Here is a 70,002-nt window from a genome sequence, read left to right as displayed (position 1 = left end):
CGCGCGCACACACACACACTCGCACACACACACAGCTCAGGGACACCCCCCTGCCCAGCTCCCTGGGCAGAGGCTGGAGGAGTCTTTACTAGGCATGCTTATTTCCTGTAGCTTATGTAATAAATAACCACAAACTTAGCATCTTAAAACAGAACAAATTCGGACTAATTTCTCTGAGTGGACTTGGAGCTATTTTTTTTTTTTTTAATTAGGAAAAAGCAGCTCCTTGTAGGGATACTTTAGCCTGTTGCTGCCTGAAAGATCACTGACGTACGATGCTACAGGGTGCTTCTGGCAGAAAAAGCATTCATTGACCCAGAGGAGACTGATTAGCTGAGTCATGGCAGATGCTTCACTTCCCAACCTTTTCAGCCAATAACATTTCCGCACGGACTTAGGGTCCTATCTTCCATGTTTCTCTCTTAGTTGTATCAGAATCAGATCTTCAGTATTTTAAACTGGGTAACATGTTTACATTTGCTAAAAGTGAAAGTGGAATGGAATCACTACAGCAAAATATTTCAGACTTCCTTGGTGGTCCAATGGTTAAGAATCCACCTGCCAATGCAGAAGACACAGGTTCGATCCCCGGTCTGGGAAGATCCCACATGCCAAGGGGTAACTAAGCCCGAGCACCACCACTACCGAAGCTCACGTGCCGCAGAGCCTCACGAGCCGTGCAGAGAAGCCCCTGCGGTGAGAAGCCTGAGCTCTGCAGCCAGAGAAGCCCCAACTACAGAAAAGCCCTTGCACGCAACCAAGACCCAGGGCAGCCAAACACAAACGCAGAAAAATAAAATAAGCTTCATTAATTCACTGATGCTTGCATTTTATACCAGTCTCGTATGTCACAAAACAGTCTTCTGAGTTTTTTCAATCACTACTAAATGTAAAAGTCACTCTTAGCTTGTGGGCTGCTCCCAAAGAAAGGGGCAGGGGCCCAGATTTGGTCTGAGGGCAGCTGTTGGACAACCCCTGATCCAAATAGCATCGGGAAAATGGTTTACTGAATTTTGGGAGAGCTCCATGATGTAATACGATGAAGCGGTTTTGAATGACAATTGTGACAAATATTTTTAAAACATGGGAAAATGTTTATGACACATCAAGTGGAAAATAGCTGAACACACAAGGGTATGAACAGCCGGGTGGTAACCACGTAAAAATGTGCAAACATATGGAGGGTAATCTGCAAACTATTAAAAAGGCCCAGCTGGGTAAGCAGAGTAAGATAGTTTAATCATTCGTCTTTCCAATTTTTTTTTTTCAAGAGGGCTCCGTATAATTCTTGGCTCAGGGTGTTTCATGGTAAAGTGAAATTTCAGAGGTTGGGGGAGGCAGCATAGCCAGAGGTCGAGATCATAACTCTGGGCTATATTGGGGGTTGGAACCCAGTTCTGGTTGTCACGCACTGCTGAGCCCCGGCTCCCTCTTCTAGGAGCAGTGCAGAGTGAGAGGGTGAGTCTGGATGGTGAGCTCTGAGTGGAGGCTTCCTCCCACCTGCTCAGCCACCATCCCTCACGGGCGCCTCCCTCCCAGCTCTTCCCTGGGTCTCCGTGGTCAGCCAGCTCTCTGAGGCTGCTCCTCAACAGCCCAGATCATGGGCCCACCCTGCCCTCACCAGCGCTAACCCAGCTCCTCCATCAGAAGGAGGCACCTCTGGAGTGCAGATGCTCAGAGGCCGATCCTAAAGAGCCTGACTCAACAGCAGGCCAGAAGGCGCTCAAACCACCATGTGCTTTTCAAGAAGTCCAGGGGACACAGGGTGACCACCTGACCCATTCCACCCATTCCACTCCAAGAGAAGTGAAAACAGATCCAGGTAAAAACTCGTACTCAAGTGTTCCCAGCAGTGCTTTTCACAGCAACCAGAGAGTGGGAAAGTCCAAATGTCCACCAGCCCGATGGATAACAAGATGTGGTCGGGTCATCCCATACAACAGTGTTCAGGTGTAAGAAGGAATTTACACTGACACATGGATGCATCTTGACAAGGTTCAGTGAAAAAAGCCAGACACTCAAGGCTACATATTGTATGATTCCATTTGTATTAAATGTCCAAAGTAAGCGAATCCAAAGAGACAGAAAGGAGGTTTGTGGTTGCCTGGGGCTGGGAATCAGGGACTGGGCAATGACTGCTGGTGGGTCTGGGGTTTCCTTCTAGAGGGATGAAAACATTTTGGAACCAGATAGAGGTGAGAGATGGGATGAGATGGTTGGACGGCATCATTGACTCAGGGGACATCAATCTGAGCGAACTCGGGGAGACAGTAAAGGACAGGGAAGTCTGGCGTGCTGCAGTCCGTGGGGTTGCAGAGTCCGTCCTGACTTAGCAACTCAACAACGATAACAAGAGATGATAGCTGTGCATCATTAAGAACGCCCCCTGAACGGCTCACTTTAAAATGGCTGGCTTTAGGGCTTCCCTTGGGGGCTCAGTGGTAAAGAATCTGCCTGCCCGTGGAGGAGACACAGATTGCGTCCCAGATCCAGGAAGAGCCCATAGGCTGTGGAGCAACTACGCCCGTGTGCTATAGCTAATGAGCCTGTGCTCTAGGGCCTGGGAGCCGCAGCTACTGCAGCCTGCGTGCCCTACAGCCCACGCTCTGCAGCGAGAGAAGCCACGGCAGTGAGCATCCCTCGCGCCGCAGCCAGAGAGAAAGCCTGTGCAGCACATCCAAGAGTAAATTATTTTTTAAACGGTTGATTTTAGGAATTCCCTGGCCGTCCAGTGGTTAAACCTCCGTGCTTCCGGTGCAAGGGGCGTGGGTTTGATCCCTGGTTGGGAAACTAAGATCCCACATGGCCACATGGCCAAAACAAAACAATGAAATAAAGTGGGTAATTTTACGTTGTGTGAATTTTACGTTAAAAAAGAAGTAGAGAAGGCGCTGGCCAGAGTGGGGGGAGGGGGATACAGCAGCCGATGGGCGCCATCGAGAACAGGCCCAGATGTCAGAAGCACACAAATAGGTAACATCGAGTCCTCCATCCGACACACATGCAGTGATGCCTACACGGGACAGAGCCTGGGCCAGGGAGAGCGAGGGCTTGGACCCCGTCCGGCCGGCTTGAGGAGGGCCGGACACAGGGCGCTGGCCGCCTCTGCCCGCGGAGGACAGAGATCTGCCTGGAAGCTCCCCTCCCCTTGGGGGGCTGCAGTTTTCCTGCCCTGCCGCCTCCCCTTCCCACCCTGCGCGGCCGCAGGGGTCCAGGGGAACATGCTGCTGGCAGCTGCCAATCGCCCTGACTGACAGGCCCGGAAAATCCAGAATTCCTCACCCTCTCACTCTGCCAGGCATACAGACCTTCTGGACCACATGTGTGAATTAGAAATGAGACAAATATGATTATTATTAAGATCATTTGGGCGGGACTTCCTGAACCATTAAGTCACCCTTCACCCAAGCCAGAAATATGGACGTCTTCCCAGCCCCTCACCCCACAGGGACCAGACGACGAATTCTGATGATTTAACCCATGAATATTCAGCAGCTATGCCCCTCACCCTTCTCTGCCTGGTCACGTCTCCAGACTCTGGCTACCTACCCCTTCCTGCACGGTTCTGGTTCATTTAAGACACCCCCTCCTCTTGGCCATCCCCAGAGGGACTTTTCTAGAATACAAATCGGGCGGATCTCCCCCTCCTCCCACCTGTGTAAGACCCAGGCCCGCCCCCAGCCAACCAGGACCACAGGATGCCCAAGATGGAGAAGCACACGAAGACCTCAGACCCAGCAGGGATCTGTTCCGTGCTGATTACGGGACTGACACTCAGCGCTATGGAAAACTTTTAAAATGGAAAAAGTGCAAGAACTTAATAAAATGGCAAGCAGGAGACCAAATCCCAAAGGTCAGAGATGTTTACAATCTGGCCTTGCGACTTTCCATCTTTTTTTGCACGTGGGTGTCTTCTGCATAAACTGCGTGTGTGCTCAGTCGCTCAGTCGTGTCCCGCTCTTTGTGACCTCATGGACTGTGTGGCTGGCCAGGGTCTTCGGTTCATGGAATTCTCCAGGCCAGAGTACTGGAGTGGGTTGCCATTTTTTCCTACCCAGGGGATCTTCTCAACCCGGGGATCAAACTCATGTCTCCTGTTGGCAGGTGACCTCTTTACCACTGTGCCACGTGGGAAGCCCTTACGTAAATCAGAGCCTACTGAATAGCTAGTTCTGCATCTCATTTTTCTCATTAAACATGAACATTAAATGGTTACACAGTGTGGTTATAAAATGATTCTACCATTTGATTTCTACAAAGTATCTGCAAAAAGATGAATTCCTAAATATTATAGAGGAACTTTAGGGTAAAAAATGGTAAGTGAAAATTAGTCACTCAGTTATGTTTGACTCTTTGTAACCCCATGGACCATAGCCCACCAGGCTCCTCTGTCCATGGAATTCTCCAGGCAAGAATCCTGGAGTGGGTTGCCATGCCCTCCTCCAGGGGATCTTCCCGACCCAGGGATCAGATGGCAGATTAAACACATATATCAACTGAAGGCCACTCCTGAGTCAAATTGACTGATTCCACAGAATCACCAGAAGCTCAGGAAGTGGGGGGCCTTGTGTGCTGAGGAAGTGGGGTGCATAAGGCAATAAACTAAGAAGGAGGTAGGAGAGCCTTTCAGAGAAGCAATCCCTTTAGAGACAGAAAGTAGAACAGAGGTAGGAATTCCCTGGTGGTCCAGTGGTTAGGACTCCGCCCCCAGTGCAGGGGACGTGGGTTCAATCCACGGAACCCGAGTCAAGGATGCATGCCACAGGATGTGATAAAAACATTTTTAAATTTTTTTAAATTTAAGAATAAAATAAAAAATAATTTTAAAAAGAAAGTATAGTAGAGGTGACCAGGGGCTGGGATAGGGAATACTGTTTAGTGGGCACGATTTCCATTCGGGGAGATGAGAAAGTTCTGGAAGTGGACGGTGGTGATGGTTGTAAAATATTGTGAAATTACTCAATGCCACTGAGTTGTACCCTTCAAAAATGGTTAAGATGGTACATTTTATGTTATGTATATCTTACCATAATTTTTTTTTAAAAAAAGAAAAGGGACCTAGGACATCCCTGGGGGTGCAGTGGATAAGAATCCGCCTGCCAGTGCAGGAGACGCAGGTTCGATCCCTGATCCTGGAAGATCCCATATGGTATGGAACAATGAAGCCCGTGGACCACAACTACTGAGCCTGCATGCCTAGAGCCCGTGCTCTGCAACAAGAGAAGCCACAGCAGTGAGAAGCTCCCGGACTGCGACGAAGAGCAGCCCCACTCTCCTCAACCAGAGAAAGCCCATCAAGGCTGCGAAGATCCAGCTCAGCCAAAATTAATTAATTAATTATTTAAAAGACACAGTCTGATTATCAGATCCGACATGCTACTCAGCGAAGCCCCCTCCCCTCCAGGGGAAGAGTCGGCACAGGTCTGGTCTCTGCCGCAGGTAAGACAGGCCCCTCTGCTCTGGGGCCAGGGGCACAGTCAGGGCAGGAATCCCACACAGAGGAAAGGGTGTGAGGAGGAGAGGCGAACAGCAGATGCCGCGAGCCCACCCGCCCCCGCGCCGCCGGGGGTCCGACAAGTCCAAGGGGACAGACGGACACTGACCTCCGACCCCCGGCTCCAGGGCCCGGCAGCTGGCTCCCCGGCAGAGCTCTACGTCAAGCAGCCCGTGAGCATCTGAGCATCCAGGCCTCACCAGATCCAAGTGGACAAGGACCAGATGTCTGAGGAGAGCCCTCCGGCAAAGGCAGACGACAGAAATATGGACTAAAACCATTGCAGGAAGAGGGGCACAGGGAGCAGGTCACTATCCGCGCCCCGAGAGAGGAAGGAGGAGAGAGACAGGGAGAGAGCCACAGAAAAAAGAAAGGATTCTTAAACCGTGAAAACGTGATTGTATGAATTTTTAAAACCTGAATATCAACAGGAGGGTTGGGCAAATAAGGCTGAGGAACAGCTCATAAAAAGAAAGCAAAAGACCAAGAGAGAGAAAATGGAAAATGTTAAAAAAAAAATAGAAAATATGTCCAGATTTGCCCTACACATGAGAGGAACTCCAGGGAAAGGGCAAAGAGACATCACAGAGAAGAAAATCCACAGCAAAATGACCTCAGAAAACCTCCCAGTGCAGAACCAGCAGAGAGTTCTGCCCGGCTGCAGAGGGATGAGCCCTAGTCATGCGCTGGACAGATGATCAGAAGCCCCAGGAGGTGGACCCGGGGGCAAGACGGGTGCAGACCCACCTCCGTGAAACTTATAAACACCGTGAACCAAGACTCACAGAAAGAAATGCATTTACATCACAATTGCGCACACACAAAGCCCTGGGCAAAGTTTCATCAGACAGTGTCTCCTCTGACCGCGTGTGTCACAGTCTGATCACTCCATCCTGCCCTTTCTGTTTCATGTCACTGTTTGTTAAAATCCCTGGCCACAGCTCGCCATGCTGATTTCACAGTCCACCATTCAGATATGGCCTGCAGTTAACGCTGTGCTGAGCTGGATCGCTCAGTCGTGTCCCACTCTGCGACCCCATGCACTGTAGCCTGCCAGGCTCCTCTGTCCACGGGGATTCTCCATGCAAGAATGCTGGAGCGGGTTGGTGGGAATGCAAACTAGCACAGCCATTATGGAGAACAGTGTGGAGATTCCTTAAAAAAATAGAAATAGAACTGCTTATGACCCAGCAATCCCACTCCTGGGCATACACACCGAGGAAACCAGATCTGAAAGAGACACATGCACCCCAATGTTCATCACAGCACTGTTTATAATAGCCAGGACATGGAAGCAACCTAGATGCCCATCAGCAGACGAATGGATAAGAAAGCTGTGGTACATATACACCATGGAATATTACTCAGCCGTTAAAAAGAATTCATTTGAATCAGTTCTAATGAGATGGATGAAACTGGAGCCCATTATACAGAGTGAAGTAAGCCAAAAAGATAAAGACCAATACAGGATACTAATGCATATATATGAAATTTAGAAAGACGGTAATGATAACCCTATATGCAAGACAGCAAAAGAGACACAGATGTACAGAACAGACTTTTGGACCCTATGGGAGAAGGTGAGGCTGGGATGATCTGAGAGAACAGCATCGAAACATGTATATTATCAAGTGTTAAACAGATCACCAGCCCAGGCTGGATGCCTGAGACAAGTGCTCGGGACTGGTGCACTGGGATGACCCAGAGGGATGGGATGGGGAGGGAGGTGGGAGGGGGGTTCAGGATGGGGAACACATGTAAATCCATGGCTGATTCATGTCAATGTATGGCAAAAACCACTACAATATCGTAAAGTAATTAGCCTCCAACTAATAAAAATAAATGGGAAAAAAAAAGAATACTGGAGTAGGTTGCCTTGCCGTCCTCCAGAGGATTTTCCCAACCAGGGATCGAACCCAGGTCTCCCACATTGTAGGCAGGTTCTTTACCATCTGAGCCACCAGGGAAGCCCAAGAATGCTTGAGTGGGTAGCCTATCCCTTCTCCAGGGGATCTTCCTGACCCAGGAGTTGAACCTGTGTCTCCTGCATTGCAGGCGGATTTTTTTTTTTACCAGCTTAAGCTATGATGCAAAGAACTGACTCACTAGAAATGCCCCTGGTGCTGGGAAAGATTGAAGTTGGGAGGCGAAAGGGACAAAAGAGGATGAAACGCCTGGATGGCATCACCGACTCAATGGACACGAGTTTGAGTAAGCTCTGGGAGTTGGTGATGGACAGGGAAGCCTGGTGTGCTGCAGTCCATGGGGTCTCAAATAGACGGACACAACTGAACGACTAAACTGAACTGAACTGAGCTACCAGGGTAGCCCACAGTTAATTTTTTAAAAAAAAGCAAAATGCTTGGTACATACAGTAAGTCCCCTCCATATGAATCTTCAAGTTGAGAACTTTCAAAGATGCTAATGTGTGTTTGTATGTCCAGTTGCGTGTCTGGTGTACACCATCACGTGTGTGCGTCCTCTGCAAGTGGTTGTGGTTTTGCGTACCGCCCAGTACTGCGTAGAGTACATCTTTATTTCAAGCCCAGGGTGTCTGGAATCAAGCGTGAAAACAGCGGTGATGCCTCTGGTAGTGTTGTACTTTTCAAGGTACTGTACTATTAGATCAAAAATGTTTATTTTCTGTGTTTGTGCTTTATGTGTTATTTGTGTGAAAAGTATTAGAAACCTATTCCATACAGGACTGCCCTAGCTGTCCAGTGGTTAAGATTTCGCCTTCTGATACCGGGGGTGGGGGCAGGTTCAGTCCCTGGTCGGGAAGCTGAGGTCCCACATGCCTGGAGGCCGAAAAACCAAAACCTAAAACAGAAACAAAACTGTAACAAATTCAAGACGGACTTTTTAGAAAATGGTCCACATCATAAACCACACAGTACAGTGCCACATGGCCGACTGCGTCAGCTGGTACTGAGGCTAACTTTGTTGGACTCACGAGTAAATTGGACTTAGGAACTCGATCTTGGAACCAAACACGTTTGTGTGTAGGGGACGTCCTGTATAAACCATGGACTATGAGCCATCAGAAAGAGTGAAGTAGCGCCGTTTGCAACAGCGTGGGTGGACCCAGAGATTATCATCCGAAGTGAAGTAAGTCAGAGGAAGACAAACATGTGATAGCCCTTATAAGCAGGATCTTTAAAAAAATGATATAAATGAACTTACAAAACAGAAACGGACTCAAAGACACAGAGAAGGGATTCATGGTTACCCGTGGGGAAGAGCAGGGTGTTAAGGATAGACTGGGAAGTTGGGGTTGGCATGTACACACTACTATATTTAAAATAGATAACCATCAAGAACCTTCTGTAAAAAAAATAATAATACATTTTAAAAAAAGAAAAAACAGAACACTAACCTAGCTGGAGGAGGGAGGCAGATACTGTAAGAGTGTAGTGTGAACAATAAAGCCTCGCGTGTTCTCCTTTTCCTTTTTTTCAGCTGAGCTGGGTCTTCGTTTTGCTCAGTAGCTTTGTGCAGGCTTCGCTCCAGGTGCGGTGTGCGGGCTGCTCACTGCGGTCGTTTCTCTTGTTGCAGAGCCCAGGCTCCAGGGCCCTCAGGCTTCCACGGCTGCAGCTCGCAGGCTCTAGGGCTCAGGCTCAGTAGTTGCAGCTCAGCTGCTCCTCGGTGTGTAGAATCCTCCTGGACCAGGGATGGAACCCGTGTCCCCTGCAGTGGCAGGCAGATTCTTATCCACTGCACCACCAGGGAAGTCCTCCTGCGTTCCATTTGCTAAGCTCTGAAACTTCACCCGGATCCCCAGAGCCCTCTCCCTTCCAACAAACTCTGGCCCCCTGGTCTGTGTATGTCAGGACCACCCCTCACTACCCCCTCTAACTGCTTTGCTGAGACCAGCTCGTGGGTGCAAGCCTGGACACTGGGAGACCTGTGTGCCAGTGGATTCCGGTCAGGAAAAAGGATCGCATCCAGGACTCCAGCTGTGCAGAGAAAATGAGCAGCTAGCTGTCACCCCCAGCACTGGGAGGACAGGAGTGACCCAGCCCCAGAAGGACCGGAGGATAAGGATGTGGTTCGTGGAGCATCACCCTAGCATCACGAAATGAAGTACAGAAAAGAGGATGTGGGGGAGAAAGACGCTGTGAAACAGGTGGGGACCCCAAGGTGGAGCGCAGGGCAGACAGGGCGGAGGCTGGGCCGGCATCCAAGGCAGACAGGCTGCGGCGGGGGGGCCAGGGCAGCCTCAGAGGATGGGGAGATGCGGGCAGGTTCCAGCGCGGTCTGAAGGCAGAGTGCAGCGGACTTGCTGGCCGGTCTCTGCGGGGGTGAGAAGAGGTGAGCAGGATGACTGTGAGGGTGCAGGCGGGTGACCTCAAGGACACAGCTGCAGGTTTAGCAGGCGTGTCCGTGTCCTGGGGCGGCTTGAAACCACAGAAACTTGTTTGCTCCTGGCTCCGGAGGCTGCAAGTCCCAAATCAAGGGGTCAGCAGGGTTGCGCTCAGTCCCAGGGCGCTAGGGGGGGAAGAAGCCTTCCTGCCTGTCCCAGCTTCCGGGGCTCCAGGTGTTCCTGGATTCTGGCCACATCCCTCCAGCCTCTGCCTCATCCTCCACGTGGCCTCCGCCTCTTCCCTCCCATCTATCCTCTTTTGTCTCTTACAAGGACACCTGTCATTGGCTTGAGGGCCCACGAGCCACCAGGACAATCCCCCTGTGAGATCCTTAATTACATCTACAAATACCCTTTATCCAAAAAGATCTCATTCGTAGGTTCTGGGTATCGAGATGTGGGCATAGCTTTTGGGGGCCACCATCCAGCCCACCGCCCAGGGGCTGATCAGGCCCTCAGATTGGGACGCATTGAGTTTGGGATGCCTCTAAATACCCAAGGGCAGATGCGAGCAGACTTGTATTTGAAGCTAGGGAAGATTGTAGAGAAGATAATCCCTCGGGAGCCATCAGCATGTAATTGGCATGTAATTGGCATTAAGGTCCCAAGTGGCTCAGGCCCCGTCTCTCAGAAGCACAGGGGGATTCAGGACTTGGGAGTCTGGCTTACAGGGAAAGGCCGCTCAGGGCAAGAGAGTGAGGACGCAGGGTGGGCTCAGGGGAAGCCGAGCAGAGAGAAGGTCTTAGCTGGAGACAGGCACCAGCCTGACCCTGACATGCGGGGAGCCGGTTTCACCGGGGTCCTCCCGCCTGGAGCCACGGGCCAGCATCTCGACTCTCTGGGTCGTGCCGAGTTCTGTCCAAATTCCTGAGCCCAGAACAGGGAGCAGGATTAATGGTGGTTTTATGCCACAGAGTTTTGGGTAAATTTGTTATGTGGCCATAGCAACGGGAGCAGCCTTTCTGCCTCTGACGAACAGGAAAGTCCCGACCAGACCAGGAGCCCAACAGGCCCGTGGCTTCCCGCCTCTGACTGCGCAGTTTCTGTCTGTTTTCTGGAACACGGGGATGTTTATCTTTGGGGGGGGTGTGGCTCCATGTGTTTAGAATTCCTTTTTCCGTTTTATTAGGACTGCTGAGCGTCGGGTCAGGGATCAGGGGTGAGGGTCCTGCCCCAAAGCATCAACTCGTGACCTGTCCTGACCAGAAACTTGAGCTCTGTACCTCCCGCCCTTCGCGATGGGGGCCGGGGGACCCCTGTGGGGTCTCCCCAGGGGGAGTAAAGAACAGAGAGGCACGACCACTGTCCCCAGGCTTGCCGAGGACCGGAAGAGGGCTGCCTCTGTGCTGGGAGAGCAAGAGACAAGCTCATTCCCAGATGATCGGGGGCCTGGTGGCTCCCACAGGGAGGGGTGTTCCCCGGACATTTAAAGAGGGGGCAGCAGTCCCTATGGGGCTTGCTGGGGCTCCACGTGCTGAACCCAGGGAGCAGGCTCACCAGCAAGCCATAACCTCTGTCCTCGCACTCCAGGAAAGGGTGTAAAAAACAGCAGGACGCTCCGTTCACTGAAGAGGATCAACGAGAAGTTCCCTGCCCTGGTCTGGCTGTGAGAGCCAGCCCTGGGCAGCCCCGCATGCCCACTCAGCCTCTGTCCAGGGTCACCAGCAGCCTCTGCAGCATCTCTGGGCAAATTTTTTTAAAAAAGGGAATTCCCCGATGGTCTAGTGGTTAGGACTCCGTGCTTTCACTGCCCAGAGCCTGGGTTCAATTCCTGGTCGGGGAACTAAGATCCCACATGTGGCACAGCACGGCCAAAATAAAAAGCAATGGGACGCCCTTCCTCTGAGCGGCCACAGCTGGCTTCACCAGACTTGTGAGGCTGGGCACAGGTGGGTTTCAACCCCCAACTCACCCCAAAAGCCACTTCCATCCACCCCCGAGGAAGGTGAGCAGGCCAGCCCCAGGGCAGGCCCCTCTGACGGCTGAATCTGTGGGGCTGAAGGCTAAAACGAGCAACATGCCAACCTCAGAACATGTTTGAGAGAGAAGGACGGGCATGAGCAGCCCTCTGCTGGGTGTCTATCTCCCTGGGTCCTGGAATCTCTAACTCAGTTCATGAAAAGCATCCAAGTACGGCTTCCCCCTAAGGCAGCGGGCCCCAGCCTCTGGACCACTGACCAACTGGTCCTCCCTGTTAGATCAGCGGCACCATTAGATCAAAAGCCCAAAAATGTAAGGCACTTGAATCATCCTGAAACCACCCCCCACCCCCACATGCAGAAAAACTGTCTTCCATGAAACTGTTCCCTGGTGCCAAAAAGATTGGGGACCCTGCCCTAAAGAGACTCGCTTCCGATTTGCAACAGATGCTGAAACAGTGATTTCCAAATGTTTCTGATCACATACCCCATTGACAACATATAAAAACATTGTATGCTGTGACCAGTGGGATTTACCCTAGGAATTCAAGGTCGGTTTAACATTCAAAATTCAATTCACGCCATCTACCGTATGAGATGGTTGGATGGCATCACCGACTCAATGGACATGAGTTTGGGCAAACTCCGGGAGATAGTGAAGGACAGGGAAGCCTGGCATGCTGCAGTCCATGGGGGAGCAAGGAGTCGGACACGACTGAGCAGCTAAAGGACAAACAACCACCAGAGAGCTATGTATAAAGGATGAATCCCACGTGGTCATCCTCATAGGCAAGGAAAATATATGACAAAGTCCAAAACCATTTGTGATTTAAAAATAAAACCGCTAATAAAAATTTAAAAATAAGTCAACAAAAATTCCCAGCAAATTAAGGATGGAAGGGAACTTCCTGTCCTAACACTGCATTAGGGAACATGAGTGGGGGGCGGCGTAAAGGGTGGCAGAGTCCTGAGCATTTACTAGAATTCGCTGTGCTGTATGTTGGCATTGGGTGGATTTCATGGCACGATCATCCCACCTCACTAAAGCTGTGCAGTAAAATAACTCATCGGCAGTTGTGGGCAGAGGAGAGAGAGCTGAGCAGTGGTTCTGGTGGAAAAGGGGGGAACCGTCGCCGCAAAGGGCAGGCAGCCCACCACAAAGAGAGAAGTGAGAGATGAGAAGAATTCACGAACCGGACAACCCAAGCTGGCATCACTAAGGCTCTGGCCGCCCAGGGTGAGTCCAGATCGGCTCCCTGGCTCCACTTCTCCTCCGAGTAGAGAAGTTTCCAGACCAAATAAGGCTGCAGCTTCTGCAATGCTCCTGGCATGGAACACAGTTCCTGTTAAATGCCAGGTTGTAAGTCAGGCCTAAATCATCCCAAAAGCAGCCGGGTGCCCGTCAACCCTCTCTGATCCCCTGGTAACGCTCCAAACAAACCCAGGTAAACACGGGGCGGGGCAGGGCAGGGCTGGCCCCGCTGCCGTCCACAGCCCACCAGCAGGGGAGGAGGGTGCACGCTGTTGCATGGAAGGAAGCCCAAGATGCCCCCCAATCCAGGCGTGGGACTCGACATACACCAATGTCGGCTGGAGGCTCCTGGGGCCCCGGGCGCCCTGGCCTTGGCCGAGCGCAGGACATACCACTTGGTGAATCTGGAGGAGAAGCCACCTATGCCATCTCAGCTCTGCAACAAGATGTCAAGAACAGCAGACACTTCCTGAGCACAGAAGCACTGTGTCAAGGGCCTCGGGAGTGTAAAGCCTGAAAGCTTCACAGCAACCCTGTGGGGTGTCCTCTTATGTCCCCATTTGGCAGATGAGGAAACTGAGGCCCACGGCCACACAGCCTGTACAAGGGTTGACATGCTCTAAACCCGGGGCTCCATTCTGTATTGTATCACCCCACACACCAGAAAGAAGAAAACAGCAGGGCCCCCACATGGGTGCCTCCCATGGAGGGGAAGACAGACGACCACCCAGAAGGGACTCCAACACCCGTTGCTCCTTCAGGAAACCTGAACCCTCAGGTGCCGGCAGACCACGCTCCTCTGGTTTGGGTGGTTCTCTCCTTTTTTGGGCTACCCTTTCCAGGTGGAGGGTTAGCCACTCAGTCTTGTCTGACTCCTCGCAACCCCATGGACTGTAGCCTGCCAGGCTCCTCTGTCCACAGGATTCTCCAGGCAAGAATACTGGAGTGGGCTGCCATTCCCTTCTCCAGTGGATCATTCTGACCCAGGGATCAAACCCAGGTCTCCTGCTTTGCAGGCAGAGTCTTCACCATCTGAGCCACCAGGGAACCGCACCGCACTTTTTAAGATACAAATACTTTCTTAACGAAGTCTCTCTGGGATGAGAAATGGAAACCTTCTGTGCTGTTTCAACTCATGACATTTTAACCACACATCAAACCCGGCTTGCGTGGAGGGCAGTGGTGGAGATGAGGGCCCGACGTGGGGCCGGGGGTTTACTGCCATGGAGCCCAGTAGCGCGACCTAGGCCTCACCAGTACACTGCCCACTGCCTCTCTGTGGACATCTCAGCACAGCTGGGAAGGTGGCCCATTCCCCGGTCCCTGTGACGGAGGAGCAGACGGGCTCAAAGGGGAGCCACGTGCCGAAGCCATGTCCAGCGGAGCTGGATCCATACTCAGGGCTCGCAGCCCGGGGCTCCCACCACCCCTGCTTGGAGCTCTTCCTAGTGGGCTGGCCCACTGGGGAGCCCACGGATGAAGGCGCAGGGCCTTCTCTTTCGCTAATGAGGGGAGGGGCCCTAACTTGGCACCACCTCAGTGCCAGGACTGGACAGACCCAGTAAGATACACAGTCGCGGGCACAACTGGATCAGCGCAGATCCTTTTAGCTGCAAGGAATGGGAACCCAGGGCAGATCTTCTCATCTAGAAAAGGGGACGTGTTAGTCTGAGACACTGAGAATGGGCTGGGGATCAGGTATGGCTGGATCCAGGTGCTCAGACATCGTGAGCCAGTTACTCCCCCACGCCCAGGTTTGACTCTGCTTCTGTGCTGGCCTCCCTCTCTCCTGCAGACAGGCTTCCTCAAGATGGCAGGAGGGGTGGCTGCCTGTGGAAGAAACAGCATCCTTCTTTTAGCACCTGTGTGTGGACCCAGGGGGCAGATCCTGGTGGAGCCTGCTTGGATTCTAACCCGTTGCCAAACGTGGCCCTGTTGCGGCCATTCAGGTGTGTTCTCTGATCTGGCCGAGGACCCAGAGGCTCCCTGTGGCGAGAGGATCAGGGCTGGTTAACACAGAGGCAGGGATCAGCATCCTTTGTGGGGAGAGAGCTGCCACAGGGCCCTCAGCAACCACAAAAGGATGCTTCTGACGCAGACGCCTCGTGACCCTGTCTCCCTGTCCAGGCTTCCTGGCAGCCAGGGCACTGGAGCAGCGGAAATGGTGGCTCTGCACTCAGCAGCACTCTCTGTGCTGACCTGGATCATCCTCGGACCACGTGTGGCCCCTGGAGACCCTCCTTCCTCTTCCCGGAAAGTCAAGTCCTAAAGCCACCGGATGAGAGCAAGGAAGGAAGGCATCCACGGGGGGGGGGGGGCCTTGTGCAGGTGGGCATCCACGGGAGGGGGAGGGGAGGGGCCGTGTGCAGGTGGGCATCCACGGGAGGGGGAGGGGCCGTGCGCAGGTGGGCATCCACGGGAGGGAGAGGGGCCGTGTGCAGGTGGGCATTCACGGGAGAGGGAGGGGTCGTGTGCAGGTAGGCATCCACGGGAGGAGGAGGGGCCGTGTGCAAGTGGGCATCCACGGGAGGGGGAGGGGAGGGGCCGTGTGCAGGTGGGCATCCACGGGAGGGGGAAGGGAGGGGCCGTGTGCAGGTGGGCATCCACGGGAGGGGGAGGGGAGGGGCCGTGTGCAGGTGGGCATCCACGGGAGGGGGAGGGGAGGGGCCGTGTGCAGGTGGGCATCCACGGGAGGGGGAGGGGAGGGGCCGTGTGCAGGTGGGCATCCACGGGAGGGGGAGGGGAGGGGCCGTGTGCAGGTGGGCATCCATGCGAGGGGGAGGAGGGGCCGTGTGCTGGGAGGCATTGGCCCGGGCAGGGGGCACATCCCCACAGGAGGTGGCACAGAGAGGGCCGCCAGGCCAGGGGCAGGGCCCAGCACTGTCAGAAGCAGGGCAGACAAGCATGTGGGCCTGGGGGGAGGTCAGGATCCATGGAGGTGCTGGGTAAGCGGCCTCCAGGCCCTGATGGCGCAAAAAGAGAACAAATCGGGCTTCCTAGGGTGACGGAGGTCAGAACAGACACTTGATCACCCGCAGCTCCCAGGCCCGGGGTTGGGGTGAGGGGTGGCGGAGGGCGTGGTCAGTGGGGGAGGCGTGGTCAGCAGCGGGGAGGGAGAAAATGAGCCAAGGGCAGCGTCCCCCAAGCCGGCCTGGCCTCTCCTCCCCCAGGCACAGCTCCAGACAAACCGCCCTCCTCCTCGCCTTTTTCCTCCAAGCCGGGCCCCCGTGTTCCTGTCCAGGTTACACCCCTACACGTGCCAATCTGAAACTTCCCTCCTGGTTGGTAGAAACGTCCAACAGAACAGGAACGGTTTCTCCTGCATCAGCTGTGCCTGGAACAAGGGTTCCCCACTTCCTCCGGAGGCCCTGCACGCTCACCGGGCTCTCAGTCACCTTGGGAAAGGGGGTGTAAACCCATCTAAACCAGGCCAAAGTGAGAAAACAGAACGCTCTTCAGAGACACAAAACAAACGTGCTGCGGCTGTGTGCGTGTTTTCTTTAATTTTTAAATAATTTATATTCCTTTGGAACAAATAAAGCTCTGAGAATAAAGTAAAACATCCATCTGAGGTTCTCTTCAAGAAGGGGCCCTAGAGCAGCCCTCCGGGGGCTTCGGGTCTGCAGGCTCGCTAGGCCAGAGCTCTAGAGCGCTCCTCCACCACACACAGTGCCGCAGGCAGGCAGGCACCAGCCAGGGAGCTTCCTAAACCACACCCAGACATGACCTCTGACCTCCAGGGCACCAGAACAGCCAGAGTCACCTCGGTTGCCCCGCAGGGTCAGGACAGGGTCACTGGGGCCCCCAGGGAAGAGAGAGGGGAACCAGCCCCAGTGAGGTCACAGCCCCACTGCGGGCCGAGCCGCGAGCGGGGAAGTTTGGGAACAGTGCTGGCTCTGAGATGTCCCCTGTGCCCATCTGACCGGAAGGGCCAGGAGCTGCTGCCCTGGACCGTGGGGCCATTACCTTCAAGGGGTCACAGGTGCAGGTCCAAGTCCAGGGGAGTGCACGCCCCGGCAGCAGCAGCCCACGACGCACCCCGGATGGCGGGCCCGCAGGAGACCCTCGGGGGCAGGGGTGGGGGAGGCACGAGGGCTCCCACCCATGACCGCAGCCCTGAGAAGCAGCCTGGGCTGAGGTCGCCCAGCCTCTCCGCCTTGCCCTGGCTCATCAGAACAGCTCGTTGCTGGGTCCTCAGCAAGCACTCGCCCCGCAGCCGGGGGTCGATGTGGGTCTGGCTGCCACGCAGCCGCCAGGAGCCGCCATCAGGAAGGGAAAGGCACTGCAGGTCCCGCTGGTCCCAGACCCAGAGGCCGTGGGGGCGGCAGGGCGCCCGCCTCACTTCCCCTTCTCCTTCCTCTTGCTCCGCCTCTGGCCAGTCAGCTCGTCCAGCTTCTTGTCCAGCTTCCTCTGCAGCTGGGCCCGCTTGGCGGGGTCCAGGGACCTGTCCTTGGTCCCACTGCCGGGGTAGAGGATCCCTTCCCGACTGATCCTCTGCCGAGCATGGGCGCGAGCCCTCTCCCCACAACCGTGGACCTGGGGGGACACAACAGGCAGTGCTGGGCCGGGAGTGGGGCCAGAAGAGGCCTCAGTTCTGCCAACGCAGCGCTCGGGGGCCACGAAGCCCCAGCGTTGACCTCGGAGGGGCTCCCTGCTCTTTCCACACGCTCTCACCCACAGGCTCCTGGTGTGGGGTGGTGGGGGAGGAAGGGTCCACGCCCTGGCAGGGCTGGTGGCTAGAGCCCCAAACCCTTCCTGCCCCCCTGCATGGGGCTCAGCCCAGACCCTCCTCCATGCAGACGGCAGTGCAGGGCGGCGGGCTCCTGCGCCTCCCTGGCAGGGCGGGATCCACTCGGGGTCACTCACACACGCACAGGCCCAGTCTATACCCGCACAACACACAAATGCACAGGCCCATGGGTTGTGTGTGAGCATGCACACAGGCCCAGAGCCTGTGTGCGGGCCTCTCACACACACACACAGGCCCATGGTTTGCCTGCAGCCCACCCGCCCAGGCTCTGGAGACAAAGCCCGCCGCTCTCCCGGGGGGCACAGACCTCGGGCAGGTGGTGGCCGAGGCAGTAGCGGTGGCCACAGTGCGGGCAGAGCTGGCCCAGGGTCACGACGCTGACCGTGCACTTGGCGAGGCCGCAGGTGTTGTCCGCCTTGATGGCGGCCGAGACCAGGGCATCAAAGTCCTCCTCGGCGGGCAGCTCCATGGCCGCAGGGCCTGGGGGGAGACAGGCAGCAGTCACCCCAACAGGCGAGGACAAGGAAGTTGGACGCGAACTCCCCGCGGGGCCCGCGTCTGCCTGTGGAGCAGCCTGGCCCGACCCCTGCCCTCGGGGCCTCCGCGTGTGAGCGGGTCCCTCACCAGCCAGTGACCGTCACAGGACGGTGCAGCCGGGAGCTTGCAGAGAGGGCGGGCAGGCAGGGCACGCTCCTCAAAGCTCACCCGCATAAATCCAGAAGAGCATTTAAATATGAGAACATTCTTTACGTTGCTGACTATAAACTCAAATCCCCGGACTAACCCTGCCATCCAGGGAAACTGTATTCGTTCACAGTCCTGTAAGGAAACCTAACATCTGTAAGCAGACAATTTTGTGGAAATCCTTTAAAGTTGTAGGAAAACGCTCAGAAGGGGAAGGAGACACGATTATAATTCCTAAACGACATCTTTAATTCTGGCGGCCTGAAGAAGCCCCGGGCGTCAGCTCCACTGAGGTGGGCCGTCTCCCTGGGTCCCTGTTCTCAGGTGGCCACGCCCCACACCCTCCTCCGAAGGGAGGACCATCCCGCAGCCACGCCCATGCAGTCCCGTGTTCTGAGCGTGGTGGAGGCAGGAGTGGGGTGTCCACTCCCGTCGGGGGGGACAGCATCTCCTGTCACCCAGCGCAGAGTCCAGCACAGAGGCCGCTCACGACGCGGAGCGAGCACACACAGGCCCGAGGCGGAGAGGCGGCTCTGGGCTGTGCTCTCGGGGGCTCGGGGGCCGGGGAACAGGACCGACCCCACGGCCTTGCCTGGAGGGACGTGGCTGTGACAAGGGCCCAGAAGAGCCAGGCCGTGTCCTGGACTCAGCCTCCGCGCGACACTGCATGGGGGTGGGAGGCGGGAAGAGCGAACAGCCCGTGGGCGCCTGGCGGAGGCCAGCGCGGCCCTGAGGGCAGAGCTTAGGACCCTGCTCGGGACCCCAGAGTCCACGGAAGGAGCGCCGCGGCTGTGCAGGCCACCGTGACCCTCTGCGCCCCCGGGCCCTGCCCGCCGCGGCTGCTCCTCCAGCCCTCTCCCCGCAGGAGGAGCTCCAGTGGCCCCGCGGGACCCCGCACGAGGGCCAGGAACAGAGGCCGCTGAGGCCAGCGTGGCCCGCGGGAGACTGGGGCTCAAGATGCAGGACCCAGGCAGGGGCCCCGCGGGAGGCGCCCTCTTCCTCACGGTGGCAGGGGCCTCACACTCCCAGTGGAGGGGACGCCACGCCTGTGCTCCCTTGAGGGACCAGCTTACCTCTCGCGCCTTTCTTCTTCTTCTTTTCCGGTAACTTCCGGGGCACAGGGCCCGGGGCGCGGGGCCCCTCCCTGGCCCCCGGCCTCTGCAGTCTCTCCAGGTGCAGCGCCTTCAGGTCCGGCTGGTCCTGGCTGCTCGGCTCCCTGATGGGGGGCTCCGGCTGCTCGGAGCTGGGGGTCTCGGGACACAGAGGGGCTCTGCCGCCGGGCCCCGCAGTGGGTGCCTGAGCTGCAGGGGCGGGCGGGACCCTCTTGCTCACCGTGAGGAAGCGCTCCCTCCCCTTCCCGGAGCTGTCGTGCCTCAGCCCGAACTCCTCCGCGATCTGGTGGACCCGCAGCCTGTCGTGCGAGTTCAGGGAGGCAGGAAACTCCAGCTGCATCTTCTCGCTCGCCACGAATTCCGCGATCACGGCCCTGAAGTCATCTGCACCATCTGTGCTCCCGGCGCCTCCGTCGAGAATGGGCTGAGGCTGTGCCTCAGAGGAGCCCAAGGGCGTTCCGCTGGGCTTCTTCCGGCCAGGCCCGGTCCCCCCAGGGGCCCTCCTGCCCGTCGCCGCAGAGCCCCGGGGCTTCCCGCCTGCCTGCGCGCCCTCGTGGGAGTAGTTCTCGGGGACGATGTCGTCGAGATACTCAAAGGCCGTGCGCACCTCCCCATGCTCTGTGAGGTAGTCCACCAGGGTCTTCAGGAAGGCATGGTTGCTGACGGTGCGGGAGTCGCAGACCACCGCCACGTGGCGCCGCGTGCGGGTGACCGCCACGTTGATGCGCCGGTCCTCGGCGAGGAAGCCCACCTCACCTGAACACAAGCCCGGTGCGCGGAGAGCAGAGACTGAGGGACAGGAGGCAGGCTCCCCCGTCCACCGCCCCCCCAGATCCACCCAGGCTCCGTCCGCCCCGCGCGTGGGGTCCCGTCCACAGGTTCCCCCCAGCTGCTGTCTAGGACGGTTCTCTAGTCCTGCCTGGGGCTCGGGCAGTGATGACTGCCGCTCGTCCCCAAGGTAGTACAGAGTCCTCTGCGGGAGCCCAGAGCCAGGACACAGCCCGGGGCTGCGGCCAACACACGAGGGGCCTTCTAGTGCGCTCCTCCCGGCCTCAGTTTACCCCCTCCTTATCTGTTTTTGACCTGACAGAGCCCGTTCACTAACAACTGTTTCTGAGGAAAAAATCCTTACCCAATGGAATATCCACAAGCCCTGGCTGCAGAAACCAGGCCCTGAGGCTAATCTGGCCTTGGGGCCAGGAGATGAGCTCTGGACTCTCGGGGGTCCCCTCCACAACCAACTCGAGAGGCTCGTGAGATCCCAGTTCCACAACCAGGGATCAAACCTGGGCCCTGGGCAATGGAAACACTGAGTCCTAACCACTGGACTACCGGGAAACCCCAGCCCCACACCTTTCCTGTTGGATCTGACGAAGGACAGGATCACAGCCTCCTTCTCCCGGCCCTGGAAGCCGTCGACGGACCTTATCTCAAGCTCCGGGTGCCTGTGCGCAAGGCTCTGTCTGAGCAGGTCCACCTGCAACACCGAGCCAGGCCTCGCCACACAGCTCAGGTCGGGCGGCCCAATGCACTGCCCTGCAACCCGGCGGAGGCCTGGCCTGTACAGCCGCCCGGTCCGGGGGGCCGCAGCCGCCTCGGGGTGACGGTTTCTGAGCACCTCGCTTCCCACGGGCGTGCGCATGAACCATAAAGCGGCACACAAACGTGGCAGGGGTGACCCACACCCCAACACAGACGCTCACGCCATCACAGCTTTGGCTCACACACCCCTAGGCCTGACGCCTCTAAACCGGGATGGCGTCTGATCCACGGACCTCACGACCTGTGACTCAGGTGTGTTCTTCCTACCAAAGGAGACAGGCTTTGCTTCATGAGCATATGGGCCCTAAGAGGGGAAATGGGAAAAAAGCCCCAGAGAAGGGAGGAGACGTCTAGGGCGTCTGCTGCCCATCACCGCACCCTTCTCCAGGCAGCACCCCCGACCTTCCCTGGGCAGCCTCCAGAGACGCCCAGCCCTGCGGTGTTCCATGAGCTGGAGAGACAACTCGAGAGGGAGCAAGAACCTGGCAACTGGCCACAGCCACCAGCTCAAGTATGGGCCAACCTGAGCCGGACTGGAGACTCGAAGGCAAGGCTCCCACGGGTACACCGTAAAACAGACCACCCCGGGAGCGCGTGGCAGGATGTCAGCCCGAGGTTGCCCGGCCCCCAAGGGCAGGCCCGAAAATCAGCTGGCACAGGGAGCCAGGGAAGCCCGGGACGGGGTGGGGAAGGCACTGCCAGGGGACGGACGGACGGACGGGGGCTCTTGCTGAGGTCACCCTGCCCCGCCGGCCCCTCTGGTGGGGGGCCACCCCGACACGCACCTGCAGGTTATACGGTGTGATGACGGCGATGTCGGCAGCCCGGACACCCGCGTCCACCAGCGCCTGGACGTGCAGGCTGACAAGGCGCACTTCACCTGGGGGGATGGACAGCCCTTCAGCACGAGGGGCACGCTCCACGGACACCCGTCACCGGAGCTGGTTTTCTAAGCACTTTTCCAGCTGTGACGACAGACGGCTCTCACACTCGGCTTGCGGTGGCCTCCTGGGAGGGGACGCCGGATCCCACACTCGAGGCCCAGGGCCCCCTGCGGACGGGGCTTCCTCCTTCAGGGGAGGAGCAGCTCTGCACCCTGCCCACCTGCCTGCCCCGAGGGAGGCCCCTCACTGCCGGGCCCCCTCTGCCTTGACCCGGGCCCGCCCGCCCATCAAGCACGCCCACGGTGCTGCACCTCCCGGGGCGCCTGGCTCAGGGCCCCCGCCCCTGCCCTCCCGCAGCTCCTCTCTGACGCCAGCTGCTGAGAGGGGCCCTCCCCAGCCTGCTCACCGGGGTTCCCTTTGGACTGCTCGTCCTCCTCCTCCAGCTCCAGCAGCCCGCAGCCGGCCGTGTCCACCAGCAGCAGAGGCAGGCCCGTCTCCTCGGTGGCCGCCACGCCCGGGAGGTCCCTGCACTCAGGCAGACACCGACACGGGGGGCCCCGGTGGAGGGCAGGGCTCCGCCGCCTTTCCCGCCCCCTCCCCAGCCCTGACCCCACACTGGACAGCAGGGGGAGGGAAGCACAGTCATCGTGATCGGAGGACCTCATCCTGGAGGAGCCCGACCCAGCGCTCTGGCCAGAAATCCGATCTCAGAGGCAACCTTCACACCCACATCTTTATGGAGTGTGGTTCGGGGACACAGGGCAGGGTACAGCCGAGTCACTCACCTCAGGAGGTGCCCGGCCACGGAAGGGTGGGCGGTGAGCTGACCGTGGTACAGGGCCTCCGAGGCCCAGCGCGCGATGGCCTGGTGCATGCGGTACTGCACCGTCAGCATCCGCACCGCCCTGGCCCCGTGCTGCTCCGCCAGGCGCTCCATCAGGCTGAGCGACAGCCCTGCCAGTGCCGCCCTGCCCAGGGAGAGCAGCCTAAACCAGGGGCCGGGTGGGAGGCAGCCCTCAAAGGGGCCCGAGTCCCGAGTGCAGCCTGAACCAGGGGCCGGGCGGAAGGCAGGCCTCAAACCGCAGCCCACATCCCTCCCGGAACTAAGGGAACGGCCCCCCAGCAGTGCCCACGTCCACCAGCGAGCCGCGGAGCCGGCCAGGCCGCCCGGCGCAGAGCCGTCCTCGGCCCACTGAGGGACAGTGCCGGGCCCGCCGCAGGCCCTGCGCTCCCTCCTAACCTCCCCGGGTTACCGCTGTTCAGTACAGGCGCCTACCAGCAGCAGGGCCGTGGGTGTGAGGAGTGAAGGGACCCCAATCCCAATCGCAAACCCAGAAACACCCAGCATGAACCCACCCCACACGTCCCCCCAAATCACCCAACTTCCCCCAGAGACACAGTTCCTTGCGCCTCCCCGAGGGCACGTGGCCCACAGAGGCCCGCTTCGCAGGACCCCTCAGGCCTCCTCGGGAGCCAGCCGCTGAGCCAAGGCCCCCGAGCCCTCCTCCTGGACAGCGTCCATGCCCACCCCTACCCAGACATCTGGCTTCCACAGGACAATCCTCCAAAGCACGCTCCCATCCCCCCTCTATCCAGCCCAAAGTCCCCTCCAGATCCTCACTCTGAAGCCCCGGCGGCTGGACGCCCTCTCTCTGTGGGACCCTGACCTGCACCCCTCAGCTCTGAGGTCCCCACTCCCCTCTTGCCGGCTCCACCGACAGCCTTGCTCACACGCCCAAGTCTCACACCTCCACCTGACACCTTAGGGGACGCCCACTCAGGCGGGGCCTGGGCACACGCCAGGCGGAGGCCACGGGATGGGCGCCAGGTGACCCATCCTCAAGGAGTTTAGGGTCTGGCCGAGCTGTCGTCTGCAGGAATGAGCATGGGTGCACGCGCGGACGGCACACCCAGGGATGAGCGACAGCTCTGCTCCCGGAGCCGCGGCCCCGGGGGTGTCACGGTGTGACCACCGGCTCACACCAGCGTCCACGCGTCCAGAGAAGCCCTAAGCTCAGAGTTCCCACTGTCAGCTCCCGCTCTGCTTCACCCAGGGCCCCTTCCACAATCCCCATAGAGCCCGAAGCCGGGGAAAGGCTAGTGACCTCCGCCCCGACCACCTTGTGACGGGTCTGCCACCTCCCTCCAGCCCTGCCCGCTGCTGACCCGGGCCAGCCTGCCACCCTCCCCCGCTCACCGCACCCCACCTCTGGGGTCTCTAAGCCACATACTGTGAGACCCCACTTCCTCTCTGCGGGTGTAACTGAAACTGCACCTTCAATCAAAACGACCCCAGAGTTCTCCCTCCCCTAAGTGGGGGCTCGGATGCTGAGGGAGCCACCTGCCCCCCACAATCTTAACTCAGTCCATGGGCCGGGCTTCCCTGCTAGTCCAGGGCCTCTGGGTGAGCCTGGGCTTCTGAGCTGGACTTGGAGGGACGGACAAGGGGGTGGCAGGTGAGGAGTGGGGAGTCTCACTTGTGGGAGACGATGGTGGGAGGCAGCTGCTTGTGGTCTCCGGCCAGGATGCACTTCCGGGCCTTCAGCAGGGGTATCCAGCAGCTGGCTTCCAGGGCCTGGGCACACTCGTCGATGACCACCACATCGAAGTGGCCATCGGGCAGCAGCTTCAGCGGGCCGTCCGCAGAGGCGCCTGGCGGGAACCGGAGCCGTGAGCCTTCACAGAGGTGCTGGCAGCTGCAGTCACCCCGGACGAGACCCAGCGAGCCACCGGTTCACAGTCTGGCTGCTCACTGAAGCTTGTGAGATACGTTTGCCTCTTGGAATAAGGGTCAACAAGACGTGCCGGGGCTCGTGGTTCCAGCCCCTGTGTTTAACTGTGAAGCGGTGCGCCCTGGCCATGGGCCAGCCCAATGCTTCATTGACCAAAGTCAACCTCCCTTCTGGGGCTGGGACCCCAAAGAAGGCTGCCTTAATTCTAAATACTACTTCTGTATCATTTTCTGAATTTAAACTTAGTTAATTCTCTTTTTAGGTGCTTTCCTGGACACACAGAACAATTAACTGCTGGGCAAAAATCACCATGTACCCAAGGACACCAAACCACCACACCCAGTTCCTCCTTCCTGGACGCAGAGCGGTTCGGGGGTCCCAGGACCTGGGGCCTCCGTCCAACCATCACCTGCCCATGAGCTAAGGGAGCAGGACTGCGGCAGCGCCCAGGATAAGGGGCCGCCCGGGAAAATTGCTGGACGGACAACGACCCCGGAGCAGAAACAAACCGGGGGACGGAAGACGACCTGCCCTCCAGCGTCCCACACTGTACCATTTACAATGGTCAGTTTCCAACAAAAAATTACAAGACACATGAGGAAATGAAGTGTGGCCCACTCACGGATGAAAAGCAATCAACAAAAACCATTCCTGAGAAGGCCCAGATGGTGGACTTACCAAACACACACTTTAACATCAGCTACTTTAAATGTGTACAAAGAGAAGAAGGAAGCCTCGTCTAACGAGATAAACGGCTGCCTGAGAATGATGTCCAACCAAGACTATCAATAAAGGGACAGAAATTATTAAAAAAAAAAAAAAAAAACAACCAAAACTCACGTTATAAATCAGTTATACTCTGGTATAAAATAAAAAGAAAAAAATAAATGATATAAGCCATTAAAAAAAAAATCACACACTCTGCAGTTGAAAAGTATGATAACTGAAATTCACTGGAAGAGCTAAACAGCAGATTTGAACAGGCAGAGGAACCAGCAAACTTGAAGTCAGGCCAGCTGAATTATTCAGTGGGAGAAACTGAACAAAAAAATAACGAAGGGCAATGCCCAGCACCTCGGAGACCCATAGGACACCGTCTAGGGCGCCAACAAGCACATCACAGGAGCCCGAGAAGGAGAGGAGAGAGAAAGGGGCCAAAGAGCATTGGAAAAATAATGGAATTGGGAAGCTTCACAAATCTGACCAAAAAACAGCGCGTGGACCTAGGAGACTCAACAAACTCCACGTGCCTAACCCAGAGGGAGTCGCGGGAGACTCGTCACAGTCAAGCTGCCGGAAGACAAAGAAAGCAGCGGATCCTCAGAGAGACTGACGCTGCCGTCTCGTGAGAAACCATGGAGGCAGAGGGCAGGGGCGGCGCGTTCATAGGACTCACACTGTCAACCGAGAACGCTGCCTCCAACCAACCAGTCACTCCAAAACAGAGGAGAAAAAGGTACCCCCAGATAAAGAAAAGCTGGGACCTGCCCTTCGAGAAATATTAAAGAGAGTCCTTCGGGGTGACATGAAGGACACTAGAGAGGAACACAAATTTACAAAAGAAGCAAAGGCGCCAATAAAGGCAACGACACGGTAAGTGCAATAGACAGCATGACAGCATTTGCGTGATTCTGTTTTTGTCCCGTCTGATCTGAAAGAAACCGGACAAAGCAATAATTAGAGTAAACCAGCAGCTGGGCTCTGTTCCCGAGAGCAGCCCCTGTGAGAGGCTGCGGCAGACAGAGCCTCAGGGCCGCACACCCAATCCTGACCCTGGCCTCCTAGCAGCCACACCCCGTGCAGCCCCATCCCTGAAGAGTGGGTCAGACCGGGGCCTTGCTTCAAGCCAGCAGAACACAGCCACGGTGATGGGGGTTCAGGTCGTGGTGACGTTACTGAAAACTGTAACCCATCTTGCTACAACACTCTCTTACTCACAGGCTTTTAAGGATCAAGTGGCCCCATCTGAAAGGCCTAAAGCCGCCAAACGTGGTTTCCAGCTGGAGTGGCTGTTTTTACACCAAAGCAGACATCAGAAGCCTTCCCGGGGCCTCAAGGGTAAAGGATCCACTGCAGTGCAGAAGACACAAGGGACAAAAGTTCGATCCCTGGGTCGGGAAGATACTCTGGAGGAGGGCACGGCAACCCACTCAGGTATACTTGCCTGGAGAATCCCATGGACAGAGGAGCCTGATGGGCTACGGTTTATGGGGTTGCAGAGTCGGACACAACTGAACGACTAAATAATAATAAGATTTCAAAAAAAAGAACATACTAGGGATAAAGAAGGTCGTTTCAGGATGACAGTTGGTTAATAAAGAATACGTAGCATTCAAGCCCCTAATGAGAGAGCTACAGAGGACATGGGGCAAACGCTGGCAGAACTCCAAGGAGAAACAAGCAGATGGACAATTACAGTTGATTTCAACACCCCTCTCTCGGTGAGTGATGGGATAAGAGGACAGGACGTCAGTAAGGATACTGACTTGAACCACAGTGTCAACCACGACAGGAAACTTCAACAGAACCAGGGAATGCATTCAAGCGTGCATAGGACACTCACAAAGACCATATTCTGGACCATGAAAGAAGTCTCAATGAAATGATCCAAGTTGTACACAGTATGTCCTCTGCCCACGTGGAATTAAGTGAGAAAGCAACCATAGGAAGAAGATACCTGGAAAATCCCCAAATATGTGGAAAGAGAATGACACGCTTCTAAATAACCGTGGGTGAAAAAAGAAGAGGGAAATGAGACGGTATTTCACAATGAATGAAGACACATCAGAAGTTCTGGGAAGCCATGGGAACAGTACATGGGGCAACATTTATAACACTAAACGCCTATAGCATAGAAGAGGACCGTCTCAAATCAATACAAACCAAAGACCTCCACTTCCACCCGAAGAAAAGAGAAACTAAGAGCAAACTAAACCCAGGCGAGCAGACAGAGAGGAATTAAATGGGAAATTTAATTTCAGAGAAATTTAATTCCAGACAGCATACGAACCAATGCCGAGATCAATGAAACAGAAAACAGGAAAATTACAGAGAAAACTGCTGACACCAAAAGCTCGTGCTTTGAGGAGATCAATAAAATTAATATCCCTCTTGCCAGAAGATCAGAGGGAAAAAAATAGGATACAAGTTACCAATATCAGAAATGAAAGAGGTAACACTGTCACAGATGCTACAGATGTTTTTTTTTTAATGCTAAGGGGTTACTGTGAACAAGTTTATGCTTGGGAACTAAACAGCTTAGATTAAACAGACAAATTCCTTGAAAGACACAAGCTCACTTGAGGAGAGATACCCTGAATATTCTTTGACAATTAAGGAAACTGAATTTGCAATTAAAAACTTCCTGAGGAATAAACTCCAGACCCAGGGGGGCTCCGTTGGTGCTTTCTACCAGATTTTAAAGACAACTCTGTGAAACGCTCCCAGAAAGCGGAGGAAGCGGGCACACCCCCAACCCTGCGCGGGGCGCCGAGGCGGGCGGGGCGGTGGGCGCCGGGCCCCTCACCTGTGTTTGTCGCGAGGACCACACTGGCCGCCGCCAGGCTCTCCAGCATGGCTGCCTCCTCCCTGTCCTTCAGTTCCTTCCTCAGCAGCTTGATTTCATCTCGAAAATTACTCTTTTCTCTCTTATCCTGGGTCTTTCTGTTTTTCACCTACAAAGAAAAGGAAAGATAATAATTCTGACTCGACTTTGCTTTTTTTTTTAGCTCTTTCTAATTCACAAAGCACTTTTATTTATCATCAATTGGTCCGCTTCCCTAAGGTCCTTTGAAGGTGATAAAAAGTCAAAATTCTTGGGACTTCCCTTGTGGTCCAGGGGCCAGGACTCTGTGCGCCCCGTATAGCAGGCCTGGGTTCGATCCCTGGTGGGAGAACTAGGGTCCACATGCCACGACTAAAGATCCTGTGTACCTCAACTAAGACCCAACACAGCCAAATAAATAAATACATCATATATATACATATATTTTTTTTTATATATATTTTTTAAAAAGTCAAAAGTCTTTCCTGAAAGAGCAACAGATCCACATAGGTGACGTCCTGACTGGCCTCAGGGCCCTCAAAGCCACTGTCAGCGCTGCAGGGGGAGGCCAGGGGAAGAGTGAGGGGCCCCGAGAACAGTAAACTCAGCCCAGGGGAGCCAGCCCCGCCCTGCACTCATCAGGAGTGCTCGGGAAGAAACAGCGCCTGCTGCTGCCGGATGGGTTTCAGTGGCTTACACAAAGGGAGGCTGACTTCCTCTCAGTTTTCCACACTCTTCAGGAGAGTAAAATATTTGCCGCAGCCCCTAAACGTTCACCTAGACCTTGACTTACTTCCACACTCAAAAGACAAGTAACCCCTTCTTTATTTGTGGTTTCTACTTGGAAAAGGTATTTCGGTAGGAGTGACAAGCGGGATGCCTACCTTACAGACAAGAGAACCCTAAAAAGCACAGGCTGAAAAAGGAACAAGGGGGACGTCCGTGGCGGTCCAGTGGTTAAGACTCTGCACTCACTTCAGTGCAGGAGTCACGGGTTTGATCGCTAGTTGGGGAACTAAGATCCCACATGCCCTGCAGCTCAGCCACAAAATTAACAAATAATCGGGACACATGCGGTGGCATGAGACCATCGGTGCAGAGTCCTCCGGCGTCTTTAACCGTGAGGGACCCTGCGAGCGTCCTGTCTGCCCCCGGCGTTCCCGCTACCCTGCGGGCCTCGGGGAAGGCTGAGTCTCCCTGCTGGCCCTGTGAGGCCTGGACACAAGGAGGTGGGCTGGCGGTGAGCAAACACAGGGCAGGTGTGCAACTGAGGGAATCGGGGGCTGGGGGGACGAGTAACTCAGAGAACCAAAGAGCGTGAAAGTTCTAAAAACTCCGCTTCCCACTGACCCATCACCTACTGAGCTCTTTCTCACCAGGATTACATTTCGCTTTTTTGTTTTTCCTTTCTGCCTAAGCTGGGTCTTTGCTGCAGTGCGTGGGCTTTTCATTGCGGGGGCTTCTCTCACTGGGGAGCTCGAGAACACAGGCTCAACAGTTGTGGAGCACGCGGGCTTTGTTGCTCCGCAGCACGTGGGGTCTTCCCGGATCAAGGGTCACACCTGCGTCCTCGGCACTGGCAGGTGGATTCTTAACCACTGGACCAGCAGGGAAGCCCCCACATTGTGTTTTATATTAATGGACTAAAAATTTAGGGAGGACACGTATTTTCTGAGTTTTTACTTTTGGGGTGCTTTTTTTTTCCTTGTCATTACTATCCAGCCAACATGCCAGACGCAGGGAGCCCTTAAGAGCAATGTTTCCTGCAAGACTACTGCTTGCCTCTTCACAAAACTACCCTGAAGACAGTCAGTCCCCATTCAGTGCTGAGCACAGGTCTCCATCAGACACGGGCAGGCCCAATGTTTCAGCCCAGCCCGTGACTCGGCGAAGGCCAGAGAAACACCAGAGGCTGCCCACCCGCTCCCGGCAGAGGCCGCAGACCAGAGAACCACATGAGGAGCGGACACGGCCGAGACCACTCACCCAGGCCTGGTCAATGTCCCGCCTGATGTCGGCCACGATCCGGGCGCCGTCGCTCCGCGCTAAGACCGCGTCCAGCGAGTGCTGCTGGATGGAGTCCAGGAGGCGCGCTGGGTGGCCGAGGCGGAGGATCCGCTGCTTCCGCTGGGCCAGCCGCTCCACGAGGTTGTCCACGGCGATGTTAGAGGGCGCGCAGCACAGAACCTGCGGGGGCACAGCTCAAGCTCGGCCTGGGGTTCCTTCCTAAACGAATCACCTAAGTTTACATTAGAACAAGTGGAAAGTCCTAAAGTTAAAGAGAGGAGGGTGGAGCGTGTACAGCTGGTAACGCTACGGTGTAAACGTCCGCTGTAAGGACCGGTGCAGATGGCCTGGAGGACATGCTGCTGCACACGGACACGACATGCGGGTTCTAGGCCTCAGGTCAAAAGAATCTACTGGGCTCCCGAAGACCAGAAAGGTTGACTGGCAACCAGAAGGAAAGGCCCCGAAGTGTCCTGGGATGGTCAGTCAGGGCCGGACACCCGTCTCTGTGAGGACTGGAGGAGCAAACGCTGCAAAGGCTTAGACGGGTGCCTGGTTCGTAAGAAGGACCCAGGGAACGTCGACCTACAGATGTTGACTGTCACTGCTCCAGTTCTTATCCTTATCCAACATTTACAACCCAGAAAGGTTTCTTAACAAGCGTTTCACGTGTTCGGAATCCATGATGACTCGTGTTGAGGTTGGGCCTCTCTCAACCATTAACAATCTATGTGAACAGTCACACACACCGTCACATCCCACATCTCAGGAACTGGGAACCTGCCATCTGCACAACTAACGGGACCCTCGAATTAACCAAAAAAGGTCTGTCTCCCGTCTGGCCACAGGGCCTTCTCCTGAAGGACACGGACGGGCCCGGCCCCCTGCGTGCCCAGCAGGGGTCTGAGCGCACAGCACGGGTGCTGAGCAGGTGGCTCCTGGACTGTGGCCTGGCGGACACTGCCCCAGGCCTCCCCAGTCCAGACCCAGAGCCCCGAGTTCAGGCCCAGACCCCCGGGGCTGTCAGACACCAACAGGGGCGCAGCCTCGCGCTGAGTCATTAAACACGTGGGCACGTTCCTACGTGAGTCCTGGAACCCAGGCTGGGGCCCCTCAGGGGCCTGCAAGTGCGAGTGACGGGTGTCTGCGGGGACTCGGCGCCCACGCCCACCTTTGAGCCCCGTTTCACAGCTTGAAGGATGATCTCCACCACGGTGGTGGTCTTCCCAGTTCCCGGGGGCCCGTGGATGATGGCAAGTTCCTTCTGGGACAGTGCGAACAGGACCGCTTCCTGCTGGGAGGCGTCCAGGGCAGGGTTGCAGAAGGTCAGCGGGGCTGCGGGACAAGCAACAGTGAGGCTCGGGCTCCCCGTGACCCGGTGCCATTCCCTCATCCCCACCCAGATGGAAATACAGGATGCCATGTGACAGGGAGAGAGCTGGCCCTCCCCTGGGCCAGCAGAAACACAAAGTCAACCTGCTTGGCTTTCAAAAGTCTTCCCCCGGACAGGAATCCGCAGGGCCCCACCCGGCCACCAGCCGCTGCACCGGCCAGCACAGCCTGGAGTGTTCACCACCTGTCGGCCAGTCGGCCAACTCATGCTCCAGAGAAATGGACTCCTGGGAAGTAAATGCCTCTTGGAACATATCTGTTCCCACCCTAGTGTTCCTTTTCACGTGCCCATAAAACAACAAAAGCAAACAATGAGAAAGAATCACTAGCAGATCCAGGACGGTATTTCTAATCTGAATCTTCCGTAAGTGAGACCAACGGTCTGCCTCGTAAGCTCTGTGCTCGGAGCTGGAGCCGCTGGGTCCAGCCCCGAGTCTGCGGCCTCCACCCCACGGAGCCCACTGCCGAGACGACTGCTGGCTGACCGTGCGGGCTCAGGGTGAGACCGAGACACACTTGCAGGAAGCATGGGAACCTGTGAGTCGGAGCCCCTGCGTGCATCCTGGCCCTTCACACCGTGTCCCTGCCCCCCCGGATGCCAGAGACAACCAGGGCACAGTGTGCAGCTTGAAACACAGCGAGGATGGTGCTCAGAGCAGCCTCTCAGTAACTGGGTGGCGGAAATAAAACCTTCTTGGAGAAAACTGACAGGTTGTAACTGTGTATGTGTAGCTCTTGTTGTTCACTTGCTAAGTTGTGTCCCGCTCTTTCACGACCCCATGGAATTCTCCAGGCAAGGATACTGGAGTGGGCTGCTATTCCATTCTCCAGGGGACCTTCCCAACCCAGGGATCGAACTCAGACCTCCTGCACTGGCAGGCAAATTCTTTACCACTGAGCCACCAGGGAAGCCCAGAAACAAAATTTCATTTAAATGTGCTTTCAGAATTTGAGAAAGCGTTGAGTTGGCCAATAAGTTCGTAAGATGTTACAGAAAAACCTGAACAACCTTTTCGGCCAACCCCGTAGGAAGCAGCCCTGAGCTCAGAGACAGCTCCGCCAGGGTACCAGCACAAGGCTAACCAGAAAAGGATGCGGGGTGGCCCCGTGTGAGAACCACTGAAGAGACGGTGCACAAACCGGCACGTCCGACGTCTGGAGAGCTGTTCAGTGAAGGGCAGCTGCTTGACGAGGTAACAAACCCCTCCCAAAATGAGGTTCTCCCAGACACTGAAGGAGATGAGAGAGTGCACAGACCACCGTGACTGAGAACAGTGGGGGGGGTGTGTGTGTAAGTGAAAGAGACGCCCTGTTCTACATGGATGTGGAGAAACAGCTATCTGAATACACACGCCCATCAGTGAGGCTAACTCTATGTGACAGGTGTTTTAGTGATTTCCCTCCCCTTATTTACATGCTACTTTATTTCCAAATGTTCTGTGACGAACACACGTCACACTTACAATCAGACATAAGCTGTCCTCAATTTGAAGGACACAGAAAAAATAATCAGAGGTATTGAGGACTGAGATTCTTCAAATCATAAAAAAATGCTATCAAGCATAAAGCACTGGGTTGGCCAAAAGGTTTGTTGAATTTTTCCGTAACATCCTATAGGTGTTACGGAAACGAGCACCGTCTCCGCTTTGTTTCAGGAACATGAGGTGCCCTGGTTGCAGCCGGCATCCAGGGGGGCAGGGACGCGGTGAGGAGGACCAGGACACACTCAGGAGCTCTGGTTCCGAGGCTCTGATGCAGGCGTGTTTCAGTCTCATCTGTCCGGGTCAGCACCCTGGGCCCACGGAGTCAGCACGGTCGCCTCTGCAGTGGACAGCTCAGGATGGAGCCTGTGGGTGTCGAGTTTTCCGTAACACCGTATGCTGCTGCTGGTGTTCAGTGGCTAAGTCGTGTCCCACTCCTTGCGCCCCCATGGACTGCAGCACGCCAGGCTCCTCTGTCCTCCACTATCTCCTGAGTTCCCTCAAACTCATGTCCATTGAGTCAATGATGCCATCCAACCATCCTATCCACTGTTGTCCCCTTCTCCTCTTGCCCTCAATTTTTCCAAGCATCATGGTCTTTTCCAATGAGTCGGCTCTTTGCATCAGGTGGCCAAAGTACTAGAGCTAGAGCTTCAGCTTCAGCACCAGCATCAGTCCTTTCAATGAATATTCAGGGTTGATTTCCTTTAGGATTGACTGGTTGGATCTTCTTTCAGTCCAAGGGACTCTCAAGGGTCTTCTCCAACATCACAGTTCAAAAGCATCAATTCTTTTGACACTCACTTTTCTTTGTGGTCCAACTCTCACATCCATACATGACTACTGGAAAACCACAGGTTTGACTAGATGGACCTTTGTTGGCAGAGTGATGTCTCTGTTTTATAAAACACTGTCTAGGTCTGACATAGCTTTTCATCCAAAGAGCAAGAGTCTCTTAATTTCATGGCTGTAGTCATCATCTGCAGTGATTTTGGAGCCCCCCAAAAATAAAGTCTGACACTGTTTCCGTTGTTTTCCCATCTATTTGCCATGAAGTGATGGGTACTGGATGACAAGATCTTCATTTTTTGAATGCTCAATTTTAACCAGCTTTTTCACTCTCCTCTTTCACCTTCATCAAGAGGCTCTAAAGTTCCCCATTACGTTCTGCCATTAAAGTGGTATCATCTGCATATCTGAGGTTCTTGATATTTCTCCCAGCAATCTTGATTTTAGCTTGTGATTCACCTAGTCCAGCATTTAGCATGATGTACTCTGCATATAAATTAAACAAGCAGGGTGACAATATACAGCCTTGACATATTCCTTTTCCAAATTTGAACCAGTCTGTTGCTCCATGTCCAGTTCTAAGTGTAGCTTCTTGTCCTGCATACAGGTTTCTCAGGAGGCATGTAAGGTAGTCTGGTATTCCCATCTCTTTAAGAGTGGGAATTTTTATTACACAGCTTGCTGTGATCCACACAGTCAAAGGCTTTAGCATAGTCAATGAGTAACACCTTATGGAAAAACCCAAACGAACCTTTCAGCCAACCCAATATAATCGGCTATCCTCTGTTCTCTCAGGTCACTGACACAGAAGAAATATCCTCCCACTTCAAAATAAAATATTCAGATACATTAGAAACAGCATTATTTAAAAAAAAAAAACAACAACAACAATGGAATGAGCTACTTCTTTGACACTGTGTGCAGGCAATTGACTTGTTCAAGAAAGTCACATAAAGAAGTTTATAAAAAGACACTAAATTAAACTTCTCCCTGAGCATTCGGAAACTCTTGTTAAAATCGCCCAAGATCACACTGGTCATGGTCACACCGGTCACAATACTACCCACAGTGACTTCAATCAGGAAAGGAAAATCAAAAGCTCTTACGTATCTCGCTGGGAGGACTGGGGTCTGATGCGCCGAAGAGGACCTCTATGAGCGAGGACGCAGGGCCAGAGTGATACTTCTTTAGGGAAATCAGAGCTCTGCCAAGGGACAGGGAAAACGAGGAGCTTAGGGATAAGTAGGATTAACACAGTGCCTGAGGCCCCCTGCCGCCAGCGCCCAACCATCTCCCACAGAGCTGTGTGCTGAGTGGCTCAGTCATGTCCAACTCATTACGACCCCATGGACTGTAGCCTGCCAGGCTCCTCTGTCCATGGGGATTCTCCAGGCAAGAATACTGGAGTGGGTTGCCATTTCCTCCTCCAGGGGATCGTCCCAACCCAGGAACTGAACCCAGGCCTCCTGCATTGCTGGCAGATTCTTTACTGTCTCAGCCACCAGGGAAGACCACCATCTCGCTCAAAGGGCACACAACCAACCCCAGACCGCCGGTGCTTGCAGCCTTCTCCAGCAGGAATGAGATGTGTTTAGGGAAAACATACGTGTGATTTCTGCAGAAGGCAATGGCAACCCACTCCAGTGTTCTTGCCTGGAGAATCCCAGGGACGGGGGAGCCTGGCGGGCTGCCGTCTATGGGGTCGCACGGAGTCGGACACGACTGAAGCGACTTAGCCGCAGCAGCAGTACATGTGATTTCCAGTTACATACACTTACTTTTTCAGTCGCTTGTAAGTCACGTCGTTGGCAAGCTTCAACAGTCTGTAGGAATGCTCTTGGTCCAAACTCAGCTGGGAATCGTGGGACTCGTCAAAGGCCACGGTGACCGCTTTTTGGGTGATGCGGGTCAGGACCCCAGTGGCCAGCTGACCGCCTTCGTCATACAGACCCACGATGTCACCTGCAGGAGCAGAGACCAGTTACGTAAATGCTGAACAAAGTTAAATGAGAATTACTTCATTCAACAAATGCCAGCACATTTCAACTACTGTACTGTTACTTTCATTAGAAATGAAGTCAGTAGCAGCAAAAAAAAAAAAAAATCCTTCTAACTCACATTACATAATTAAATTCACTTGCACGAAATGAACTGTTTAACACAAACATGACAGTCAGTAAAACATTTAAAGTCTTCCTCTGAGCCTGGCACTGTTCTGGGCGTTGGTCTGTATCAGGAATAAATCACAGTCCCTACCCTCACTTTGGGAGGAGGCGAGCAAACACAACAAGTTGGCGGGGACAGTGCCAAGGGCTTCAGTGAGAAGAAGGGCAGAGTGAGGACAGGGTCACTGCAGGGCATGTGGGACAGGCCACTCTGCAGGGAGACAGGTAAGCAGGGCAGGCCCACACTCGACCCACACTCAAGCGAATCAGGGCTTCACATGCCCCCTGCGAATGAGTCTTGGGCCAATCAGAGCCTGAGACTTTTGCCCCGGCAAGCTGGAGGCCCTCACTCTTCCCCGCTAGACCAGAAACCAGAGAGGATGGACAGGCTGGAGCTGCCACCACATGGGGCCTGAGAAGGAGCCAACCCAGAAGAGGGCGGAGCCAACACACAGAGAGGACTAGGCCCAGGCGACCCCTCTGAGCCCCAGAGCCACTTTCCAGTTATCACAACCCACGCGCCCCCTTCCTGTCCAAGCCCGCCTAGCTCTGGGTTTTTGTCCCTTGAACGCCAACAGTTCTGACCAAACAAGAGTCCACGTGGAGATTCAGCCAGAGCCCCCCTCGTACTCACATCCCATTTATTCTGAGTCAAAGTCTACGCCACACATCAACCAGGCAGCAGGCATGATTTCAGTCCTAACCCATTTTCCTTCTAGGCAATGAGTTTCATCTGTACCTTGAATCTTTCCTATCTCCCTTCCCAACTTGTAAAGGCAAAGAGAAGGTGGCAGTAGTTCCCCTGAGCTCAAGGTCTGATTCTGTGCATGGGGTGTGGAGTCTCCATGGGGCTGAGTGCTGGGGGCTCTGACACCACTGTGCCCTCCCCACCAGCCACCCTGAACTCACATCTGTAAGCTACAGAGCCTTAAAACTGCTCCTCAGAAGATGGAAACCTAACAACAACCCCACCTATGTCTGATCGGGAGCTGTAGCAACACATCAGATTTCAGATCTGTGCTTTTCCACCTAAAGGACCATCTTCCTCCAACTTCCTGTTTATCAGTTATTCATCAACCTCGAAGGTCCTACACTTCCTAACTGAGCATAATACATTTTTCCTTGGGTTTTCAGAGTTTACAAACGCCCAGCAGGGGCATTCGGTACTGCCCACTTAATCCTGATGGTAAGGCCGAAAGCTCGACTGTCTTTAGAGGACAGATGACTGACTCCCGGCCCCTCAGCAACACAGTGTGAAAGATCTGACTACGACCAGCAGCTTCCCCTCCTCCCGTCTGCCTCCAACTGCAGCCAGGATTCCAACAAGCAAGGGGGAAAGAGGCCAGAAAGTAAAAATATGAAACCAACAAACCCTGTCATCACCAAATCAGGGTCGAGAGACTTTTCCAGAGAAAGGGCAGTGCTTGGCCATGCTACTCTCTCCATTTCCAGGTCTGATTGAAAACAAGAGTCCCAGGTGTGAGGTTAAGAAGCTTCTTCGAACTGCCCCTTCTTTCCAACATGGCTGCCACGAGTTTAGCCAAAGTATTTTTAGTACAAAGAAGGTCTGGGACTACACAGCTATGTACAATGAACCATCTGGTCCAGGGTTATGGGGAGTAAGCAGGGAGGGAGATTCAAGAGGGAAGGGACATATGCATACCTATGGCTGATTCATACTGATGTATGGCAGAAAGCAACACGACATTAGAAAGTAATTACCCTCCAATTAAAAATAAAATTAAAAAAATAAATATATATACTGTGATACTACGGGGAAAAAAAACAAGAAATGAGAGTCATGTGTAACCTTACATTTTCTAGTAGCTACATTGGTGTGTTGTTATTTGTGTGTGCTCAGTCATGTCTGACTCTTTGCAACCCCATGGACTGTACCCTGCCAGGCTCCTCTGTTCAAGGGATTTCTCCGGCAAGGATACTGGAATGGGTTGCCATTTTCTTCTCCAGGAAATCTTCCCAACCTAGGGATTGAACCAGTGTCTCCTGCAGTGGCAGGCCAGTTCTTTACCACTGAGTCACCTGGGAAGCCACATTAAAAAACCAAAAAGAAAGGTAATTTTAATAGTAGTTTACTTAATCCAATATATGAAAAATATTTTCATTTCAAAACATAATTGGTAGTCATAGAAATTACTATTTTTTTTTTTTTAGTACTAAATCTTCAAAATCTCTTATGCCTTTTACATGAGCAGGAATCACTAGCCATATTTCAGGTGTTCAGCTGGTGTCTGCCGGTCTGGACAGTGCCGATCTAAATTACCAGAAAGCCTCATAACTGCTGGAATTCTAAGTGAGAGTTCTCCACTGCAATGCTTTATTCCCCAGCTGGTCCTATGTGACCAGATCTTTACAGCCCACATCTGAAGACTGCAATATTCAAAGCACATCCCCCTCAACAATGTACAGACCGGAAGTAAAGCTGTTACTGGGAAGTGCAGCGGCAGACACGCATCTCCTGGGCTCGAAGGTGACGAGCAGCCGTCCGTACAGCCCAGTCCGCTGGCTGGATACCTGCAGCTTCAGCAAACAGACGCCTCGGCTCTGCAGTTCCTTCAGAGAGACATTTTCTTGCCAGGATCTGGGAACACCCAATGTTGAGACTTCAGTATTTGTATTTTACCAGTTTTTACATCCAAACATGCAGGAGGAACAGAGGAGGCCAACGCACGGGAAACTCCAAACCTGCCTCCTCTCAAACCTGTTCCTCCTACAGCCCCCCATGCCCTCCTCGAAGCAGCTCAAGACAGCACCTTCGCTCACCTTTGCCTTCTCTCCTGGGCCCTGTGAGTCACTGAGTCCCACCAGGGCCCTCCCATTTGTTCAGAATCCACCCCTGCACCCTCACTGCCGAGGGCCATCCTCTGCACAAGAATATAAAATAAGAGGGACTCCTCTGGCCGTTCAGCAGTGAAGACTGTGCTTCCAGTTCAGGAGGCACAGGTTCGATCCCCACTTGGGGAATTAAGATCCCACGTGCAGCTCATCACACACACAAAAAAAAGACTATAATACAAGCTTCTTCCCCAGGCCCTTCTCAATCTGACCTCTGTGTATCTTTCCATGGGTGCTTACTCTGTACTCCAGCTGGTGCTGAGCCTTGACTTTTAGATCACTGCGTTCCCACCTCGCTGTTTTGCTGTAAGGATGATCTCAGTTTACAGATAAAATGACTAAGGCTGCAAAGTCACCAGCCATAAATGATGGAGCCTGGATTCCACTGAGGACAACAGGACTCCACAGCCTCAATCATCATAATTAAAAACTTCTAAATCAAATCCTCTCCACTTAGGCAGCACAGTGGTTGAGTACAAACTCCGGCATCAGCCTGCGTGACCTCAAATCCTGGCTCACCTCTGTTACCTGGGGCAAGTGACTTACCCTCTCTGTTCCAGCCTCCTTAGACAAAAGATGAGAAATCGGTTACTGTAACCGATTTCGCAGAGTTGACGTGAGGTTTAAAGAGACTGACGCCTGTGGAGTGCTTTTACACCCCTCAATAAATGTCAGCTCTCAGCTTCAGCCTTATGGGTGAAAGCCCGACATTTTCAGGCTGCAGGGGTGCGCTGCTTTCCCACATCTCCTCCAGGAAGCTCCTCCCCGCATCCTCCTTAACCCCTAATTTTCTGCAAGGTGTGCTCAGGCACCACCGCCTCCGGGAAGCCATCCTCCACTAAGGCTCCGCAGGGTCGGCGGTCCTTCCTCCGCCTCCACAGCACTTGGCCTGCGCTCGCAGCTCTGCCCCTGTCAGGCTGGAAGCGGGCCGTTCGCGCCCCCACCCGCCCCTTCCGCTCACACCGGTCGCCTGGGGCCCGCATCAACGACTCCGTCCCATTCGGGGCCCGGCACGGAACAGGCGCAGACACTGACGGGGGCACGAGGAGGGAAGAGGGCGGAGAACACGATGGGGAGGCAGGCTGGGCCCACGGGGCAAAGTTCATAGAGGGGCACTTCAGGGGGAGAAGACCCGTCCGAGGGGGTCCCAAAACGGAACGGGCCGCCCCGGAGGGTGAAGAGGCTTCCATCCTTGGAGGCAGCCGAGCCCCCTTCACAGTCAGGAGGGCAAATCCCGGCCCTGAGCTTGTCAGGCCGAGCCCCCGGAGGCTTCATCTGTGGGGTCTCAGCTGGGAGAGGAAGGGGCTCTGGGGGAGACACCGGGCCGACCCCGAGAGGCCCGGGCCGGCGGCCGTACCTGCGCTCCTCGACCTCCGCGTCTCTCTCGAGCTCCAGCAGTTCCAACTGCTTGGTCACGAAGCTCTCCACAGGTGTCGAGGCCATGGCCGCCGTCCGGCCCGGGCCCAGAGCCGCTGAGGTCCGGCTGTCTCGCGCGCGGCGCTGCTCCCGGCCGGACCCGGTGCGTCGACGCACCAGGCACGCACCACTTCCGCTTCCGCTCTCAGCGGAGGCTGCGGGAAGATGGCGGCGGCCGTGGCGGCCTGCGCCCTGCCGGTCACCTTCGGGCGGCTGGCGTCTGCATGCAGCCGCAGCATCCTGAGAGCGTCGGGACCCGGAGCCGGTGAGGCCCGCCCCGCGGGGTGAACGGAGGAAGCTGGGCACACGGGGCGCCCTGCCACGGGTGTCTGCGTCCGACCGGTGTTAATCGCTTTTTTTGATGCGGTGATTATCGGTCGTGGAAACCCTGGGTTCAGACCCTGGTTCCTTTAGTTAATAGCTTAAATACTGGTGATAGCTCTCCAACTTCCATATAGGCTCCATTTAAGTTGGGGAGCAAACTGAGGCTAGAATGGTTAGGTAACTTGCCCTTGGCCATACAACAGGGAAGTGGGAGAGGACTGAATCAGATAGCTTAGTCCGGCTCCAAAGCCCGTGCTTTAACCATCACTCCCCAGGCTGCAAGCCACTCTTTAAGCTTCCTTGCCCTCATCTGGAAAACGGTGGTGAATGTCCTTGCCCAGAGATAACCAGCCCAGCAAAAGCTACACCTGTATTTTAGGCACTGGGTTGTCATGAAGTTCAGCAAGGTTTTGTTGGTCAAAAACACTATAAACCTCTCCTCAAAATGGTTGGAGTGTATATTCGTGTGAAGGAATGTTTATGTATATAAAGAAGTTTCCCGTTTTTTAGGTGTGATAATGATCTTGTGGTTATGTTTGTTTTTAAGATGCTTTATCTTTCATAAAAGTACACTGACAGTTGCTTTAAAATACATCACAGAGTTGGAGCAGAGGCAGTGTGAATGAGTCAGGCTTGGCCATGAGTTGATGACTGTTGAGTCTAGGAAGAGATACAGGAGGACTCCCTGTTCTCTTGACTTTTTGTGTGCTTGTCATTTTCCATAATAAAACGTGGGTTCAAGCAGGCAGGGAAGTTTTTATAAAAGCGGTGGGGCTGACTTTGTTCTACCAGCATAAAGCTACCTCTAGAATGACGTTCTCAATTCCCGGCCCCCCGTTTTCAGAGAGAAACACAGGTGAAGTGAGTTGAGTAAAGAGAGTCTGACCAAAATGGTGAACAGGCAGGATCTTGAAGAGTGACTGAAGGGAACGGGATGGACACCATCACAGTTCTCAGGGATTGAAAGGTGGCCTTGGGGGAGAGGAGGGTGCACATTTGTTCCCGGTGGGGTCGGAGCTAAGCTAAGGCCATAGGCAGGAATTACAGGGAAGCAGATCAGGTGCAGAAAGTTTCTGAGCTTTCACCAGTGAGATGGCTCTCAGGCGTGTATCTGACTCTTTGTGACCCCGTGAACTGTAGCCCGCCAGGCTTCTCTGTGGGAGTTTTCGGGCAAGAATATCATAGTGGCTTGCCATTTCCTCCTCTGGGGGATCTTCCTGACCAAGGGACCGAACCCGAGTCTCCTGCATCTCCTGCACTGACAGGCAGATTCTTTACTACTGAACCACCGGACTTTCAAGAGAGGCCGTTCGTGAGTTCCCAACTGTGGGGTGTTCCATAGGGGCTTCATTTGATGGCTTAGAAGAGATTTCATTCGTTCATTCACCATTTATTGGGCATCCATCACAAGTCAAACTCTGGTCTAGGATGACAAATGCATCAGTTATAATCATAAAACAGACCCCTGTTTTTACAGAACTCACATTCTGATGGGGGGAGGGGTTTACAGAGAGATGAGCAATTCTACAAAGAAGCAAATTACATAGTATGTTCGAAGCATAAGAAGAAGCAAATGACATAGCAGATTTAAAGCTGGTAAGTCAAAAAAAAAATAATGCTGGTAAGTCTTATGGAGAAAAATAAAGCATGAGTTGGGAGGAAAGTGTTCAGTTATGGTTGGGGAAGCCTTCTCTAGTGAGATGGTGTTTGAGTGGAGACCCAGAGGAAATAGGGGATTAGCCTGGGGGACCTCCTGGGGTCAGGGTTGTTCTGGGGAGGAGCAGTCAAGGAATAGGCACTTGTACTTGGCATCTTCCAGGAATAGCCAGGCAACCCGAGTGGCCTGTGTGCAGGGAACAAGGGAAAGCTCATGAGGCAAGGCCCAGAGAGACAGGGTCACACTGCCCACTGCCCTGCTAGCCACTGTGAAGACTACCTTTTTCTCAGAATGAAATGGGGCACTCTTGGGAGGGTTGCACTAAACAGTAACCTGATCTGTCCTCATACTTTGTTTTTCTGGTTTTGGGGGGATTTGGGGCAACACCGCATGGTATGAGAGATCTTAGCTCCCTGACCAGGGATCAAACCTGTGCCCCCTGCAGTGGAAGCATGAAGTTTTAGCCACTTGACCACCAGAGACCCACAGTTTTAACAGGATCCCTCTAGCTGCTGTGCAGAGAGAGAGGCAAGGGTGAGAGCAGGGTATCAGTTACAAGCCAGGTGGCTTGGGTGATTGAAGTGGTCAGAGCCTGAATGTCTCACAGAGAGGCAGGGGATTTGCTGACAGGTTGGTGGCTGAGGGGTGAGAGGGAAAAGTCAAAAATGACTGAGGTTTTTGGCCTTAGCAACTGGAAGGATGAAGTCACCATTGTGTGAGATGTGGAGGGGTGTGGGAGAAGCAGGCGAAAGGGGCAGATCAGGAGCAGATGTTAGGTTCTGGGACAGGTGACGACCAGGGGATGCTAGCAGACAGGCCGGTGCCCGTCGTGTCCGAGTCCAGGCCGCAGGTGTCCACTTGGGAGTCACCAGTGTGCAGGTGATGCTGAAATCCATTCAAGCAGATGCAATCCCAGAGGAAAGGCCATAAATAAAGACGAGGTAAGACCCAGGTTTTATGGCAACCCACTGCAGTCTTCTTGCCTGGAGAATCCCATGGACAGAGGAGCCTGACAGGCTGCAGTCCATGGGGCCACAAAGAGTCAGACACGACTGAGCACGAAACCCAAAGACCCAGGTTTAGACCGCAAGCACACCAAGATGGTGGAGGGGAAGGGAAACCAACTCAGGAGACCAGGAATTGGGAACAGCTGCTAATGAGTGAGTTTATGGCATATAAATTATAGCTCAGTTGAAAAAAACCAGTAGTAGTTACTGAGAGACCCGTCCTCTGCTGCTCACTCCCAAGCGTGGGGCGTTTGTCCCGGGCCTTCTCAGCGGGCTGCAGGTGCCTCTGTCCCTAGGTGTGTTATCATCTGATGCTGTGTCCTGAGTCACCCCAAACCCAGAAGCTTAAAATAACTTAACATGTACTATGTCACCCCATCACTGAAGGTCAGGATGCAGGTGGGGCTGAGCTGGCTCCCCGTCTCTTTAGATTCAAGTCAGGCTGTTTCAGGTTAAGAGTCAGCGGGGCCGGCAGAAGCTGCTTCCTGGCTTCCCCGGACAGGGAAGCCTGGCATGCTGCAGTCCATGGGGTTGCAGAGAGTCGGACATGACTGAGCCACTGACCTGAACTGGGAAGGTGGAATCCCAGGGGCCTCCCTGGGCTGCTCACAGCAAGGCGGTCCTGCCTCAGAGAGGACGCCCAGCCAGCAGCTGCCCTCTGATCACCTGCTCTCAGAGGTGCTGGCCTGTTACTCCCGCCACATGCTCTTTGTCACTGAAAGCCGCTCCCTGGGAGGCGGGATTCAGGGTGAGAACCCCAGAAGGAGTGTCCTGGAGGCTGCTCCCACACTTGGCTGCCAAACGGGGCCTCAGCTTGGTGGGCACTTGGCATCAAGGAATGAGTTAGCAGGTAGGTGTTTCAGCTTCGGGCCCTTTGTGATGGTGCGATGAACGCCCATTGATGCTTATGGTAATCACCAGCAGCTATGAGTGATGGTGTTTTAGTTTTCTTTCTAGATTTTTCTGTCGCTGCATCGTGATGTGGTGGTTTGAGTCGGGTACCAGCACTTGTGCATTGAGCATCACGAGGGGCAGTCTGTGTTTCGTCCTAGTAACCACGTGTGTCTCTCTTGTTCCCTCAGCTTCCCTGTGGTCCGCGTCTCGGAGGTTCAGTTCACAGAGCGCTTCATTTCCGCAAGGGTAATATCAAAATGTGGGTTTTGCTGACTCTTTTCCTTTCCTGTCTTCTAAAGTCAAAACTTTGAACATTTAGGTTTTTAAGAATATGAATTTTAACTGTTTTGACCATATTTTACTCAGACCCTAACATGTAGAAATACAGACGGAACCTCAAGAGTCCAAAGAGAATGATGTTCTGGGCCTTGCATGACTGTGTCTTTTTAAGGAAAAGCTTTTAACTCCTACTTGGGAATTTCTAACCAGGAAGGTTGAATCACAGGACAGACTCTTTGAAGGGCCTTGTGTAATTTGAAAGAGCATGTTTAGTGTTAAAACTGTATATTTAGATTAAAAAAAAACATAAACTAAAAAAGGTAAATTTTACAAAATCACACTTGAATAGGAATATATAGGGTCCCATACTAGCCCTTCCAGCCCGGCTCCATGAGCAGGGTTGTCCTTGGGCTTCGGTTCCTCTTCAAAAAATGGAAGGAATATCAGTCTGCATCGCAATGGGTTTTCATGAGATTCAAGTGAATTTCTGCATCCAGACAGCTTGTTAGAAGGACTTGCCAAGGAGGAGGAGTAAAGGAGGGGTGGATTAGGAGATTGGATTAGCAGGTACAAACTTACATACAGCATGAGGTCCCATGTGTGACAGGCGGCACGGGTACACCGTGAGGCCCCGCCGTGTGACAGGCGGCAGGGGGACACTGAGGCCCCACCATGTGACAGGCGGCAGGGGTACACCGTGAGGTCCCACACTGTGACAGGCGGCACGGGGACACTGAGGTCCCGCCGTGTGACAGGCGGCACGGGGACACTGTGAGGCCCCGCCGTGTGACAGGCGGCAGGGGTACACCGTGAGGTCCCACACTGTGACAGGCGGCAGGGGTACACCGTGAGGTCCCACACTGTGACAGGCGGCACGGGGACACCGTGAAGTCCCTCTGTCTGGCCCAGGGAACCGTATTCAATACCCTGTGATCGATCATCAGGAGCAAAGAATCGTATATGCGCATGTGTAACTGAGTCACTTTGCTATGCAGCAGAAACTAACAACGCTGTAAGTCAACTCCACCTCCATAAAGAAATTCCTTAAACAAGGAGCTTTGGTGAGCGCCTGGCACCAGGAAGCTCTCAGTACAGCCGCCTGCTCTCCCGCAGTGAGAGTCTCAGCAGCAGGGGACCCGGGGCCTCCTTCCCTGAAGGAGCAGTGGCCTCCCCGCATGAGGCTGGAGGCGGAAACCCTAAGGGGCCGCTTTCGTGAACCCGGCTGATTTCCCCCAGCGCTGCTCTGAGCGGTCACTGCTGCCCCGGCCGCCTCACAGCTTTGCCCCTCGTCCTGGCTGGCTGCTGCTGGGCCGCCCGGGGCTCTGAGCCTCGGACACGGTGCACGGCCGGGACGCACAGCCTCACTCGGGGGCCAGCTGGCTCCAGCAGCCATCTGGGTGCGGCACCCCTACTGTGACAGTGCCGGGGTCCTGGGCCCGTGCTGGAAGCAGCACTTTCCCCAGCTCTCCAGGGTCTTCTGGCTGGTCGAGGGGTTCAGTTGACGTGAGACAGGTTCACAGGAGAAAATCAGACCCGAGGTTAATAACCTGTACACACGGGAGAGACCTGGGAGAAATGAGTCATTCTCCAGGACGACTGAAGCCGTCTGCTGAAATGGCTCCTTCAGCTAGACAAGAGAGGATGTTGAGGGTAGGGGTCTGGGAGCTCAAGCTGGGGGAGAAGGCAGTTCCAGTGGAGGTGGAAAAGCAAGTGTTTGGTGGACCAATGTTTGCTGGGCCTGCAGAGACTGTGGGACAGGGAGCAGCCCCTGTCCTCTGGGCCCGCGTGTTCCCGCGTCCTTTCTGGTGACGCTGTCGCAGGACAGGCCCGCCATCTCCAGGCAGCTGTGTGCAGACCCAGGCCTGCCTGCCTGCCTCCTGCCAGAGTTTCTTCCTAAGTCTTCGGCCTTGATTGTTTTCAGCTTGAAGTAATCCACACGCCTAAGAGACGTTTGGGGGGCAGGTTTTGCTCCCCCACGACTGGGGCTGCTGCCCCGCCAGCCACTCGGGTGTCGGAGGCATCCTTGTCCTTTCTGGTGTACGGAGCCCAGCCATGGCTCACAGCTTTGGAATCGTCTTTTCACGTGTGTGTGACCTGCATGCAAAAACATATTTTTACAGATACGTTCCTAAAACCTCACTGAGTTCACCACCTTGGCCAGAAGTTGTTCTGCCAGACCCCGTGAAGGAGGCCAGACACCACGCAGGTAAGGGGGGGCAGAAGCGAGGGGGTGGGGTGGCCTCCTAGCTACGGAGCGAGGGCATCACGTTTCTAGGTGCCCGAGACGGGCACGATGTGGGCCCTCTGGTTCACAGGATGCGGCACGGCAGGAACGCTCAAGTTCACTTAACACCAGAATTCAGAACCCTCATTCACTTAGCAAACCCTCCTGGGGCGCCAGCTGAGTTGCAGGCAGCTGACACGGGTGGCGGCGGGGCTCAGTCCAGCCCAGTCTCCCCGCTGTTGGTAGAAATGTGGGTGTTCAGGGAAAGAGAACGAGGTGCACGCTCATCAGTTGAAGCGGCCGCAGCGTGGGTGCCGGGAGACCGTCTGGGTGTCGGGAGGAGGGCAGCGTGCCCGCCACGCCCAGTGCTAGGCGGCAGTGAGGGTCCTCCGTTTCCAAAACCTGGAAATCCATAGCAATGCATGGACCCTTCCTGGTTTTAGATCCGGTTGACGGCGGTGGTAGGAGAGCAGGGAGGAGCCCCCGGCACACACCCTGCCGCCAGTCCACGGATGCTCAGGGTCACGCGACTGAGGGGGGGGCGTCGGGCATGCAAGGGGCAGAGCTATGACCCTGACCGCCCTTCTCCCCGCAGAGGTCGTGGAGAAGGTGAACGAGCTCATCGCCAGGGGCCAGTACGGCAGGCTCTACGCCGTGGTGCACTTTGCCAGCCACCAGTGGAAGGTCACCTCTGAAGACCTGATTCTAATTGAGAACAAGTTAGACATTGCCTGCGGAGAGAGGATTCGGCTGGAGAAGGTGAGACCGTGGGCTTCTCGGTGTACCTGGGACTCGGTCCCTGCTCCCCGGGGTCGGCTCTGGTGAAGAAGGCTGGCGCCCTTCCTGGGACGCAGCAGGCTGGCTGGGCAGGTGCAGGGGAGCCTGGGGGCAAGGGGAGATGCCCCCGAGGGCAGCCCTGACCCGGCAGGGTCCCTCCCGACAGGGAGACACTCCGCACGTTTCCCCAAGGAGGAGTGTCACACACACTCCCCTGACGTGAGGTGTGGCAGCCGCTGCTATCCTAGACAGTGAGCGATGGTCTCGAGTCTGCTCCCCGGACGCCGGTCATGTTCTGGCCTCCGGAACCGCTCCGTGGTCTGTGCTCTGCTTCCACTTAGGATCCTGTTTGCTGTGTTCAGGCGCCTGCTTCGTTTTTGCTTGTTCTACTGTAGGTGAACTGTGAGATCTCCGCACCGGATCCTGTTTCTAGGACATAGTGAACTGTTGACTTGATGTAATATGACAAATGGTTTTCTTTATACTTAGAACTCCTCCTCTGGGATCATAGATTGTTCGTATATTTACACCGAGGGCAGCATTACGCTCCCGTTTCTCAGCTGGTCCTGCCACAGCCTGTGGTCCGAGCCGGACCGCTTGACTCAGAACCGAACAAGGGTGCTGTGGGGACTCCCGCGGCCAGCACAGCGCCTTCTCTGTGGGGACGCCCGGGGCTCCATCACGAGCTCATGGACAAGAGCGTGTTTACTTCTTACGTCTAAAATCGGACACTTCAGAAGTGTATTTGTAAGGGTTTCTTAAAAGACGTTATTTTGAAACATTTCACACTAACAAAAGCATAGGAAGCCCCACCCCGTAAAGATGATTTTCATAATATAGGAAACCCAGCAATAGAGAGCACGTCAGGCTGAGAGTGAGTGAAACGAGGTTCTTTGTCGTTGCCTAACATACACAGTCCATGGATGTTGTTACAAAATAGGCTCTGTCTTTCGACATTTAGGTTTAGTGTGATCAAATTTTCTTCTGATCTGTAAAATTCCAGACAGGTCTCCCAGCGTCTAGTAAGACCCCCTGCACTCAGGTCGCGGAACCGTCGCATCTGAGGCCTCCCCTGGCCGCGTGGCTTCCCTCCCGCTGCCGGGGGGAGCGGGGTTTTGCAGTCATTGAAAGAACACCCTTGAACCTAAATCTTCACGGAACCTGCAGGACTGTCAGCTGCTTAAAGGCCCCCACCGTCTGGTTTCTGCATTTTCCCTGTATGTGTATACTTCACTGAGAAGGTTTCATTCCGTTTCCGGCGGAGATGACCTGCTGACCGGATGTGCCACCAGGTCCCACGTCCGCCTGTGCCAGTCAGACGGGCCTGTGCCCCTAGGGAGGCGGCAGAGCAAGTGCGCGAGCCCGTCTCCGTCTCACTGTCCCGGCGACTCTGTGTTCTGTGGCTGTGTTATCTGTTGGTGACGCGCCTGTTTGGTTCCAGGTCCTGCTGGTTGGGGCCGACGACTTCACGCTCCTCGGCAGACCCCTGCTCGGGTAACGTGCGCTCGGGGGCCGGGCCGGGGGGCGGGCGGGGGCTCCATCACACCCGGTCAGCCCCAAGCTCAGCGCGCGGATGCTGCGGTCCGTGGGCGCTTAATGCCCCGCGTGCAGAGTGTCCCAACCTCTGCACCTCTGGCCTGTTACTGCCTCACTGCGGTTTGGCCCTTTTAGGACTGGCTGTGAGACGACCCTGTTCCTTACTGTGTAGTGTCTGTGGTTTTGGGGGGGGGGGGGGGGGTGGGTGTTGATAACCAGCAGAAAAGGAAGGTTTATTTTAGAAGTTCTCACGTGTAAAGTACCAGGAAAATGGAAAAATAAGAAGGTGCATCACTGTTCATTCCCCTGTCTTCTAGAAAGGACCTTGTCCGAGTAGAAGCCACGGTCATCGAAAAGACAGAGTCGTGGCCAAGAGTCAACATGAGATTTCAGAAAAGGAAAAACTACAAAAGGAAGAGAAGTAAGTTGGGGAAAGTGGAGCTGCCGCGCTCCGTCCTCCGGGTGTTGCCCCGAGCCCTGCCCTCTGCGGCGCCCGGGGACCAGCGGGTGGGCGCGGCCCTGCCCTGGCTCTGACCAGGGGTGGGAGGAGGCCGCGACTGTTGAGGGCACAGCCCTAGGAGGCGCGGCCGGGAGCATCAGTGGCTGCTGAGACCCCACAGCACGTGCGGCGTCCCCCCGGGAGATGGACGAGCAGGCAGAGGAGGCCCTGTCGGTAGATGTTGCCCAGAGCGTGGGGAGTGCCCACCTCCATCCAGGGGACGATCTTAGAGGGTGAGGGCGAGACCGCCCCATACAGCCCAGAGGTGGGCAGAGCTCAGCTTTGTCCTGCCGGGGGCACACGCGTCCACACGTGTAGACACGCGCATGCACGATGGCACTTTTCTACAAGAGTGGGACCGGCAGAATCACAGCAGCTTACATAGAATTTTCTTTGTGTCTCCACCTATTCACATGGGCGTTTACAGAATGTTAGGCCATACACGTGATCTGGTGGTGGTTTAGCATGTACAGGCGGGAGTGTGTAGGTCACGCAGACACTGCGCCGTCTAGTGTGAGGGGCTTGAGCGTCCTTGGGTGCTGGAATCCTCAGGAGCCCAGCCCCTACGCATGTGCATCGGTCCAGTCCTCAGTCACACGTGGCAAACGCACCAGAGGCATAGCTTCCGCTTTGCTGGAGTCCAGTCATTAAAAGCTCTCCTCCAGGAGCCTCGGGTCACCAGATGCCACCCCCCCACCATGCCATGCGGGGGGCTCCAGGCACGTGGAGGGGCAAGGCCAGGAGCCGCGGCAAGGGCTGCCGGGGTGTCGCAGCCCCTGCTGCATCTGACGGGGCTTGGGGAGTCAGTGGTGAGGCAGGCGGTCTGCATGCCCCAGGGACACGCCAGGCGGGACCTCGCAGAGTCCGACCCCCGCGGGCCGAGCGGGCGGTGGCTGGTCTCACGGTAGCTCGTTCACAGCGTCGGGGTCTGGGCTGACGCCCCCTCCCTTTTCTCTCTCTCAGTCATCGTGAACCCGCAGACCGTCCTCCGGATAAACACCATCGAGATTGCTCCCTGTCTGTGTTGATCGTCCAGCTGATATTTATAGAAATATAAAAATAAATCTGTTTTCTGAGGAGACCAGGTTTCTATGTTTTGCTGTAGAAAACTCTGACATGAAAAACTGAATCCTGTTGTGGGTGGGTCTAGACTGAGCGCCCTGACTGAGAGCTTATTCTTAGTAAGCAACAGCCTCCCTGAGCCAGAGGCCAGGAATTCAGGAAGAATCACAAGCGCAGCCCTCCTGGGACTGGAGCCCCAACGCTTGTGTAAAGACAGGCTGGCGCTACTGGCCACCCTCCCCCCCCACAGGGGCGTAACGTGGGGCACAGCCAGGGCCGGGGGCTGACCGCGAGAAACACGATCCGGGTCCTGCTTCTGAGAGGGATGAACAAAGTGCCATCTCTGGGTAATCCAATGACTGATGCTAGCGGTTTGCTTTTCTGAGAAGCTGGGACTCAAACCAGGGGCCTGGGCGCTGAACCTCCACCCTCGTCCTTAGGCTCCGCTGGGTCCAGCAGGTAAGGAAGGTCGCGGTGCTGGTGGGCAGGCGGCCTGGGCGGGCGGACGGTGCTCCTGGGGCCCCAGGACAGCAGCCCCGGCGCGCTCTGGGAACTGGGCGTGAAGGACGCAGCAGAGCGGCCAGGGCAGTTCCAGACTTGGTCTTGTCAGTGGCCTTTCAGGATCCCGGGAGGGTGGGGCTGCCCAGGCCGGTTGGGAGCAGGTCAGGCAGGCAGCTCACCCCGTGCAAAGGGAGGGGTCCCGAACCGGAGTGGCCAGGGCGGAAGGCAGTTGGAAGGACCTGGGGAGGGGGCTCCCAGACAGGCCAGACCCCTGGTTCTGGGTCCTTCACAGAAGCCGGGCTTTCCTCCAAAAGTTAGGACTTTCAAGCAGCACAAAAAGCCTTTTTATCAAACGTAGTTAATACTTTATTCTGCAAGATTGGTTTGCAAATCCATGGGGGGTCGTCCCTGTGACGAGGGGTAGGGGGTTGTGAAAGGCTGAGGCTCGTCCTCGGGACCTCCCCCTCCTCCCTGCCCCGCTTCAGGTACTGGTCACCCTCGGGCCCTGGGGGACGCCCGCTGGCCCAGCCCTGGGGACCCGGCACTGCCCCTGCTGCAGTGCCCGCCCTGTCCAGCAGGGGGCAGCGGTCCTGCGCATGGAGATCCCGGATTCTAGCTGTCGGTTCCCGCTGCCGTCCTGGAGGGGCGGGGGCCTCGGCATGCAGAGCTGTCCCTCTGACCCCGCCACCTCGGGACCTGGGATGACTCTCCACCCACCGTAGCTCGTAGATCTTTCGGACTTCTCTGAGGGTCACAGCTCTGGATCCCGGGGCCTGGCTCTCCCAGTCCTCCGGGCCAGCCTGGCGCCCTCTCCTGTGGCCGACCTAACTGCCCAGCCAGCCCTCTGCCGGTTTGGGATCTAGAGCAAGGCAAAGCCGCTGTGCTCTGGGCAGCTGGAGCTGTGCTTGCAGAGCGCTGGCTCCGGCGATGCGCTGGTGAAAGTTTACTCCTTTTAAAAACCAGGCTAGACACCCTTCACAATAGCCAGAGGGCAGAAGTGACTCACATCCATCCAAACATGGATAAACAAATGGGGCCCATACTTACAATGGAATATTAGTGAAATGAAGTCGCTCAGTCATGTCCGACTCTTTACAACCCCATGGACTGTAGCCTACCAGGGTCCTCCGTCTATGAGGTTTTCCAGGCAAGAATACTGGAGTGGGTTGGCATCTCCTCCAGTGCAGTATTACTTCTAACAATGGAATATTACTCAGCAATAGAAAGGAATGGTGGGGCTTCCCTGGTCAGAGACCTAAGATCCTACAAGCCGCACAGCATGACCAAAAAAAGGAACGGGTTCTGATATGCATTACCGGACAGACGACCTTGAGGACACCGCTGAGTGAGAGAAGCCAGACAAAAAAGGACACACACTGCATGATTCTACTTGGACATCACTGTGCCAACAGAGGTCCATATAGTCAAAACTGTTTTTCCAGCCACGCATGGATGTGAGAGCTGGGCCATAAAGAAGGCTGAGTGCCGAAGAATACACACTTTAAATTGTGGTGCTGGAAAAGACTCTTGAGAGTCCCTTGGACAGCAAGGAAATCAAACTAGTCCATCCTAAAGGAAATCAGTCCTGAATATTCGTTGGAAGGACTGATGCTGAAGCTGAAGCTCCAATACTTTGGCCACCTGATGCGAAGAACTGACTCATTGGAAAAGACCCTGATGCTGGGAAAGATTGAAGGTGGGAGGAGAAGGGGACGACAGAGGATGAGATGGTTGGATGGTGTCACTGACTCGATGGACATGAATTGGAACAAACTCCAGGAGAGAGTGAAGGACAGGGAAGCCTGACATGCTGCAGTCCACTCAGTCACAAAGAGTCAGACAAGACTTAGCAACAACAGCTTATATGAAATACCCAGAATAGGCAGATTCAGAGACAGAAATTGAGGTCACCAGGGGCTGGGCGAGAGGGGAACACAGGATTATTGCTTCAAGGACACCGAGTTTCTGCCTGAGGTAATAAGAAAGCCTGGAAGTAGATAGTTTCATGGTTACACAACGTCGTGAATGTCATTAATGGTGATGAATTGTCAGTTAAAAGTAGCTAAGTTGGTAAATTGTGTGTTACTGTATATATTTCACCACAATTCTTTCAAAATAGGAAGAAAAAAAACCCTCACTAGGTTAATGAATCACATCACTTGAGTTAAAAAAAAAAAAAAAGGAATAAGAATTGGGTCCCTGTGACTTTGATGACTAAGCTGTTACACTCTCAGTGGTGACTGGACACTGGCCTTGGGTCCCCTGAGGCTGGCAGGAGGCTCCGGCCACACCACCTGACCACCTCTCAGGGCAGCCTCTGTTCCCTTTCTGACGGGACACTTTGCTGTTCGGTCAGCAGCAGGGGAGGCTACCCGCTCCAGGACTCCTGCCTGGAGAATCCCATGGGCAGAGGAGCCTGGTGGGTTACAGTCCACGGGATCGCAAGGAGTCTGAGCGACTGGCATCTTCTCCTCGCTCCCTTCAGCAGTGGGGGCTCCACCCTGGCCTGCCTCGCCCCCCACCACCCCCCGCCGTTAACCCAGTCACCCACCCGCCGGCCTCACCTTGACCCTGCCCGCCTGCCCCTCCGTCCTCTGCCCCCGCTCGTCCACCAGCCCGCGGGGCTCACCGTCTCAGGGCCAGGCGCGGCTGAGACCACTGCCCCCCGAGAACCTCGCCGTGGGTCCCAGCGTGTCCCACGGGATAGCGGGGGTGAGAGCGTAAGGAGGGCATGAAAGGGGGTGACGCAGGGGGCGCGGGACAGCCGAGGGGCCGGGCACGAAGGCTCTGAGCAGACTCAGCCCGTCTCCGCCCAGCGGGCCTGGCTGCTACTGCAGCGCGTCCCGAGCTCAGAGGGGCTATTTCAGCAGGTCCCTCCCCGTCACTGTCTCCACTCCCCGTCCTGTACCTGGTGTCAGCACAGGTCTGGCTCTGTCCCGGGTTTCTCCCCCTCCCACCCCAGACCGCCAGCTCTAGAGGGGGGAGGCATCTGTTCTGTTCACTAAGGGACACCCAGCATCCACTCCCACTCCTGACCCGAGACAGGGGTGGAGGGAAACGCAGCAGTGTCTCCATCAGAACCCCTGATTCCACGCGGCTGCTGACGGGGGCACTGAAGTGGCTCCTTCTGTCTGCGGGGTCCCAGGCTGGGCTCCGGACAGTGCGGAGAGCGGCATGGTGGCTGGGGGAGGAGGGGGCTGGGGGCAGCCCACCCAGTGGTGTCGGGGAGGCCGCTGGCCCAGTGGTTTGATGGAAGAGTTGGAGCTCTTGGTGTCTGGCGGGGCCACCGTCAGATAGAGCTGATGAACATTCAAGATGTGAATGGCTGGGAATTCCTGGGTGGCCCGGTAGGTGGAAGTCTTTGCTTCCACTGCAGGGGGAGACAGGTTCGATCCCTGGTGGGGAAACTAAGATCCTTCATGCCTCACAATGAAGCCAAAAAAAATGATAATTTTTTTTAAATTGGAGGATCATTGCTTTACAACATCGTGTTGGTTCCTGCCACACAACCGCATGAATTAGCCATAAGATGTTTGTGTTCCCTCCTCCTGCAACGTCTCCCCCAACCACCCTCCCGCCTCTCTAGGTTGTCACAGGGCACCAGGTTGAGCTCTCTCAAAAATTTTTTAAAAAAATAAAATGATGTAAATTGCATCGCAGTGCCAGGCGGGGGGCTGTGGGGGAGGGGGTTGCTGCTCTGGTTCCTGAAGGTGAGGAGCCCAGCTGTCAGGACCCTAGGGGACCTCGGGTTCCTGGGGCCACTTCCTCTTGAGTCGGAACACAAACCCACAGGGCCCGGCTCTCGGAGATAAGGGTGGCACACCCAGCCGCCGGGTGCCCTTTGACCCACTTCCTTGGAGGCACAGCGGCAGCCATGGGGGAAGACAGAGCCGCCATCTGGTCTTCTTCCTCCCTCCTCCCAGAGACCAGTCATGCCCTAGAGCCCGGGCCACGCTCCCAGGCCTCCACGTGTGGAACAGAGTTACGACACCCGTCCTGCCCTACCCCAGGCTCTGAGAGCGCCCAGGGCTGGCAGAGCCGTCATCAGGTTGTCCTGGATCAATCGCAGAGGGACAAAGCACGTCGTGAAAGCTCGAGTTCAAGTGGAATTACCTGGAGTGGGGCCTGCCTGCAGCCAGCAGGCCAAAGCAGAAATTCTGAAAGGGGCTGGGGGCGGTGAGACGCAGCCCCTGCCCCAAGGAGACTCGTGTTCAGACCCTGACGGCGGTGATGTTTGCTGAGCTGCTCTGGGCTCGGGACCAGGCACGGGTGCTGATTCATCTATGCCTCCAACAGCCCCGCAGCGTGGGCACCGTCATTTCTCACCATTTCACACACGAAGAAAGTCAACCACAGAGGACCGATGGCAGGTCTCAACGCCGGCTGCACCGCAGAATCGTCTGGGGTTACTTGTCAGCAGAGCCTCTGCCACCCCACCACAGCAAACCGACCCCTCCCTCCAGGGCTCCGCACAGCGGGTTCTGTTTCCCGCCCGCAGGTTGGGCGACACCTCTAACTTATGTCAGGATCCCGGAACAGGTGGGCTGTGGGGAGGTCTTGCTTTCCACCACCCCCCAACCGCCAGATACTAGAGTCCTCCTACGGGCCCCCGGGGGCTGTGCTGGGGACCCCGGCATCAACTGCGTAAGTGGTTGGCACAGAAAGGACACGGTAATTTGGGGAGCGCTAAGACCAAGCAGCAGCAGAAGCAGGAAGCGGGGACGGAGGCTGGCCAGGAGGGAGCACCCCCAAAGGAGGCCCAGGAAGCCTTCATGACAGATGTGACCCCACCCAAGAAATAAAAGGTGCAAAGCTCCCCGAGCTCCAGAGGTGGGAGGACGCGCTAGTGTCCTCGGAACTGTCCCCTTCACGGCCCCTGCAGAAAGGAAGAGAGCTTGCAGAGACAGCCAGAGAGATGGCCATCCTGGAAGCTAGACTTACTCTAGTCTTCCCTGGGAGCGCCAATTCCATCCCCCACCAGCAGGGCCAAGATCTCTGTGTGGAAACTAAAGGTGGGCTTTTAGGCAAATGTACGGTGACATCTGTTTAGGGAGCATCTGAATAAAATGCTGAGTCTCATGCCAGAGAGAGGCACAGCTTGGGGCCCCAGCGAGGTATTCAGGTGGGACCCAGAGGCTCCCAGCTCCTGGTGAAGCTGGGCCTGCCTACTCGGAGGACTCGCAGTGCATGCCTGCTGGTCATCCAGGCCTGGGTGTGTACAGGCGGGGATGGAAGGATATCTGGCCTCTCTGTTCACGTTGTGAAATCAAGAGCTGTGGGCAGGTGAGCTGGCGTCTCTGCCAAGTCTTCTGAACTCTGCTCATGGCCTTGCAGGTGAGAAGACAAAAAGATTTATGAGGTTCTTAGACTGCAGCCAGTGCCCTGGGGCATTGCTCCCTATGCCAGGGTGTCAGGGCCCAAGTGTCCTTCAATCACCCGAGAGCCAAGTTCAAGGCCTCTGGCTGCTCAAGGGGAAGCGGCATGCCAATTCCTCGGGGAATTCCAATCTGCAGGCATCGAGGCCCACCACAGCCCACGCCTGGGAGGGAGCCTGATCACATCACCAGGGCGGGTGCGGACAAGGGAGCCCAATCAGACACCTGGCTAAAAGGATGATGGGTGGCCACGATGGGCTGAACTGTATCCTCCCAAACTGTATACACTGAAATCCTAACTTCAGAACGTGACTTTGGGCCTTTCCTGGGGGTCCGACAGCTTAGACTCAGATCCCAATGCAGGAGGACCAAGTTTGATCCCTGGTCAGGGAACTAGATTTCTCATGCCACAACTAAACATCCTCCAAGTTGCAACAAAGACCTGGGGCAGCCAAATAAATGAATAAATATTAAAAAGAAAAAAGAAAGGTTTGTTCGGAGGCAGGCCATTTGCAGATGGAATTCGCTTCCCAGGTAGCGCTAATGGTAAAGCACCTGCTTGCCACTGCAGGAGACGCAAGCGACCCGGGTTCAGCCCCTGGGTCCGGAAGATCCTCTGGAAGAGGGCATGGCAACCCACTCCAGTGTTCTTGCCTGGAGAATCCCATGAACAGAGGCGCCTGGCGGGTACAGTCCAAAGAGTCACAAAAAGTCAGATATGACTGAGTGACTAACACTTTAGATAAGATGAGGTCACCCTGGGGACAGCAAGGAGATCAAACCAGTCAAACCTAAAGGAAATCAAGGCTGAATAGTCATTGGAAGGACTGATGCTGAAGCTGAAGCTCCAATACTTCGACCACCTGATGTGAAGAGCCGACTCATTGGAAAAGACCCTGATGCTGGGAAAGACTGAAGGCGGAAGGAGAAGGGGATGACAGAAGATGAGATGGCTGGATGGCATCACCAACTCAATGGACATGAGTTTGAGTAAACTCCGGGAGTTGGTGATGGACAGGGAGGCCTGGCGAGCTGCAGTCCATGGGGTCGCAAAGAGTTGGACATGACTGAGCAACTGAACTGAACTGATGTGCCTTTGTGGGTTTTTTGTTTGTTTTGAGGGGAGGGGGTGTTTTTGTTTTTAAACAACAAAACTGTCCCTGTTTTTACAAATGTAGTCTTTACAGGACCGGAAGGGTGGCTCCCGAAATCCTTCTGCCACTCCCAAGGCCTTCCCTGTTTATCTTCAAAGGCTTGTAAATATTAAACAAAGGGGAAACTAAGTCATCCTAGGAAGAACTTGCCTATGTTTTTGAGATGAAAATGTCCTCTCCGGTCTTCTCAGGAACTCTTGGGCTTCCCTGGTGGCAAAGAACCAGGGAAGAACCCGCCTGCCAGTGCAGGACATGCAGCTTCGATCCTTGTGTCAGGAAGATTGCCTGGAGAAGGACATGGCAACCCACTGCAGTATTCTTGCCTGGGATATCCAATGGACAGAGGAGCTTGGTGGGTTACAGTCCAAGGGGTCACAAAGAGTGGGACACAACTAGCGACTAAACGCACGCACAAAGATCAGGCATCTTGGGACTTCCCACTGATCCAACAGTTAGGAATCCCAGCTTCTACTGCAGGGGCACAAGTTTGATCCCTGAGTGGGGAAATAAGAGCCCACAAGCCGCCTGGTGAGGCGAAAATAAAAAGAAGTGAAATTCTATGCTTCTGAGAATACAATGCCAAGGTAGAAAGTAAATGACCAAATGCACAGAGAAAAAACGTAAAAGGCCTGTGTGGAGAAGCAACACCTCTCTGATTCTCTGCTCCGCCACACCCTCGCATGGCTGTACACTCAGGATCACACGCCTGGCCGCCGACACACCTGGTCACCAAGCAGTCCTCAGACTCAGACACCAGCTGCGGGTCCGACAGCTGAATTCCTACGCCACCCGCCTGGGGAGACCCCAGACCCAGTCCCACGAGACAGCCGCACTTCAGAGCCCAAGGCCAGTGCAGGGCTTCTGTGCTTCTGACCAACAGCAATAAACTGGAGTTACTCATAACTCTGTCCTCAGAGTCCACAGTTCACTGGCAAAGCTCACAGAACGCAGGGAAACAGTTTCCTTATTAAATGAGTCACTTATTGCACAGATATTGTGTATGCGCGTGCTCAGTCACTTCAGTCGTGTCTGACTCTTTGCAACCCCATGGATTGTAGCCCGCCAGGCCCCTCTGTCCATGGGATTTCCCAGGCAAGAATACTGGAGTGGGTTAACATTTCCTACTCCAGGGGATCGAACCCACGTCTCCTGCATTGGCAGGCAGATTCTTTACTGCTGGACCACCAGGGAAGTCCAAAACTGCATTTCTGTGCCCCAAATCTCACCCCGTGCCGAGACACACCCAGACCACTTTGGGTCCCAGCCTATACTGACTACTATGGCTTATGGGTCTCGAGCCTCAGTTTCCACCTCTGAGAAGTGGAGAGGACCTGGCAGGTGAGGTTGCCGGGAGGTCAGTTTGTAGGTGGGCTGCCTAGTGGCACACAGCAGGTGTGGGGGAAGTTCTGCATCTCCCTGCCTTCTCTCCTCCTCTGCAAGGTGTCTGACTCTGCCTTAAGCCCAGCTAAGCCCACTCCATCACTTCCTCCATCCGGTTCTTGCTACAGGCCAGGTGCTATGCCAGGCACTTTGCATGCGCTTTCACATTGGGAAAATTAATACAGGGAAACCTCATTAAAAATGGATTCAGGAGGCCACAGGGGGGAGCTCTCACCACTTGACCCCAATTCAGATTCTAGGCAGGAAGTGACACTGCTTACTACCTCCAGGCCTCGGAACAAAGATTTTCTCCTCGCCTGGCAACAGCTCAGCCAATGAGAGACTGTCATAACTTAGCCAATGAAAAGACACTACACTTCCAGCCCCCAGTTTCCTCCAATGGGCTTTTTGTTTACAACAGTTCTTCCCAACGCCCCCTTCTCCTCTATAATAAAGACTTTCCTCTCCACTGGTCTGGACTTGTATGTTGTTTGCCATAGCCCAGTGACTGTATTGCAATTCTTTGCTGCTCTTGAATAAACCTGTTTGCTGGTAAAATAAATAAATAAATACCTGGCTATTTTATTGTTTTAGGTTAACAATAAAGTCCCCCAAATAACCCCGTTGTCTTAGGGCTATCCAGAGAAACAGAACCAATAGGATATAGAGAGAGAAAGAGATTTATTATGACAGACTGGCTCACACTATTATGGAAGCTGTCTTGCAAACTGGTAACCCAGAAGAGTCTAATTCTAGTTGAGAACCGGGGACATTAGTCGCTCAGTCATGTCCGACTCTGTGACCCCATGGACTGTAGCCCACCAGGCTCCTCTGTCCATGGGATTTTCCATGCAAGAATACTGGAGTGGGTTGCCATTTCCTTATCCAGGGGATCTTCCCGACCCAGGGATTGAACCCTGGTCTCCTGCATTGCAGGCAGATTCCTTTCTGTCTGAGCCCCCAGAGAAGCCCCAAGAATCAGGGGAGCCGATGATATAAGTCCCAATCCAAAGGTAAAAACCAGGAGCACTGAAGTCCAAGGATAGAGAATGGGCGTTCCCACTCAAGCAGAGAGCAGATTTGCCCTTCCTTTGCCTTTTTGTTCAATTCAGGCCCTCTCCAGAGTGGATGATGCTGCCTCATTGATCGAGGTTAGGCCACCTTCTTTATTCACCATGTGATTCAAACACTAATCTCTACTGGAGACACCCTCACAGGCACACCCAGAAATAATGTTTCAACAGCATCCCTCAGCCTGGTCAAGTTGACAGATAACACTAACCATCACACCCATGTAATCCTCACAGTAATCTTACAAGGCAGGCTTTTATTATCCTCTAATTATCAATACAGATGAGGAAATTGAAGCTGGGTGGAGTGAGGAAACGCAGCCAAGGCCACGCTGCTAGTGTGGGCAGTAGCTGAGGCACCCGGACTTGAGGCCAGTGGCCTAGGGCCCAAGCCTCGCTGGGGAGGTTTGTCCCGGCAGGGGAGGAGAAAGGCTTTCCTCTGCCCATCTTGAGTCCTCCTGCTGGGGCCCTGTAAGTGAGATGGACCCAAGGCAGGGACTTCCCTAGTGGTTCATGGTTAGGACTCCAAGCTACCACTACAGGGGTTCGATCCCTGGTCAGGGAACTAAGATCCAATATGCTGTGCAGTGTGGCCAGAAACATAAGAGCAAGAAGAAAAAAGCAAAAAGAAGTTTATTAGCCTGGGCATCTCATACAGACACAAGGGAGCATCAGTGATGAGTAACCCATTGGTGTGGTTAGAACTTGACCGTAAATACCATCTAAGCTTAAAGCCAAAGGAAAGAGCATCTGGGCTTTTGGGTGGGTGAATACAAATTGTAAGAAGGTGACTGGGGAAAGAATGAAAATCGAGGATTGTTTACTGAGGCTTGCTCTGCAGGTTTAAGTTTTATCTTCTCCATTGATGAGGGTTTCTAGGAGGGTTTCTCCTAGATGGGAGAGGGATATTCTTTACAAAAATAAACTGCCTTCATAAATAAAAATTTCTGGAGTTCCCTGACGGTTCAGTGACTAGGTACTTTGACTGCATGGAACACAGGTTTGATCCCCGGTTGGGGAACTAAGATCCTGAAAGCTAAGCAGTGTGGTATAAAATAACATAAATTTCCTTTACAAAAGGAAAACCTGTGCCCTGTCTTTAGACTTTTTTTAGAGCTTTTCCTGTGTCTGATGGTTCTCAATGGCTTTTGCTGTTCAGTTGCTCAGTCGTGTCCGACTCTCTGCGACCCCATGGACTGTCCTTCACCATCTCCCAGAGCTTGCTCAAACTCATGTCCGTTGAGTCGGTGATGCCATCCAATCATCTTATCCTCTGTCATCCCCTTCTCCTCCTGTTTTCAATCTTTCCTGGCATCAGGGTCTTTTCCAACAAGTCAGCTCCTTGCATCACGTGGCCAAAGGATTGGAGCTTCAGCTTCTAGGTCAAAATAACTCAAAGGCCCAATAGACCTAGGTTGTGGTGGCTTGTCTCATGCCCCCAAGCCTGCTTCTCCCCTCCACCTGCCCCCAAAATTGCTCTCAGCGTCTCGGAGGACCCTATACCTGGAGGCCCAGACTTCATCAGAGAAGCCTCTTACGTTCCAAAAAGCTGATCCCAGGTTTTTATTTCGCCATCCTTGGGGCAGACATCTTCAGAATTCTGTAGGGTGGGCTCTTGGTGCCACCCAGCCTGCTCTGGGTGGGACCCTACCAAGTACCCTCAGGGCCAACAGAAGAGGCGATCCCATCAGAGGTTAATGCTTGTTGCTTTCAGAGCCACAAAAGTACCTCCCCAAAACAGCCAGCCCTTATTCCAAGCAGAGACATCTGAGCCACACTTGGGGAGTTCGCTTCATTTTATTTGTTCATTCATTCATTCATGCCGTGTGGCATGCGGAATCCCAGTTCCCTGACCAGGGATCAGACCTGTGCCCCCTGCATCCAAAGCTTGGAGTTTTAACCCCTGGACTGCCAGGAAAGTCCCAGGATTCCATTTTAAGTAAGGTTTCCCTTTATTAGTTTTCACAATTAGTTGTTACATATATATATGTACTTAGTTGCTCCGTCAAGTCCAACTCTTTTATGACTATAAACTCTTTTATGGCTATAGCCTGCCAGGTTCCTCTGTCCATAAGATTTCCAAGGAAAGAATATTGGAGTGGGTTGCCATTTCCTCCTCCAGGGGATCTTCCTGAACCAGGGACCAAACCGGCATCTCCAGCATTGGCAAGCAGATTCTTTACCGGCTGAGCCATCAGGGAAGCCCCAATTACTTGTCAGCTATCCCCCAATTAAGTTTTTTTTTTAATTCAGTAACTAAACCGTGTTTCAAAAATATTTAGTAAAATGGCAAATGGTATTGAAATAACATAAACTTAGGGGGAAGGGAGAGTGGAGTCTGGTGGCTCAGATGAGGAAGAATCTGCCTGCAATGCAGGAGACCTCGGTTCGATCCCTGGGTCAGGAAGATCCCCTGGCGAAGGGAATGGCAACCCACTCTAGTATTCTTACCTGAAGAATCCCATGAACAGAGGAGCCATGGCAGGCTACAGTCCATGGGGCCAGAAAGAGTTGGACATGACTGAGCATGCATGCAAAGGGGAAGGGAAAGTAATTTCAAATAGCCCTTTTGAAGAACAATTTAACAGTCTGCAACAAAATTTGAAGTGCCTTAACCAGGTGGCTCAATGGCCAGAGAATCTGCCTGCCAGTGCTGGAGATGCAGGAGACATGGGTTCAATTCCTGGATTGGGAGGACGGAATGGCAGCCCACTCCAGTATTCTTGCCTGGGAAATCCCATGGACAGAGGAGCCTGGCGGGCTACCCATGGGGTTGCAAAGAGTCAGACATGACTGAGCAGGCATGCACACAACCTTGGACACAGAAGTTCCCTTTCCAGGAGTTATTTTAGCAAGTAAACAGCTATAAGGATCTTACCTTCATTCAGCTCTTCAGTATTATTAAACTCCAAATGAAATCCTATTCCACATGGTTACCTAGCAGGCCCTACGTGACCTGGCCATCTTCATACCTGTGACCTCCCCACCACCTGCAACCACGCTGGTCTCGCTTCTCCTCACTTCATCCAGGTCTTCATGCAACGGCACCTCCTTACAGTGGGCTTCCCAGCCTCCCGATCAAAATCCTCTCTCCACCCCCCACAGGTGCCAAGACACAGTATAACTTCTGGAAAAGGGAAAGAAGCTGAAACATATTCACAGCACATGGCAGAATAAAATCCAGATGGATCCAAGTTTTAAATGTAAAACTTGAAACCATAAAAGTACTAGAAGAGAATATAGGAAATCTTCTTTATGATCCTAGAGTAGGGACAATTTTTTTAAGTCCACATTCAGAAGCCATAAAAGGATAATAAATGTATAGAAAAAAATCTTCTTTAAAAAAAATCAGTCAAAAGATAAAACTGTTTAGCAAATCAAAACCAAAATGAGAGAATCCTTCATGCCCATGAGGATGGCTGTAATCAAAACTACAGGTAAAAAAAAAACAAAACTACAGGTAATAACGGTATTGCTGAGGACATGGAGAAAGTGGAAGCTTCATATACTGCTGATGGGAGTATAAAATGGTGCATAGCCCAAAAGTGGGAAGAAGCCAAATATCCATCACCAGATGAATGGATTTTTAAAACGTGGTATATCCATACAGTGAAACAGTATTCAGTCATAGAAAAGAATTAAATACTGACATACTACCACACAGATGAACCTAAAAAACCCTATGCTCAGTGAAAGCAGCTGTCCCCAAAGCCTCCACAAAGTAAAATTCCATGCATGTGAAATGTCCAGAACAGGCAAATCCATACAGACCTGAAGCAGATTGCTGCTGCGGCTGCTGCTAAGTCACTTCAGTCGTGTCTGACTCGGTGCGACCCCATAGACGGCAGCCCACCAGGCTCCCCCATCCCTGGGATTCTCCAGGCAAGAACACTGGAGTGGGCTGCCATTTCCTTCTCCAGTGCATGTAAGTGAAAAGTGAAAGTGAAGTCACTCAGTCGTGTCCGACTCTTAGCAACCCCATGGACCGCAGCCCACCAGGCTCCTCCGTCCATGGGATTTTCCAGGCAAGAGTTCTGGAGTGGGGTGCCATTGCCTTCTCTGGAAGTAGATTAGTGGTTGCTTAAGCCTGAGAGAGATGGGGTCAAGTGGGAGTGACTGCTAATTTTAGGAGGTTTCTTCGGGGAATAATGCAAATTTCTAAAATTGATCATGGTGATCATTGCACAACTCTGTAAATATACTAAGAACCACTGAGAATACATTTCAGATGGATGGACTATATCTTATATGTGAACTATATATATGTAACATATATATCTTATATTTTATTTATATATTTTGGCTATACTGTGTGGCTTATGGGATCTCAGTTTCCCAATCAGAGACTGAACCCAGTCCACAAAAGTGTGAAAGCCTGTAATCCTAACCACTAGGCCACCAGGGAACTGCTGTGAATTATATTTTGATAATGCTGTAGGGTTTTTAAAATATTTTTTATTGAAGGATAATTGCTTTATAGAATCTTGCTGTTTTCTGTCAAACCTCAGCATGAATCAGCCATAGGTATACATATATCCCCTCCCTTTTGAACCTCCCTCCCACCTCCCTACCCATTCCCACCCCTCTAGGCTGACACAGAGCCCCTGTTTGAGTTTCCTGAGCCACACAGCAGATTCCCGTCGGCTGTCTATTTTACATAAGGTCATGTAAGTTTCCACGTTACTCTTTCCCTACACCTCACCCTCTCCTCCCCTCTCCCCATGTCCCTAAGTCTGTTCTCTATGTCTGTTTCTCCATTGTTGCCCTGAAAATAAATCCTTCAGTACCATTTTTCCAGATTCCGTGTATATGCCTTAGAATACAATATTTATCTTTCTCTTTCTGACTCACTTCACTCTGTATAATAAGTGCTGGGTTCATCCAATATAATGCTGTTTTTTATTTTTTTATTTTTATTTATTTATTTTTTTTTTTTAATGCTGTTTTTTAAAAGACACACTTGGTGGGGGTGAGGGGCGGGCAGGGGCTTCCCCGGTGGCTCAGTGGTAAAGAATCTGCCTGCCCACGCAGGAGACATGGCTTCCACCCCTGGTCTGGGAAGATCCCACTTGTCTCTGAGCAACCAAGCCCATGGACCACTACTACTGAGGCTGTGCCCTACGGCCCGGGAGCCACAACGGCTGACCCACATCCTCAGCTACTGAAGCCTGTGCACCCTAGAGCCTGCTCCGCAGAGAAGCCACTGCAACGAGAAGCCCACACACCGCAACTGGAGAGTAGCCCCCACTCGCCACAACTAGAGGAAAAGCCCACACAGCAACAAAGACCCAGCACGGCCCAAAATAAGTACATAAATATATTTTTTAAAAATTATTTTTAAGACACACTGGTGCTCGCTGTTGCAGTTTGCAAGATCTCTTCTTGTTATTCTTCCTACTCTGGCAGTTAATGCTGCCCAAGACTCCACAAATCTGGTTGCAAAATTAAGAGCTTTTCATAATGAGGCTCAAGTTAACCCAGAAGGCAAAAATCTACAATGGATCGGTCTTCACTTGGTCAACGATAAACCCCGCAACAATACACAAGCAGGGGTGTTTGAATCAACCATGGTTGAAGTTAACAGTCTGAAGTTTGCAACTGAAGCTGCAATTACCATTCTTTGAGTTGATGATCTTACTAAATTACACCCAGAAAGCAAAGACATAAGCAGGGAGGTTCTGAAGATGCTGTTCACTCTGGAGCCCCTGATGACTGATCTCTTTTATTTCTAATAATGTTAGATGCAGTTTTCTTTTACCTCGAGTATTACACATTTAAAGTACAACAGGCTGTCAAAAAAAAAAACACACTGGTGAAGGCATGAGAAATAATTTTACCTCTCAAATTGACAGGGCACAGGAGGCCCTGAAACTTGGTCAAACATTATTCTAGGTCTGTCTGTGAAGGTTTCTTGATGACACTGACATTTGAATCAGTAGACTAAGGAACGCAGACTGCTCACCCTAAATTTGGGTGGGCCTCATCTAACCAGTTGAAGGCTTGAATAGAAAAGACGGGTCTCCCCCTGAGTAAGAGGCAGCTCTGCCTTGGAAGGTTTTCATCCTGCCTTCAGACTCAAACTGAAACACTGGCTGTCCCTGGGTCCTGAGGCTGCTGGCCTGCAGATGGGAACTACACCACCAGCTCACCAACTTGAAGACTGCAAATCATAATTAGGTGAGTCGATTCTTTTTAATTTTATGGAAGTACAGTTGATTACAATGTTGTGTTCATTTCTTCTGAATAGCGATGTAACTCAGTCTCTTTTTTCATATTCTTTTTCATTACAGTTTGTCATGGAATTTTGAATGTAGTTCCCAATGCTATACACTATAAGCTTATTTATTCACCCCATATATAATAGCTTGCCTCTGCTAATCCCAAACTCCCATCCCTTCCCTCCCTGTCCCCCCACCCCCTGGGCAACCACAAGTCTATTTTCTATACGTGTGTGAGTCTGTTTTCTAGGTCTATACATTTGTCTCATATTTTAGATTCCACATATAAGTGAGACCATATGGCCTTTTTCTTTCTCTTTCTGACTTACTAAATGACAATCTCCAGGTCCACCCATGTCACTGCAAATGGCATTATTCCATTCTTTTTATGGCCGAGTAGTATTCCATCATGTATGTATCATATTTTTATCCTTTCATCTGTCAGTGACATTTAGGCTGTTTCCATGTCTTGCCTACTGTAAACAGTACTGCTATGAACAGAGGGGCACATGTATCTTTTCCAATGATAGTTTTGGCTGGGTATATGCTCAGGAGAGAAATTGCTGGATCATATGCCAACTCTATTTTTAGTTTTTTGAGGAACCTCTGTATTGTTTTTCTATAGTGGTGAGCCAATTCCTTACAATTATTATTTTATACTATATATAAAATTACATGTATATATACATAATCTCCTACATCCGTCTGCTTCTCTGGAGAACCCTGACGAACAGAGCAGGCCAACAGTAACATACATCAATACTGTGCTCACACAAGGCCTTGACCCAGCAATCACAGTTCTGAAAATCCACGCTATGGACTGACTTCCAGGTGGAAGAACTGACCTTTGTACAGTTATTCACTGCTACAACATTATACAGCAAAGACAGGAAACACCCAAATGTCACAGAGCACAAATATACTGCGGTAAAATAAGCCTTATGATAGAACACTATGTACCCTGTAATCACACACAAATAAAGTTGAACAGGAAGCTCTGTCCTGTGAGGACAGGAAAATAGCACCAAGACATATAAGTAAATTTTTTTAATCTATTAAAGGCAAAAGGGCTATAGCAAACTTCATTTTACACCAATAAGGAGCGAAATACACATACAACTCATTTTTGCTTGTATTTTCACAAGGAAATTCTGAAAGGACACATAAGAAACCGATGAGTGTGTTCAATGTTTTTCTAGACATTTCTTGTATTGATATGATATTTGAGCCAAGTGAACTGGAACATACTCCCTATTTAAAACATAAATACCCCCTCCTCACACACCTGCAGTGCCCTTGTAGAAGGTCAGGTCCAGGAGGGTGGTGTCGATTTTGTTCATCCTTATACTTCCGGAACCTAGCAGGGGTCTGGCACACAGCAAGAGCCCAGGAAACACATTTGGGGTGAATGGTTAGAGAGAAACAAACTAACAACAACAAACAACCGAGAATGCTCAAAATGAAGGAAGGTGCCTTCAAACTGTGGAATATAATAACACTAGTTAAGAAACAGGTGTGTCTGGACCAAGTGATTTCCAAAAACACACTGTTAAGTGGCAGGTGGGGGTATTCCATACAACCCAATCTGATTTATGTAAATGAGACCCCTAAATAAAAGCATATATATTTAGTGTGATGTAAAATGTGGGAAAATCTGGAAGAATATCCAGTAGACTAACAATCGAGGTTACTACCAGACAGGGGAATTGGATGGGGTGGGCAGGGGGGTGACCAGGAGGCGTCTGTGCAGTTGCCACGTCTTCCAAGAGAATCCATCTAAAACTTGACGAACATGAAAGGCGTCAAATCAAAACACCAATAGGAACGCTTAGGTGCCTTCTAGGTGCGAAGAACTGACTCACTGGAAAAGACCCTGATGCTGGGGAAGATGGAGGGCAGGAGGAGAAGGGGACGACAGAGGGTGAGATGGCTGGATGGCATCACCGACTCAATGGACGTGAGCTTGAGCAAGCTCCGGGAGTTGGTGATGGGCAGGGAGGCCTGGCGTGCTGCGGTCCATGAGGTCGCAGAGTCGGAGACGGCTGAGCGACAGAACTGAACTGAACTCGGTACCTGACGACTTCTGTTTTGTAAATACGCAGGAAAGGAGACTGAAACGATACCTAAAGATAGCGCTGACTAAAGTCGGAGAGGAAATGCACCCGCGTGTTATCAGGGCGAGATTCCAGCCAATTTTAAAGCTTGTGGATTACTGTTAAAGTGTTTCCTGTTGAATACACCTCAACTGCATCATTTAAAAGCTTAAGAAAGGGGCGCCAGCCCTGGAAGCCACCTCCCGCTTCAGCCCCTGCGGCCACGGGGCGCGGCGTAGGCGGATCCGCCCGGGGTTGCATAGACGAGGGCACCCCAGCAGGAAGCCCGCGGCGACGAGGAAGCCCGGCGCTCGGAGGGGGCGCGGGGCGGGCGCGCTCCGATCACCGCCGGTGGGGTCTCCAGCCTGGAGGGCACGCGCGCCGCCCCCCTCCAGCCTCCCCTCTGCGGCCTGAAATAGGCCGGGCGTGGGGGTGGTGGGTTTCGTACCCCCGCGCGGCCCCGCGCCCCACCGGCACCTCCCGAAGTCTGCTCTGACCTGAGTGTCCGGCACGAGCGCCGGGAGCACCCGGTTCCGCCCGCCGGCTAACCCCGCTGACCCCGGCGGGAGTGCCGGCAGCTCGCGCGCTGCAGAGGCCGCCTCCCGGACCTAACCTCCAGCTCCTCCTCCTGCGTAAAAGGGCGGCACCGGGCGACCCCGGGACGCAGAAGAGGCCGTCGGTGCGGGCCGAGAGGACGGGGGGAGGCAGGGTGCAGGAAGCCGGGGGTGGGGGAGTCGTCTCGGGCCCTTCCCCACCGCCACCAGCGCCTCTCCAGCCGGCAGGACCCGCGGGGCCTTGACCTTCCCCGGGCCTGCGGCGGGTACCCGCTCGGGCACCCCGGGCGGGCAGGGGACGGGGCTGCAGCTTCGGGATCGGCCTCCGAGCTTCCTGCGAGAAACACACAGACTCGAGGGAGCTGGACAATTGGGCTTTTTTTTTTCCAACTGAAACTTCGTCCTGTAGCCGCCAGAAACCGCCGGTCGACCGCTCCCGCCCCCAACATCTCCCCCCAACACGCGCCCCCCCCCCCCCCCTCTGCTGGGGCTGTCACTTCCTCCTCCGCACCCCACCCACAAATCCCCCGGGTCTTCCTCCTCGCGCCAAAGGCAAGAGATCTCCGGGAAAGGATTCGTGTATCAGGCGGCCAGTTAGGGCCCAGCCAGTCTCCCTCTTTTCCCGTCTACAGAAGGTTTGGCGAGTTGGCTGAGTCCAAGCCCAGGGGCTTCCGAAATGGGACCGGACCGCGGTTCGGGACCAGCAGTGAGGCTGGGAGACGCCTCAGATCTCAGAAAAGGCCAGTGTCCTGGAGCCGGCCAGGTGGGAGGGGGCAGTTATCAGTCTGTCTGGGGTCATCTGAGGCCGGCTTCTGGGGCTGATACTGAGTTGAACTTTGAAGGTTAAGTGGGAATTTTTCTAGTGAAAATGCAGGTGGCCAGTGGCTAGTATTTCAGGATCGAGGTCAGAGAGGAGGCTGCGCACACACCCCTCCCCCACACGCGCGTTGGGAGCTGGTGGGCATCCATCAAGCTCATTTGTGAAAGAGCTGAGGGCATCCATCAAGTGTGTTAGTCAC

The 70,002-nt window shown here is 54.0% G+C and overlaps 2 protein-coding genes across 2 annotated transcripts; one reads left to right on the top strand and one right to left on the bottom strand.

Annotated features, from left to right (window-relative positions):
• Window positions 1-16,522: 16,522 nt before the first annotated feature.
• Window positions 16,523-40,475, bottom strand: IGHMBP2 (immunoglobulin mu DNA binding protein 2). The gene is made up of 15 exons (XM_065937952.1): window positions 40,321-40,475; window positions 38,540-38,709; window positions 35,724-35,907; window positions 35,052-35,149; window positions 31,455-31,618; window positions 30,263-30,463; window positions 28,259-28,406; window positions 24,478-24,652; window positions 22,786-22,968; window positions 22,407-22,525; window positions 21,902-21,996; window positions 20,928-21,051; window positions 19,536-20,330; window positions 18,086-18,258; window positions 16,523-17,564 (listed from the first exon to the last, which is right to left on the bottom strand). The coding sequence occupies exons 1-15, from the start codon at window positions 40,404-40,406 to the stop codon at window positions 17,367-17,369; spliced, it is 2,913 nt and encodes a 970-aa protein (XP_065794024.1). The 5' UTR covers window positions 40,407-40,475; the 3' UTR covers window positions 16,523-17,366.
• Window positions 40,476-40,500: 25 nt separating this feature from the next.
• On the top strand, window positions 40,501-50,655 carry MRPL21 (mitochondrial ribosomal protein L21). Its single transcript, XM_065937953.1, has 7 exons — window positions 40,501-40,644; window positions 44,450-44,507; window positions 46,661-46,746; window positions 47,360-47,523; window positions 48,983-49,035; window positions 49,395-49,498; window positions 50,540-50,655. The coding sequence occupies exons 1-7, from the start codon at window positions 40,545-40,547 to the stop codon at window positions 50,602-50,604; spliced, it is 630 nt and encodes a 209-aa protein (XP_065794025.1). The 5' UTR covers window positions 40,501-40,544; the 3' UTR covers window positions 50,605-50,655.
• Window positions 50,656-70,002: the final 19,347 nt, after the last annotated feature.

Source organism: Muntiacus reevesi, chromosome 5 (genome assembly GCF_963930625.1).
Source record: "Muntiacus reevesi chromosome 5, mMunRee1.1, whole genome shotgun sequence".
NCBI classification, from domain to species: Eukaryota; Metazoa; Chordata; class Mammalia; order Artiodactyla; family Cervidae; genus Muntiacus; species Muntiacus reevesi.
Note: the sequence above shows the minus strand (reverse complement) of the source record. Positions and strands in the feature narration are given on the sequence as shown.

Excerpts from the sequence above, each read along its gene's own strand:
- IGHMBP2 (XM_065937952.1), bottom strand. The coding sequence starts at position 40,406 with ATGGCCTCGACACCTGTGGAGAGCTTCGTGACCAAGCAGTTGGAACTG. Across the intron at positions 35,150-35,723 it reads ACTTACAAGCGACTGAAAAA|AGCTCTGATTTCCCTAAAGA; the intron begins GTAAGTGTATGT and ends GTCCCTTGGCAG. Across the intron at positions 28,407-30,262 it reads GGGACATTGACCAGGCCTGG|GTGAAAAACAGAAAGACCCA; the intron begins GTGAGTGGTCTC and ends TTTTCTTTGTAG.
- MRPL21 (XM_065937953.1), top strand. The coding sequence starts at position 40,545 with ATGGCGGCGGCCGTGGCGGCCTGCGCCCTGCCGGTCACCTTCGGGCGG. Across the intron at positions 44,508-46,660 it reads AGCGCTTCATTTCCGCAAGG|ATACGTTCCTAAAACCTCAC; the intron begins GTAATATCAAAA and ends ATATTTTTACAG. Across the intron at positions 47,524-48,982 it reads AGAGGATTCGGCTGGAGAAG|GTCCTGCTGGTTGGGGCCGA; the intron begins GTGAGACCGTGG and ends GTTTGGTTCCAG.